Here is a 72,089-nt window from a genome sequence, read left to right as displayed (position 1 = left end):
TCTCTACCACAGAAAGTTGTTGAGGCCAATTCACTAAATATATTCAAAAAGGAGTTAGATGAGGTCCTTACTGCTAGGGGGATCAAGGGTATGGCGAGAAAGCAGGAATGGGGTACTGAAGTTGAATGTTCAGCCATGAACTCATTGAATGGCGGTGCAGGCTAGAAGGGCCGAATGGCCTACTCCTGCACCTATTTTCTATGTTTCTATGTTTCTATGAAAGTTGTTGATGCCAGTTCACTGAATATATTCAAGAGGGAGTTAGATATGGCCCTTACGGCTAAAGGGATCAAGCGGTATGTAGAGAAAGCAGGAAAGGGTACTGAGGTAAGGATCAGCCATGTTCTTATTGAATATTAGTGCAGGCTCGAAGGGCCGAATGGCCGAATGGCCTACTCCTGCATCTATTTTCTATTTTTCTATGTTTCACACAGTTTTGTTTATATTATTCATTCATGGGATGTGGGCGTCTCTGGCAAGGCCGACATTTATTGCCCATCCCTAATTGCCCTTGAGAAGGTGGTGGTGAGCCGCTTTCTTGAACCGCTGCAGTCCGTGTGGTGAAGGTGCTCCCACAGTGCTGTTAGGGAGGGAGTTCCAGGATTTTGACCCAGCGATGATGAAGGAACGGCGATATATTTCCAAGTCAGGATGGTGTGTAACTTGGAGGGGAACTTGGAGGTGATGGTGTTCCCATGCGCCTGCTGCCCTTGTCCTTCTAAGTGGTAGTCGCGGGTTTGGGAGGTGCTGCCGAAGAAACCTTGGCGAGTTGCTGCAGTGCATCTTGTAGATGGTACACACTGCAGCCACGGTGCGCCGGTGGTGGAGGGAGTGAATGTTGAAGGTGGTGGATGGGATGCCAACCAAGCGGACTGCTTTGTCATGGATGGTGTCGAGTTTGTTGAGTGTTGTTGGAGCTGCACTCATCCAGGCAAGTGGAGAGTATTCCATCACACTCCTGACTTGTGCCTTGTCAATGTTGGAAAGGCTTTGGGGAATCAGGAAGTGAGACACTTGCCGCAGAATACCCAGCCTTTGACCTGCTTTTGTTGCCACAGTATTTATGTGGCTGGTCCAGTTAAGTTTCTGGTCAATGGTGACGCCCAGGATGTTGATGGTGGGGGATTCGGCGATGGTAATGCCGTTGAATGTCAAGGGGCTGTGTTAGACTCTCGCTTGTTGGAGATAGTCATTGCCTGGTGTTGTGTATGCATGCCTGTTTACTGTGTGATGTCTGTAACACTGTTATGCCACACTGAATGTACCCTTGTACTGTACACACCTTATCTGTACACCAGAAGGTGCTGTTGCTGGAGACCTAAGGGTTACCTGTACACTGCAGGTAACCCAGTATAAAAAGGAACACACAGCTTGTTGTCCTCACTCAGGAGCTGCACATAAAGGACTACAGGTCTACACAGTTTAAGTATCATACCCTGCCTCATGGAGTCATTACTAAAGGTGCCTACATACACTACACCTGGCACTTGTGTGGCATAAATGTTACTTGCCACTTATCAGCCCAAGCCTAAATGTTGTCCAGGTCTTGCTGCATGTGGGCATGGACTGCTTCATTATCTGAGGAGTTGCGAATGGACCTGCACACTGCAATCATCAGCGAACATCCCCACTTCTGACCTTGTGATGGAGGGAAGGTCATTGATGAAGCAGCTGAGGATGGTTGGGCCTCAGACACTGTCCTGAGGAACTCCTGCAGCGATGACCTGGGGCTGAGATGACTGACCTCCAACAACCACAACCATCTTCCTAGGTGCTGGGTATGTCTCTAGCCAGTGGAGAGTTTTCCCCCTGATTCCCATTGATTTCAGTTTTACTGGGGCTCCTTGGTACCACACTCGATGTCAAGTATGAGAGTTGGAGGTGATGACAAGGTCTGCATGATTCCCTTAATTATTGGGGAGCTGATGAGAACCTACGTGTGGTCTCCCTGCGTGTTTGTTCACCGTGAAATTGCCAGCTAATAGAATCATAGACATTTACAGCACGGAATGTCATCAAGACCACCACTGAACAGATAAAAGCCACCACCTGGTCTGAAAAACTTGAAAGCCTTAATGATTAGGTTATTGACAAGCTGTTTAAAGTCATCCAGAACAGCAAATAACTTGAATTTAGCATTGAGTGCTGATGTTATCTGTTGTGCATCTATAAAACATGCACTCCCATGTTCCACCACCAGGGAGCGCATCCCCTGTAGTCCCAAGAGATCCCAGCGTCCCTTGCGAGCACTATATATAAGCCAGCCCCTAAGGCCTGTTACTCACTCTGGAATGTCTTAATAAAGACTGAGGTCACTGTTACTTTAACCTCCCTGTGTGCAGTCTCATCTGTGTTAGGAACACAACAACTGACGATGAGTACACAAACCCAACGCAAAGATGCAGCAAACTGTGGGCATCCTGGAGAAGTTCTCGGAGGGTGAGGACTGGGAAGCCTATGTCAAACTGCTAGGCCAGTACTTTGTAGCCAACGAGCTGGACGGAGAAGGAAGCGCTGCAAAAAGGAGAGTGGTCCTCCTCACAGTCTGTGGGGCACCGACCTACAGCCTCATAAAGAATCTTCTGGCTCCGGTGAAACTCACAGATAAGTCGTATGAGGAGCTGTGTACATTGGTTCGGGAGCATCTTAACCCGAGGGAGAGCGTGCTGATGGCAAGGTATCGGTTCTACACATGCCAACGATCTGAAGGTCAGGAAGTGGCGAGCTACGTCGCCGAGCTAAGGTGACTTGCAGGACAATGTGAGTTTGATGGCTACTTGGAGCAAATGCTCAGAGACTTTTTTGTACTGGGCATTGGCCACGAGACCATCCTATGAAAACTTTTGACTGTAGAGACACCGACCCTCAGTAAGGCCATTGTGATAGCCCGGACGTTTATATCCACCAGTGATAACACCAAACAAATCTCTCAGCACACAAGTGGTAGCAATGTTCATAAATTAACTGGAACTGTGTTTGTGAGCAGAAATGTACAAGGCAGAAACCACGAGTCTGCAACTGTCAGCAGGCCTCAGGTGACCCAGATGACTCAGAGGCCACAACAAAGGATGAATGCAAGGCAATCACACCTTGTTGGCGTTGTGGAGGCTTCCATTCAGCCTATTCATGCTGCACGTAGTGCAACAGCATAGAGTGGCATTTGTGAGTTTGGTAAGTGGGTGAGTTCGGGCAAGCGGGGGTGGTAGGTGCTGGTTTGTCTTGTTTTTCCTACCAGTGCTGACACTAGAGCAGCTGATAAGGAGTGCGAGAGTAGGAGACGGAGGCCCAGAGACCAGCCCAACCAGCTGCAGACAAAGATAGGGGGGTGCGAAATCGAGAGGTGACGTCACAGCCAAGCTGGTAAGTGGTTGGCTGTTCGACTGGTAAGTATAACTCTCTTTTAGACTGACTTTTAGATTGGTTTAATTGGCAGCGAACTACTAAGTAGCTGTTTGGTGTTTAAGTAAATTTTAGTAAGTAAATTAATTTAAGGGTTAAGTCATGGCAGGAGAGCTCGGACTCATGTCATGCTCCTCCTGTGCTATGTGGGAAGTCAGGGACGCTTCCAGTGTCCCTGACTACTATGTGTGCGGGAAGTGTGTCCAGCTGCAGCTCCTGACAGACCGTATGACGGCACTGGATCTGTGGATGGACTCACTCTGGAGCATGCGCGATGCTGAGAATGTTGTGGATAGCACATTTAGTGAGTTGGTCACACCGCAGTTAAGGGTTAGGACAGATAGTGAATGGGTGACCAAGAGACAAGCCAAGAGCAGGAAGGTAGTGCAGGAGTCCCCTGCGGTCATCTCCCTCCAAAACAGATATACCGTTTTGGATACTGTTGGGGGAGATGACTTACCAGGGGAAGGCACCAGCAGCCAGGTTCATGGCACCATGGGTGGCACTGCTGCACAGAAGGGTGGGAAAAAGAGTGGGAGAGCTATAGTGATAGGGGACTCTATTGTAAGGGGAATAGATAGCAGTTTCTGCGGCCGCAAACAAGACTCCAGGATGGTATGTTGCCTCCCTGGTGCAAGGGTCAAGGTTGTCTCGGAGAGGCTGCAGAACATTCTGGAGAGGGAGTTTGAACAGCCAGTTGTCGTGGTATATGTAGGTACCAAGAATATAGGTAAGAAGCGGGAAGAGGTCCTACAAGCTGAATTTAGGGAGCTAGGAGTTAAATTAAAAAGTAAGACCTCAAAGGTAGTAATCTCTGGATTGCTACCAGTGCCACGTGCTAATCAGAGTAGAGGGAGCAGGATAGTTAGAATAAATACGTGGCTTGAGCAGTGGTGCAAGAGGGAGGGATTCAAATTCCTGGGACATTGGAACCAGTTCTGGGGGAAGTGGGACCTGTACAAAAGGAACGGTCTGCACTTGGGCAGGACTGGAACTGATATCCTGGGGGTAACATTTGCTAATGCAGTTCTGGAGTGTTTAAACTAATATGGCAGGGGGATGGGAACCTATGCAGCGAGATAGGGCGAAGTAATATGGAGTCAGAAACAGATGGTAGAAAGGTAAAAAGCAATAATGGAAGGCCGAGTAAACAAAGGCAAGAAACAAAAAGGGCCACACTACATCATAATTCGAAAAGGACAAAGGGTGTTAAAAAAAACAAGCCTGAAGGCTTTGTGTCTTAATGCAAGGAGTATCCGTAATAAAGTGGATGAATTAACTGTGCAATAGATGTTAACAGATATGATGTGATTGAGATTACAGAGACGTGGCTCCAGGATGATCAGGGCTGGGAACTCAACATCCATGGGTATTCAACATTCAGGAAGGATTGAATAAAAAAAAAAGGAGGTGGGGTAGCATTGCTGGTTAAAGAGGAGATTAATGCAATAATTAGGAAGGACATTAGCTTGGATGATGTGGAATCTATATGGGTAGAGCTGCAGAACACCAAAGGGCAAAAATCGTTAGTGGAAGTTGTGTACAGACCTCCAAACAGTTATAGTGATGTTAGGGAGGGCATCAAACAGGAAATTAGGGGTGCATGCAATAAAGGTGCAGCAGTTATCATGGGTGACTTTAATATGCACATAGATTTGGCTAACCAAACTGGAAGCAATACGGTGGAGGAGGATTTCCTGGAGTGCATAAGGGATGGTTTTCTAGACCAATATGTCGAGGAACCAATTAGGGGGGAGGCCATCTTAGACTGGGTGTTGTGTAATGAGAGAGGATTAATTAGCAATCTCGTTGTGCGAGGCCCCTTGGGAAAGAGTGACCATAATATGGTGGAATTCTGCATTAGGATGGAGAATGAAACAGTTAATTCAGAGACCATGGTCCAGAACTTAAAAAAGGGTAACTTTGAAGGTATGAGGCGTGAATTGGCTAGGATAGATTGGCGAATGATACTTAAGGGGTTGACTGTGGATGGGCAATGGCAGACATTTAGAGACCGCATGGATGAACTACAACAATTGTACATCCCTGTCTGGCGTAAAAATAAAAAAGGGAAGGTGGCTCAACCGTGGCTATCAAGGGAAATCAGGGATAGTATTAAAGCCAAGGAAGTGGCATACAAATTGGCCAGAAATAGCAGTGAACCCGGGATTGGGAGACATTTAGAACTCAGCAGAGGAGGACAAAGGGTTTGATTAGGGCAGGGAAAATAGAGTACAAGAGAAAGCTTGCAGGGAACATTAAGACGGACTGCAAAAGCTTCTATAGATATAGATAAAGAGAAAAAAGTTAGTAAAGACAAACATAGGTCCTCTGCAGTCAGAATCAGGGGAAGTCATAACGGGGAACAAAGAAATGGCAGACCAATTGAACAAGTACTTTGGTTCGGTATTCACTAAGGAGGACACAAACAACCTTCCGGATATAAAAGGGGTCAGAGGGTCTAGTAAGAAGAAGGAACTGAGGGAAATCCTTATTAGTTGGGAAATTGTGTTGGGAAAATTGATGGGATTGAAGGCCGATAAATCCCCAGGGCCTGATGGTCTGCATCCCAGAGTACTTCAGGAGGTGGCCTTGGAAATAGTGGATGCATTGACAGTCATTTTCCAACATTCCATTGACTCTGGATCAGTTCCTATGGAGTGGAGGGTAGCCAATGTAACCCCACTTTTTAAAAAAGGAGGGAGAGAGAAAACAGGGAATTATAGACTGGTCAGCCAGACATCGGTAGTGGGTAAAATGATGGAATCAATTATTAAGGATGTCATAGCAGCGCATTTGGAAAGAAGTGACATGATAGGTCCAAGTCAGCATGGATTTGTGAAAGGGAAATCATGCTTGACAAATCTTCTGGAATTTTTTGAGGATGTTTCAAGTAGAGTGGACAAGGGAGAACCAGTTGATGTCGTGTATTTGGACTTTCAGAAGGCTTTCGACAAGGTCCCACACAAGAGATTAATGTGCAAAGTTAAAGCACATGGGATTGGGGGTAGTGTGCTGATGTGGATTGAGAACTGGTTGTCAGACAGGAAGCAAAGAGTAGGAGTAAATGGGTACTTTTCAGAATGGCAGGCAGTGCCTAGTGGGGTACCGCAGGGTTCTGTGCTGGGGCCCCAGCTGTTTACATTGTACATTAATGATTTAGACGAGGGGATTAAATGTAGTATCTCCAAATTTGCGGATGACACTAAGTTGGGTGGCAGTGTGAGCCGCGAGGAGGAAGCTATGAGGCTGCAGAGTGACTTGGATAGGTTAGGTGAGTGGGCAAATGCATGGCAGATGAAGTATAATGTGGATAAATGTGAGGTTATCCACTTTGGTGGTAAAAACAGAGAGACAGACTATTATCTGAATGGTGACAGATTAGGAAAAGGGGAGGTGCAAAGAGACCTGGGTGTCATGGTACATCAGTCATTGAAGGTTGGCATGCAGGTGCAGCAGGCGGTTAAGAAAGCAAATGGCATGTTGGCCTTCATAGCAAGGGATTTGAGTACAGGGGCAGGGAGGTGTTGCTACAGTTGTACAGGGCATTGGTGAGGCCACACCTGGAGTATTGTGTACAGTTTTGGTCTCCTAACCTGAGGAAGGACATTCTTGCTATTGAGGGAGTGCAGCGAAGGTTCACCAGACTGATTCCCGGGATGGCGGGACTGACCTATCAAGAAAGACTGGATCAACTGGGCTTGTATTCACTGGAGTTCAGAAGAATGAGAGGGGACCTCATAGAAACATATAAAATTCTGACGGGGTTAGACAGGTTAGATGCAGGAAGAATGTTCCCAATGTTGGGGAAGTCCAGAACCAGGGGTCACAGTCTAAGGATAAGGGGTAAGCCATTTAGGACCGAGATGCGGAGGAACTTCTTCACCCAGAGAGTGGTGAACCTGTGGAATTCTCTACCACAGAAAGTTGTTGAGGCCAATTCACTAAATATATTCAAAAAGGAGTTAGATGTAGTCCTTACTACTAGGGGGATCAAGAGGTATGGCGAGAAAGCAGGAATGGGGTACTGAAGTTGCATGTTCAGCCATGAACTCATTGAATGGTGGTGCAGGCTCGAAGGGCCGAATGGCCTACTCCTGCACCTATTTTCTATGTTTCTGTGTTTCTATGCTTCAAAGGGTATGTTTGCAAGAGCTGTGGAACAATGGGGCACCGCCAACGAGCTTGCAGCAAAACCTGCTAACCACCACGTGGCAGAGGAAGATTGGTCCATGGTGGATCAAAGTAATTTCGAGCCTCAGAGAGAGGAGGCAGATGCTGAAGTACACAGGATGCACACATTTTCGACGAAATGTCCACCTATAATGCTAAATATAAAAGTAAATGGCTTACCCGTAGCCATGGAACTGGACACTGGCACTAGTCAATCAATCATGAGTAAAAAGATGTTTGAGAGACTGTGGTGCAATAAGGCACTCAGACCAGCCCTGAGCCCCATCCACACGAAACTGAGAATGTACACCAAAGAGCTTATCACTGTCCTGGGCAGCGCCATGGTCAAGGTCACCTACGAGGGCACGGTGCATGAACTGCCATTCTAGATTGTCCCGGGCGATGGCCCCACACTGCTTGGAAGGAGCTGGCTGGGCAAAATCCGCTGGAACTGGAATGACATCTGAGCGCTATCACATGTCAATGAGGCCTCGTGTATCCAGGTTCTTAACAAATTTCCTTCCCTTTTTGAGCCAGGCATTGGAAACTTTTCTGGGGCAAAGGTGCGGATCCACTTGGTCCCAGAGGCACGACCCATTCACCACAAGGCGCGAGCGGCACCTCACATGATGAGGGAGAGAGTGAAAATCGAGCTGAACAGGCTACAACGCAAGGGCATCATCTCCCCAGTGGATAGTACGGTCAGGATTTGCGGCGATTTTCAAGTAAATATTAATCGTTTCTCGCTACAGGACCAATACCCGCTACCTAAGGCAGACGACCTATTTGTAACGCTGGCAAGAGCCAAAACATTCGCCAAGCTCGACCTGACTTTGGCCTACATGACGCAGGAGCTGGAGGAGTCTTCAAAGGGCCTCACCTGCATCAACACACACAAGGGACTGTTCATCTACAACAGATGCCCGTTTGGTATTCGGTCGGCTGCAGTGATCTTCCAGAGAAACATGGAGAGCCTACTCGTCAGTACTACGCGCGGTGGTTTTTCAGGACGACATATTGGTCACAGGTCGGGACACTGCCAAGCACCTACAAAACCTGGAGGAGGTCCTCCAGCGACTGGATCGCGTAGGGCTGCGGCTGAAGAGGTCGAAATGCGTCTTCATGGCAACAGAAGTGGAGTTTTTGGGGAGAAAGATTGCGGCGGACGACATTCGGCCCACAGACACCATGACAGAGGCTATCAGGAACGCGCCCAGGCCACAGAACGTCACGGAGCTGCGGTCGTTCCTCGGACTCCTCAACTATTTTGGTAACTTCCTACCGGGGTTAAACACCCTCTGAGAGCCCCTATATGTGTTATTGCGTAAAGGTGAGAACTGAGTATGTGGAAAGGACCAAGTAATTGCTTTTGAGAAAGCCAGAAACATTTTATGCTCCAACAACCTGCTTGTATTGTATAACCCGTGTAAAAGACTTGTGCTAGCATGTGATGTGTCGTTGTACGGAGTCGGCTGTGTATTACAACAACCTAACGTTGTGGGGAAGTTGCAACCTGTCGCCTATGCTTCCAGGAGCTTTTCTAAGGCCGAGAGGGCCTACAGCATGATTGAGAAAGAGGCATTAGTGTGTGTGTGTTCGGGGTAAAGAAAATGCATCAGTACCTGTTTGGCCTCAAATTTGAGCTGGAAACTGATCACAAGCCCCTCACATCCCTGTTCGCTGAAAAAAGGGGATAAATACTAATGCATACAAAGGTGGGCACTCACGCTATCAGTGTATAACTATACCATCCGCCACAGGCCAGGCACTGAGAACTGTGCGGATGCTCTCAGTCGGCTACCATTGCCCACCACGGGGGTGGAAATGGCGCAGCCTGCAAACTTGTTGATGGTGGCGCAGCCCGCAGATTTGTTGATGTAATGGAAGCGTTTGAAAATGATAAATCACCTGTCACGGCCCGCCAGATTAGGACTTGGACCAGCCAAGATCCTCTGCTGTCCCTAGTAAAAAACTGTGTACTGTATGGGAGCTGGGCCAGCATCCCCGTTGAAATGCAAGAGCCAATCAAGCCGTTCCAGCAGTGAAAGGACGAGCTGTCCATTCAGGCAGACTGCCTGTTGTGGGGTAACCACGTAGTGCTACCCAAAAGGGCAGGGAGACGTTCATCTCGGATCTCCACAGCACACACCCAGGTATAGTAATGATGAAAGCGATAGCCAGATCCCACGTGTGGTGGCCCGGTATCGACTCTGACTTAGAGTCCTGTGTACGGCAATGCAGCGTATGTGCTCAGTTGAGCAATGCGCCCAGAGAGTCACCACTAAGTTTGTGGTCCCGGCTCTCCAGACCATGGTCGAGGATCCATGTCGACTATGCGGGCCCGTTTCTCGGTAAAATGTTCCTGGTGGTGGTGGATGCTTTTTCAAAATGGATTGAATGTGAAATAATGTCGAGAAGCACCGCCACCACCACCATTGAAAGCCTGAGGGCCATGTTTGCCACCCACGGCCTGCCTGACATACTGGTCAGTGACAACGGGCCATGTTTCACCAGTGCCGAATTTAAAGAATTCATGACCCGCAATGGGATCAAACATGTCACCTCGGCCCCGTTTAAACCAGCCTCCAGTGGGCAGGCAGAGCGGGCAGTACAAACAATCAAACAGAGCCTTAAACAAGTCACAGAAGGCTCAATCCAAACCCGCCTGTCCCGAGTACTGCTCAGCTACCGCACGAGACCCCACTCGCTCACAGGGGTGCCCCCGACTGAGCTACTCATGAAAAGGACACTTAAAACCAGACTCTCGCTGGTTCACCCCAACCTGCATGATCAGGTAGAGAGCAGGCGGCAGCAACAAAATGTAAACGATGGTCGCGCCGCTGTGTCACAGGAAATTGATCTGAATTACCCTGTGTATGTGCTAAACTATGGACATGGTCCCAAGTGGATCGTGGGCATGGTGATAGCTAAAGAAGGGAGTAGGGTGTTTGTAGTCAAACTAGACAATGGACAAACTTGCAGAAAGCACCTGGACCGAATGAGGCTGCGGTTCACAGACTGCCCTGAACAAACCCACAGCAGACACCACCTTTTTTGAGCCCACAACACACACCCAAAGGATCAACGACACCACGCAGGACCAGGAAATCGAACCCATCACGCCCAACAGCCCAGCAAGGCCAGGCTCACCCAGCAGCCCTGCAGGGCCAACAACACGCCAGCCCAGTGAGGGCACAGCCAACACATCAGAACAGACATTTGTACCGAGGCAGTCCACCAGGGAAAGAAAGGCTCCCGACCGCCTCACCTTGTAAAGAGTTTTCACTTTGGCTTTGGAGGGGAGTGATGTTGTGTATCTGTAAATCATGCACTCCCATGTTCGCCACCAGGGAGTGCATCCCCTGTAGTTACAAGTGTTGTGGAAAAATATTTCCGAGACTGTATAATATATATAAAGAGAGGTTTATTAAATCGGAGACAAAGCTTTGGGAGAAGTGTTAAAGACCCCTGTCTTTGAACCATCTTCTCAAATTGGTATCTGCAGTGAAGTCCTTTTATCTTACAAATTACGTCACTTTACAACACATGCTTTAGCACTACAAAGCTTTGACTTATCGAAGGCTAAGCTTTTGATATATAACCCATCCTGCATTGTGACAGGGCAGTATAAACAAGTGCAGGCTTTTGACATCGGTATAAACAAACATACCTAGCACTTAACTCTCCAATGTTCATAATGCATCAGTATTGTCCCTTACAAAATTCATTTAAAGGGGAAAATAAAACAAATGTTTGGTCCCGTATACAATCAAATATATGTCCAAAAATCCACTCCAACAATATTCCCCCTTTTGGTCCTGGGGGATGTTTACGAAATCCAGATGACCACAATGATAGTAGCATATATTCGTCCTTTGGGGTATGTTACTTCCCTGATGTTCCATATGTCCACCTTGCCTGTAGCTCTAGGCTACCCTTCAAAGATAGTGATCGGTGTCATTGTCATCTGTTTCTTCATCCTTGGTGTCTTCAGGTATTTCCATCAGGTGTGCTTCTTCTTCGGCGATTACACTGGCTACTGGCATCAGTCGAGCCATCATAACTTTACAGCAGATATTAAAACACCCGATAATCAGACAGCAAGTAATTATTATTACAACCAGAATAATTACTCCATGCATAAGATAGGACCCCCAGGATTCTCCCTAACAGCCAGTCAAATCAGCCAGATCCTCCTGCTGTCATGGATAACTTCTTTACCTCCCTTCTTATGTGATCAGCGAGGTTGGTTATGTTTTCTGAATTATCGGGAATGTAAGTGCAACATTCAGCTTCAATTAAGGCACATTGTGCGTATGGCTACCATTTCAGCCGTTATGCCCTCCATTGCTTCAGCAGTGTCGTTAACTATCTGTTCCAGTACCCTCTCTAGGTTACGTAATTCATCCATGGTACATCCTATCCCGAATGGGAGCATCATGACCCCAAATAGCCTCTCTACCGGGGTAAGATCTCATCTTAGTCGACCTGGTGTCTGTACTTCTGCTAAAGTACGTACCCTTCTGACAAAAAGCGACCACACATCCCAAATAACAGGACCCCCTCCAGTTCTGAGGCAACCAGGGGTAGGCCTTATGCCCGCACACAAAATAAGTGCTATTGTATGCTGTTAGATTCGATCCCAATCTCTCTCTCAGCCCCCATCGCCACCTAATCTTAGGGTTCCAATCCTGGCTACTTGTCTGATTCTTCAAACCCTCTATTTCAAAGAACCCCTGGTTTGTTGTTTCGCTGGCTATTATGTTCCACCTGGTGAGGTTAAAGTATCCTGCTACAAAACCTGTTTCCTCACCAGTCAGGTTTCTAGTGAAACAAATGTCAGCGGTGGGCCTTCCAACTCCTGAGGTGTTGGTCAAAACCAGGAACGGGAGTCGGACCGACCTATTGTATTCCGGCTGGTACCATCCGTCAAATGCATCCAAAAAGTAACCCCCCGATCTCCACGTTTCTTTATCCCCACTCTGGTTCCAAGTATCATTTACTTCCCCTGTACCGTTTTGTCGCATTACCCACTCTGCTACTTCCGAGATGTTAAGGGAGATTGACCTCAAAGGGATGCCTCCTTTGCTATGTATGGGGTTGTGCGAACATACCCAGCAACTGGAAAAGTTCTCATTTTGCGCCTAAACATAAGACATGTACAAAAAGGTATTTACATGTAACTCTCGTTTCGATCTAGCTAGCAGGCCGGACCTAACACGAACTATGATAATCGCACCAATCACAATATATAGTTTCATCTTATTACTCTATAATTAACAAATAGTCAAAGGCAAAATGGCCGTATGGCTTGCTTGAAGAATCTCTCGCTGTCAATCTGTAAATAGACAAACAACAACAACTAATACGTGTGCTAAACGGCTGGTTCAAAAACCTTAAGCTGGGTCCAATGCTTCCATTCTCCGCTCCCTTTAACATCGATGCAGGCACAAGTGTCCCCGCTGATTATAACCTCATACGGTCCTTTTTGGGGCAAACCCCGGTTTTCCCGGGAGGACCCTTACCATAACGCGACTTCCCGCCAACGGGACTTCAGGGAGCTTTGTAAGCTCCGCTTCCGCGTCTCTTTCTTCCTGATTGTCCCTAACTAATTTACGCATCCCTTTTAATTTTGTCTTTTAATGGGCCTACATCGGCCCCCCCTGTTATGATGTTCTCTGGTAATTGCATTGCCCTTCCTGTCATTAGTTCATAAGGAGTTAATCCGGTTGTCCGGTTTGTCGTGGCTCTTAACTTCATCAATATAATGGGTAATACTTCTGTCCACGTTTTTCCTGACATTTGCATGGCCTTTGCCAGGGCGTTCTTAAGGGTACGGTCCATGCGCTCTACCATTCCAGAACTCTGCGGGTGGTAGGGGATGTGGAATTTTTGTTTTATGCCCATCAGCTGGCATATTGTTTTTACAATTTTTCCGGTGAAGTGGTCGGAATCTATTTGAAGAGGCACTCCCCATCGGGGAATCACCTGCTCGGTCAATATCCTTGCCACTGTTGAGGCACTCCCCATCGGGGAATCACCTGCTCGGTCAATATCCTTACCACTGTTGAGGCACTCCCCATCGGGGAATCACCTGCTCGGTCAATATCCTTGCCACTGTTGAGGCACTTCCCATCGGGGAATCACCTGCTCGGTCAATATCCTTGCCACTGTTGAGGCACTCCCCATCGGGGAATCACCTGCTCGGTCAATATCCTTGCCACTGTTGAGGCACTCCCCATCGGGGAATCACCTGCTCGGTCAATATCCTTGCTACTGTTGAGGCAGTGCAATCACGTGTGGGGAAAGCTTCCACCCACCGGGTAAATTGATCTATAATCACTAGGCAATATCTTTTTCCATGGGATGGGGGCAAAGGACCTGTGAAATCAATTTGTACGTGTTCCCATGGCCCCCGTGGATGGGGCTGGTGTCCCATTTTAATTTTAATGGGCCTGCCTGGATTATATCTCTCCCCATCCCTTTCCACCACCAATCTCTCCCAAGACTCCCGGTCATGTCCTCTCATCCTGAATGAGACAGGCCATGGTGCAACTCCAATAAGGTATTCTGTATGCATTCAGGCGCCATTACCCTGTCGTTTCGTCTCCAAACGTTATCCTTCCCTTGCGTGGCGCCCTGCTTTGTCCACATACCTATTTCTTCCTCAGAAGTGTCCTGGTGTAGTTTCTCAATACTTATCTGTTGGTCTCGGGCCCCAGCGGCACTGACTTAATTTTAATAATTTAAAATCATTATCAATGGAGAGTATTTTTTACCTCTTCAAATTATTTTTTTTCCAATTAAACCAATATCTTTTTCACAGCTGATATCAACTGGTATTTAGTAAGTTATGTCTTTATCCATCGCAAACACCCCTTCTCCCCCATGCTGTCATATAATCGTGTACTACCCCGAATGCATATCTACTGTCCGTATAGATATTAACAATCTTATTTTCCGATAATTCCAGTACCCGGGTGAGGGCTACCAGTTCTGCCACTTGAGCTGACGACCCCCCATTAATTCGCCCTGATTCGACTGTCTGTAGATCCTGGTTAACTACGGCCCATCCAGTACGAGGTAGTCCCTCTACGTATTTTCGCGAACCATCCACAAACAAGGTTTGTTCTGCGGTTTGAAGGGGGGCATCTTTTATTCTATCCTCTTCCATATCCTCACATACTTCTTCGCAAAAGTGGGGTTCCCCTTCACCCATCATACCTTCTGCGGGGTTGTTTCCTACATCCCTAATTATGGTTACCGCTTTGTTGGGTGGTAAGAGGGCTGCTTCCCACTTTGCCCGTCTCATATTAGATACGGTTCTCAGTTTTCCTGTGTTTAACATTTCTACCAATGTGTGTTTAGTGTGGAGAATGATGTTTCCAGTCATCATCACAGGCTCGCTTATTTTTACCGCCCAAGCTGCGCAATCTAGCGCGGCTATACATCTGGATAACCCAGTCACCACCGGGCTTTCGGTGGAGTAATAGGCTATAGGTCTCCTTTTATCCCCGTGATCTTGGGTGACCATGGCCATATAGAACCCACCTTCATTGTTACAGTGGATGTGGAAATCCTTACTCATGTCAGGCAGTCCCAATCCAGGTGTGGAAACTAGTTCTGACTTGAGTTTACTATACACCTGTTCTTGTTCAGGGCCCCACTCTATGAGGTCTAGGGCCGGTTTCCCCCCTTTCACTAATCTTTGTATAAAGTTCCGGCTGTAATTAAAGAGGCCCAGTACCTTCCTCACCCCCCTTACCGTTACTGGTCTAGGCATGTCCTTGACAGCCTTTTTCCTATCCGAGGGCATTTCTTTCAGCCCCTTGAGAGGCAGTACCCTAGGTACAGGACCTGGGATTTCCCTACCTGGGCCTTTTTGGGGAGTTAGTGGTGCTAACTGTTTCTTTTAAGATACCCTTTTCCACTAGCCCTTTTACTATTTCTACAACTGCTGTTCTAGCTTCAGGTCTTATAGGGTATTGTAGCAAGTCCCCCTTTTCTGCCCTCCTCCTGTTCCCGTGGCAGAGACCTTTTCCTGCTTTATCTTTTTCTTTTCTAAACTGCTAAAGCTTACTGTTTTAGCCTTTTTCAAAAGTCCCTTTTACACCTTCACAGATAGCTCACCACTCGCCCATGAGTTTGACCTAATCCCTGAAGGTATTTCTAAATTTTAAACTCTTTTTTTTTTTACTGAGCTAGAAGCTTTCGTGTCAAGATTTTACACAAAGGAAAATGGGAGCGTTTTAAAAGGCATTCTTTATCTCATTCCTGGACTAAATTTATGTCTTTCAACCCAATTGCATGTTTTCTTTCGACAAGTAAGTGAGCGTGTCAAATTCTTTTTTTTTAAACTACCTATCCTTTGTGCATTTCCTAGCTCCGTAACTTATATCTACACCTTCGTTTCTAACTTAAAATGTCATACCATAAGGTTCACAGTTTCTTAAACTTCCCACATACAGGACAACACTACGAAGGGTTAAAAAAAAAAACATTTCACTCTGTTTGGAAAGAGTGGGTGGAGCTAAAACAGGCAGGCAACTCCACACCTTCTTAAAACAGGCTTTCATTCATTCCACAGTCAAAATTACTCGAGTACTCTCTTCATTCAAAATAGACACTCACAAAAGTCTCTCTTCATTCAACAAAGCTTATGTCTGGATCCATATGTCACTTAAGATAGTCACTATCAGCTTTTTTATGGCATTACGTAATTACGCAAGTTACAATTAATGATAGGAATTAATTAATGACCCGGGCAGCCCGCGTTTTACATTCCCTTCCTTACCTTCCATGTTCGCCAGTCTCGGATGTTTCCCTTTGTTTCTATAATACTCATGGCCACGACTACTCTGTGGAGACCCTTTGTCTTCGCAACAAAGCTAGCGTATTTCCTTACCACTGGAGTTTCGGCTCGAGGTTGGATCGATCAGTTCCCTTCCGCACCGACCTTATTTACTAAAGGGACAACTCAAACTGGTTAGTCAGCCTCTTCCTGCTATCTCTTTACTCGTATCTTATACACTATCCCGTCGTGCCCATACACCTCCCTTTTCAGTCTCTAACACCAGATTCCAGATACTGTCTTAAGTGATCACGTCTGATCAGACAGTATCCTGTCGTGACGCCATTTTGTTGTGGAAAAATATTTCCGAGACTGTATAATATATAAAGAGAGGTTTATTAAATCGGAGACAAAGCTTTGGGTGAAGTGTTAAAGACCCCTGTCTTTGAACCATCTTCTCAAATTGGTATCTGCAGTGAAGTCCCATTATCTTATAAATTACGTCACTTTACAACACATGCTTTAGCACTACAAAGCTTTGATTTATCGAAGGCTAAGCTTTTGATATATAACCCATCCTGCATTGTGACAGGGCAGTATAAACAAGTGCAGGCTTTTGACACCGGTATAAACAAACATACCTAGCACTTAACTCTCCAGTGTTCATAATGCATCAGTATTGTCCCTTACAAAATTAATTTAAAGGGGAAAATAAAACAAATGTTTGGTCCCGTATACAATCAAATATATGTCCAAAAATCCGCTCCAACACAAGGGATCCCAGCATCCCTTGGGAGCACTGTATATAAGCCGGCTCCTACGTCCTGTGTGATATATTCACAGAACACAGCACTCACAGCTTCCTAACATGGCTGGCAGCTCTCTCGGAAATCTCCGAAAATCTGCCTAGTACTGTTTATTATTACCCTGCATTTGCAGTACACAATACGTCCACATCCACAGTGTGGAGCTACAAACATTACAAGCTTACAGACATTACACTTCTCCCTCCTTAATGAAGAAGCCATCATAACAAACATCATTAATAACACAGGATATAAACTTTTTTTTTCCCTATTTACAAGTTTAACTTTACCACTTGTTTTCTGTTTTGAAGAGGATACCTTTGCTCTCGAACAGAACCTTCCAAACATGGTGTCGATTTCACACTCATTCGAGGCTCATCCTGAGGAATGTTTTCCTCCACGAAATTTCCTTGGTTTTCATTTGAACTCGCTCTAACTTCAGGCTCTTTGTTTTCCTGACTCGGACTCAGACTTTCATTCAAAATGTTATTATGAATTTGCCTATTTGGTGCTGAAATTAGTATGTCATCCAAATAACATACTACCCCTTCAATACCTTTCAAAATCTGGTTCATCACCCCTTGGAATATGGCAGGGGCGGAAGACACTCCAAACGGTAGCCTATTAAATTGATATAGGCCTAGATGAGTATTTATAGTCAAACATGATTTGAACTCCTCATCTAGTTCAAGCTGTAAGTAGGCATTCGTAAGATCCAGTTTTGAGAAGATCTGACCACCTGTCAGTGTTGTGAACAAATCTTCTATATTCGGCAAGGGACATTACCCTCTAGAACCTAGTTTACGGTTACTTTATAATCACCACACAATCTTACTTTACCATCGGACTTAGGTGCAACAACAATGGGTGTAGCCCAATTACATCGATCTATCTTACAAATAATGTTCTCAGTCTCTTGTCTTTTGAGTTCTTGCTCAACTTTCTCCTTGAGTGCATATGGTACAGAACGTGGCTTGTAGTAAACCGATCTAACGTCCTTCTGTACCCTGACACTCGCCTTGAAGCCTTGGATCAGACTGCCCGTTTCACAGAACACCTTCGGATACTGCTTGATAACCTCATCCGTTGATGAAAATCTCGCTTCCACACAGAAAATCTTACTCCAATCCAACTTCAGTGAGCTTAACCAATTTCTTCCTAGTAAGGCAGACTTGTCTCCTTTCACTATTATTAGAGGCAAGTTCTGAAATTGATCTTTATATTTCATCGGTACAGTGATACGACCTACCACAGGAATTTTCTCTCCTGAGTAGCCTCGCAGGTCTATCTTGGATTTCTCCAGTTGGAAATCACGCAATTTGTCGAGGTACAGTGACTCCGGTACTACACTCATAGATTCACCCGTGTCAATTTCCATTGGTAGCTTGAACCCCGCAACATCTATGTGGATTTTGATGCTTTCCAAATCGCTACTGATCTCGTGCTCCTGATGACGTGTAACCCTAACATCTCCTCATCTTGTTGTTGTTCTTCCATGCGATGTGGTCTCTTGGGATTTCTACTCATAGCTTTGAACGCTGGACTCATAGCTTTGAAAACTGGTTTACCCTTCAGTCGGCATGCCTTCGCAAGACGCCCAGTATTTCTGCAGAAGAAACATTTTGCCTTCACGTATGGACAGCTTTAAGTAATGTGTTGTCCCAGGCACCTATAGCATGACTTCGACGCTCTGGTAGAATTTCCAGTTTCTGAGACTTTCGGCCATGCCCGTCTTTTACTTTGAACCTACAGGTGATTTACCTCGGTTGACTGATGACCATAATTATTATTTAATTCTCGGGAATATTGTTCGGCTATGCCCATCAACCTCAAGCAATCTCAAAAGTCAAGTCATCCGTCGTCAATAACTTCCTTCTGATTGCATCATTTTTCATCCCACAAACAAAACGATCCCGTAATGCTCGGTTTTGAAAGTTTTCAAAATTACAGTGCATCGATAGCTTTTTTTAATGCTATGATGTAATGACTGATACTTTCATCAGCCTTTTGATTCCGAATCCCAAAACGCTAGCTTTCAGCAATTTCTAACGGTTTGGGGTTATAGTGCTGCTCCAGCTTTGTTAAAATCTCTTTAAGCATTGTGTCCTTTGGCTCGTCAGGCACAAGCAGATTTACAAGAGTGTCATATAATGCCGGACCTGCCTCCGATAAGATCGCTTTCTTACATTTCAACACAGCCTGGTTCTAACTGCATTGTCTGGAACTTCGATTATGTTATTTGCAATGAAATACAATTCTAGCCAATCCACATACGCTTTAAAACGTTCCCGGTCGTGTCTATATTCACCCCAATGTCCCAATAAACCTGCCATTTTAACCTCTAGCTGTTCACGCCATTTGCTGTATTTTACCTCGGATTTTGTAGCTTTTTTCCAAAGACAGAAACTTCCAAAGTCTCTCTGTCGGTTGGCTGAATCCTTCACCAACAAAATTTAAGCTTTAAATCAACCGAAAAATCCAATCTCAATCGCCAAATGTGATATTCACAGAGCACAGCTTCCTAACATGGCAGTATCAGAAATCTGCCTAGTTCTGTTTATTAATAACCCTGCACTTGCAGTACACAATACGTTCACATCCACCGTGTGGAGCTACAAACATTACAAGCTTACAGACATTACAGCCTGTTACTCACTCTGGAGTGTCTTAATAAAGACTGAGGTCATTATTAATTTAACCTCCCTGTGTGCCGTCTCATCTGTTAGGAACACAACATTATCTATTGGGAGAGTGCCAATGAATAAAGGCTGTGCGCATACTACAAATGTGAATGCCTTGGAAGTTGCATTGCCTCTCTGAATGGTGTACAAAGCCGCCACAAAGAATTGTGTAGTCATAACTGAGTCGTGTTCGAACTCCCAACAGAGTTTAATAAGAGATGTGCAGTGAGTGTGCAGGGCGCCACTCTGACTCAGCTGTGTCCTTCTAACCTCAACACTGGCCAGAATACTGCCTGCGCTGCAAAGCTCACAAGACAATTCTGTCACAGCTTTGTGATGGGCGAAGAGTAGGATGATCTGCCAGTGCAGCTGAATGATGTGACACGAACAGAACCTGCATACGATGGGGATACACTTCAAGCATCCAATGATTTATAGGTTAATTTATCAGGGGGAATCAGATCAAATATTGGGCACAAGAGCTCCGACAGCACTTTGTAAACTTAGACGGCAGAATGGAGCTTGCTGGGCTGATCCCTGAAGTAGGGATAACACATCCCTCACTTGGTTCTGTGAAATAAAGTCTGTAGTGTCTAAATCTCGCTAATAAGCACGTGTGCAAATGCAAGTTCTGTGGACAGCACATGACCTCCTGCCGGCCTGAAGAAATTGCCCCCAGGCAGCTGGTGTGGGGAATGTCACGTTGATGCATTAGGGGAAACTCAAAGTTAGGGTTGATGGGACAGTGTAGAGGGAGCTTTACTCTGCATCTAACCCGTTCTGTACCTGTCCTGGGAGTGTTTGATGGGACAGTGTAGAGGGAGCTTTACTCTGTATCTAACCCGTGCTGTACCTGCCCTGGGAGTGTTTGATGGGACAGTGTAGAGGGAGCTTTACTCTGCATCTAACCCGTGCTGTACCTGCCCTGGGAGTGTTTGATGGGACAGTGTAGAGGGAGCTTTACTCTGTATCTAACCCATGCTGTAGCTGCCCTGGGAGCATTTGAAAAAAAATGCAAAATAAATTTGTTGGAATTCTGAAATAAAAACAGAACACTTTGGAAACACTCAGTGTCTGTGGAGAGGGGGAGCGAGGGTTAATACTCCAAGTTCTGTTTTTTTATTTCTGGGAGTGAGAGAGCTGGATACTCGGTGTACGCAGTGGAAGGTAGATTAGTCATCGCTAATAGTCCCTCGCCTAGATCAGTGCAAAATTCACCCAAAAAAGCACAGGGTTTTTTTTCCGTGTCCTTGGGAATTCTAAGAAAGAAACAAGATGTAGAAAAGAAATCCCCACTAAATGTGATGAAATTAGTTCAGCTCAGGCCCAAAGAAAACGACAGAATGACAAAATGGAAGGCTTTTATTCCAATATAAAAGTTTTTTTTAATTAAGTCCATGCTTACCACACACATACTATGATTGATTCAATAACTTTCCATTTACTTAAATAAACTCGAGAACAAAAAGATTCAGCTCACACCCTCCCTTCTCTCAGCCTCACGTTACACTGTGGCATTGGATGGAATACGATGGGTGTTAGTGCAAGGTGGCATCGGGTAGGTCTTGGGCTTCCCACCTAAATCCCTGACAAGTTAAGGATGTCCGCTTGCTGGTGAATATTGCAAACACTGGTTCGCAATCCAGGCTCAAACAGGTAACCACTCATCATATGTCAACCTAAATTGAGAGGCAGAGGTTAATTGACCCAAGAGATGATCATTCCTGCCCTCGCATCTCAGCAGGGGCTACTAGGCAGTGGTTAGCAGCAGGTAGCCTGGCTGATACCTTCCCCTCCTGTCACTAGCCCATGAGCCAAGACCAACTAGTGCTCTCCTACTGCCACCCAGGTCAAGATTAGCCAGCTCAGCAGAAACTCGGAATCAAACCCGGTGCCTTTGGGTCGATGTGACTTTGCTCTGCACTGGTTCACTAACTGAATAATTATCTACCCACGGTACCCCATTTAAAATTACAGTGCCCCTGCACGCGGCTCATCTTTCTCAACCTTCAACAATGCTTCCTTAAGATTAAGCTGGTTCATTGCATTAGTGTCGAACCTGATCTGTCTTGGCATTGTATCATTTGGTCAGAATGGCCAGTGTGTAATAACGAGGATTTGGCAGACAGGGTTTAATTACATTTCAGCAGTTAGTTGCAATAGCTTTTCCATCTGGGCCCGTTGCATGTGCAACAAGAACAAACTTCAGCCCTTGGCTGCTGAGCCATTCAGGAGTGAAAGCGGGAAGCACATTTTCAAAGGTACTGTAAATCTGGAACACGGTTGCTCAATAGGCTTGGATTCCAAATCAAAATGGAGATCGTTATATTTTTGTTGGGTAAGGGTAAGGGATATGGTGGAAAGAAAGTTGAAGTACAGATCAGCCATGATCTAATTGAATGGCTCAACAGGCTGGAGGGGCTGAATGGCCTCCTCCTGCTCTTATATTACCAGTGCCCAAAAGTGCTGTTGACTGGGATAGATCTGGGCATCATGTGCAGGCCCCTACCTTTCACTTGTGACCCTTGCCCGACTCACTGCTCCATGTACCTCAGAGTTTGCATTCATAGCCTGCCTGGACATGTAAACTGGACTGCAATTCAGTGCTGCTCTGTGGCAAGCAAATACAATTAGGAGCAAGGTTATCCCCGCATCCATGCAGTAAGTGAAAGAGCCCCTTTAAAACAGAATTATAGGCATTTTCCCTCTGAAAACCTGGCTTTCAAATGTCCACATTGGCACAGGCAGGAGGCAGACATCCCATCCATGCTGTGCTGCAGCCTCAGTGAGGGAGGGGGAGAGGAGGGGGCAGGGGTAAGGGGAGATTGGGCTAACTAAACTGCTAGCAAAACGGTGGAGGATTTCCTGGAGTGTATAAGGGATGGTTTTCTAGACCAATGTCGAGGAACCAACAAGGGAGCTGGCCATACTAGACTGGGTCTTGTGTAATGAGGGGGTTAATTAGCAATCTTGTGCGAGAGCCCTTGGGGAAGAGTGACCATAATATAGTAGAATTCTTCATTAAGATGGAGAATGACACAGTTAATTCAGAGACTAGGGTCCTGAACTTAAAGAAAGGTAACTTTGATGGCATGAGACGTGAACTGGGTAGGATAGGCTGGCGAGTGATAGGCAATGGCAGACATTTAAAAATCACATTTAAAGAAATTTAGAATTCAGCAGAGGAGGGCAAAGGGTTTAATTAGGAGGGGAAAATAGAGTATGAGTGTAGGATTGCAGGGAACATAAAAACTGACTGCAAAAGTTTCTATAGATATGTGAAGAGAAAAAGATTAGTGAAGACAAATGTAGTCAGAATCAGGCGAATTTATAATGGGGAACAAAGAAATGGCAAACCAATTGAACAAATGCTTTGGTTCTGGCTTCACGAAGGAAGACAAACCGAGGGTCTAGCAAGAAGGAGGAACTGAAGGAAACCCTTATTAGTCTGGAAATTGTGTTAGGGAAATTGATGTGATTGAAGGTTGATAAATCCCCAGGGCCTGATAGTCTGCATTCCAGAGTACTTAAGGAAGTGGCCCTAGAAATAATGGATGCATTGGTAGTCATTTTCCAACATTCAATAGACTCTGGATCAGTTCCTACGGATTTGAGGGTAGCTAATGTAACCCCACTTTTTTTTTTAAAAAAGGAGGGAGAGAAAACAGGAAATTATAGACCGGTTAGTCTGACATCGGTAGTGGGGAAAATGTTGGAATCAATTATTAAAGATGTAATAGCAGCGCATTTTGAAAGCAGTGTCAGGATCGGTCCAAGTCAGTATGGATTTATGAAAGGAAAAACCAGTGGATGTGATGTATTTGGACTTTCAAAAGGCTTTTGACAAGATCCCACACAAGAGATTAGTGTGCAAAAAAGCACAGGGTATTGGGGATAATGTATTGACATGGATAGAGAACTGGTTGGCAGACAGGAAGCAAAGAGTAGGAATAAACGGGTCCTTTTCAGAATGGCAGGCAGTGATTAGTGGGGTACGGCAAGGTTCAGTGCTGGGACCCCAGCTATTTACAATGTACATTAATGATTTGGACGAAGGAATTGAATGTAATATCTCCAAGTTTGCAGATGACTCTAAGCTGGGTGGCAGTGTGAGCTGTGAGGAGGATGCTAAGGGGCTACAGGGTGACTTGGACAGGTTAGGTGAGTAAGCAAATGCATGGCAGATGCAGTATGATATGGATAAATGTGAGGTTATCCACTTCGGTGGCAAAACAGGAAGGCAGATTATCTGAATGGTGCCAGATTAGGAAAAGGGGAGGTGCAACAAGACCTGGGTGTCATGGTACATCAGTCATTGAAAATTGGCATGCAGGAACAGCAAGCGGTGAAGATGGCAAATGGCATGCTGACCTTCATAGCGAGGGGATTTGAGTATAGGAGCAGGGAGGTCTTACTACAGTTGTACAAGGCCTTGGAGAGACCACACCTTGAATGTTGTGCACAGTTTTGGCCTCCTAATCTGAGGAAGGATGTTCTTGCTATTGAGGGAGTGCAGCGAAGGTTCACCAGACTGATTCCTGGGATGGCAGGACTGACATATGAAGAAAGATTGGATTGCCTCGGCTTATATTCACTGGAATTTAGAAGAATGAGAGGGGACTGCATAGAAACATATAAAATTCTGAGGGGATTGGACAGGTTAGATGCAGGAAGAATGTTCCCGATGTTGGAAAAGTCCAGAACCGGGGGTCACAGTCTAAGAATAAGGGGTAAGCCATTTAGGACCGAGATGAGGAGAAATGTCTTCACTCCGAGAATTGTGAACTTGTGGAATTCTCTACCACAGAAAGTTGTTGAGGCCAGTTCGTTAGATATATTCAAAAGGGAGTTAGATGTGGCCTTTACGGCTAAAGGGATCAAGGGGTATGGAAAGTAGAAACAGGGTACTGAAGTTGCATGATCATATTGAATGGTGATAAAGGCTCGAAGGGCCAAATGGTCTGCTCCTGCACCTATTTTTTATGTTTCTATGAGAGGGCAAGGGGGGGTGGGGGTGGGGGGCAGGGGGGAAGGGCGCGAGGGGGCGGGGGCCAGAGCGCACAAGGGGGGCCGGGGCAATATAGTCTAGGCGAGATATACCCAGAGGGAGTCTTGAGTCTTCTAGGTGTTCATTAACAGCTTAACATGCAAACGTCTCATTTAACTAAACGTTAAGATTTATAACTTTTCATTAAGAGAGAACAGTGCATTGTTGTAGGGGTTGAGCTGTAGAGTCCAGTCCTGGGATGCAGACATGAGATCTGCTCTCTCACTCACAGGAAGGACTCCAATACATTCATTTCCCATATCCCTGTAAGACTAGGGAGTAAATATTTGATATCACATCCAGACTCAAGCCTGTGATGTTCAGGAGTGCGTGATTAGACTCACATTGTTAGTGGCAGGAGCCAAGGAGCCGGTTGACTGGTGTGTTTCAGAGAGGCAGCATGCCTTGGAGAGCATCACATTGAATCTGAAGATAACCCTGCAAAGTTCACAGTAACATTGGGCTGCCAATACTGGAGGACAAAAGGTGCCAAATTTAAGCTGGGCCACTGGTATGCAAGTATCCCAAGTCAACATGTATTTGCGATACTCGTAGATGCTGCAGGTCAACAAATTCTCTGGGCAGGGAGAGTCACTGCTCTGCTCAGCGTATACTCTGCCTTCTGGTGGAATCCTCTGTCCTCTTCTCCCGCTGCCGCCCCCCTCCTCCTCCTCTCTTTCTCCCCCCCCACCCCCCCCGCAACCAGATTACAAGTCCACAGGAAACTCAGACAGGTCCTGACTCGCAAGTCAGAGTGAATCCATCAACGCTCAAGGGGATTTTTTTTTTTTTTACCCAAAGGGTTGTCTTCACTGGCAAGGACAGGGTTAGCTCTTGCACTGCAGACGCACCGAAATGCTCTCCAAGCCAGCAGTTTCTCAATACCTCAGCATCTTCACTATCGCTCGCCAAATGGAATGTAAGCAAAGCCAGCCCCAGGAAGAAAGGCCAGAAATCAGCAATCCAGAGCACCAGCCAGCCTGGCTCATCGTTGCAATTCTTCCACTCAGCTCCAGGTAAGCCTACAGACCAATGGGTCGGGTAGATAAAGTGACAGGTTACCAGTGACCTGTGCACATTTGCGGGGAGGAGGGGGGTGGTGGAGTTGGGTAAGTGGGAACCATACCAACGGGGGTGGGGTGCATTCACTCTGCCAGGAATCCAGAAACCCCACGTGGATTGCTGAGCGGTTGGACAAAGGGACACCTTTCTCACTGGCCGCTGATTCACCTTTAATTGGGGGCAAGCCTCGTGTAACTGGGTTAAATAGTGACATCGACACCTCCAGGCCAGGCCTCCTCCCATTCGCTCTTCCACCCCTGAAGCTGATTCTGAGCCGAGGTCTGGTCATGGGGATGATGCCTGCTCCCTGCTTTAAAGTGGCCATTCTTCCTGCGTGTGCAGTGTTGACTGTTCAATGAGCTGGGGCAGAAGTTAAGCTAATCTTGTCCTCGCCTGATGTCCAAATGTGCAATTCCAGTAAAGCAGGGGCTGGAAGGAAGGGGTGGGCGGGGAGTGATCAGGTGCAAAAACCCTGGTAAATATTCCTACCTCCCAAGTGCAAGGACGCAGGGAACATTTGCAGCTTTTCTCCAGCGGCCCTGGCTGAGCCCAGCTTGGAGCAGTGATTGAACCCGCCCGGCGACACCTTCCCCCGCTCACCACACCCCCAGTGACCGCACACCCAGACGCCCCCTCCCCCAGGCCGCCCCACCCCCAGGCGCCCTCTCCCCCGGGCCATCCCTTTCCCCACCCCCAGGCGCCCCCTCCCCCAGTGACCGCACCCCCAGGCCGACCCCCTTCCCCGGCCGCCCCACCCCCAGGCGCCCCCTCCCCCCGATCACCACACCCCCAGGCGCCCCCTCCCCCAGTGACCGCACCCCCAGATGCCCCCTCCCCCAGGCCGCCCCCCCCTTCCCCCCGGCCATCCCTTTCCCCACCCCCAGATGCCCCCTCCCCCCAGCCGACCCAGCCCCCCCTCCCCCCCAGCAACTGCTTTCAATCAGTTAGGAGGGCCCACATCCTTAGCAGGATTCTTTTCCTGTTATGATCCGCACTCGGTGCTCAATTTAATCCCAGCGTATTGCACAGGAGTGAACCAAGCTCACAAGCTGATCCTTGCTGTTGAAAGCCTTGGTGCCCATTCGATTTGCCAATGACTTGAGCCATGCAGGAGAAATGAGATTCTTCAGTAATCTAATTCTGCAAATACAAGTAGATAACAGTCTGTGATAAATCAAACGCACATTTGCATTGGTGATCATCTGGAAATTACATGTTAAACTAGGGATCGGTGATACCACCAACACCCACAAGTGCCACAGTAAAGTCACTACTGGATCCTACTGCTCAGTGCATCGCACATCTGCCCAAATCACCAGTTTAAACTCGATGCTTTGACTCTCAAGGGTTCAAGTCCAGTCCTGTTAGAAGCTGGCGAGCTGCAGTCAGGGCTGGGTGAGATGATGTCCGGCCCCAGTGCAGAACGTAGCAGAGTTTCATGCAGAATCGAGGATGAGAAGTGGGGCAAATGGAAGGGAGACACACGGTGGCGGGTGTGGAACTCGCTGTATAAATTGCCCTGAGCTTTTTTTTCCATTTAAAATCAAACATTTCAATTTGACGTGGGTCTGCTCACTCCAGGCAGCAGCCTCCCTCTGGTTATTTGGTACTTTTACATTGCTTTCACTTTGATCTGTTTCATCTTCATCTGACGCTTTTCCAATTTCTTCTGCTCCCGACGGAGTGCGGCCTCCTGCGAGGAAAAAGAGACAATTGAACCTTGCGAGACGTACAGAGGAAAAAGAAACACCTGCAGCAACTCATTGCTGCCTGGGATACCCACCACCGAGTGCTCCTGCTTTAGGCTAGGCTGACGAGGGGTGCTCATTGGGGTAACACGCTCGCCTCCGAGTCAGAAGGTTGTGGGTTCAAGTCCCACTCCAGAGACTTCAGCACATAAATCTCGGCTGATACTCTCAATGCAGTGCTGAGGGAGTGCCGCACTGTTGCGACGTTAAACCGAGGCCCCGTCTACCCTCTCAGATGGATGTAAAAGATCCCACGATACTTTTCAAAGAGCAGGGGAGTTTCTCCCCGGTCTCCTGGCCAATATTTATCCCTCAACCAACATCACAAATAGATTATCTGGTCATCGTCACATGGCTGTGTGTGGGAGCTTGCTGTGTGCACATTGGCTGCTGCATTTACCACATTACAACAGTGACTGCACTTTTGTTTTAAATATAAAAGTACTGCATTGGCTGTAAAGCGCATTGGTACGTCCCGAGGTTGTGAAAGGCGCTATATAAAAGCAAGTTCTTGCTTTTATTTCTTTAACTGCAGCAAAGGTGCATTCAGAGGAGGGAAGCATCCTTGGCTAACTAAGGAAGTAAAGGATGGTATCAAATTGAAAACAAATGCATACAAAGTGGCCAAGATTAGCAGGAGGTCAGAGGTTTTGGAAATTTTTTAAAATTCTAAAGAGGCAAAGTGTGTTAAAAAGATAAGCCTGAAGGCTCTGTGCCTCAATGCGAGGAGTATTCGGAATAAGATGGACAAATTAACTGCGCAGATAGCAGTTAACGGATATGATGTAATTGGCATCACGGAGATATGGCTCCAGGGTGACCAAGGCTGGGAACTCAACATCCAGGGGTGTTCAACAGTTAGGAAGGATAGACAGAGAGGAAATGGAGGCGGGGTGGCGTTGCTGGTTAAAGATGGAAATTAATGCAATAGTAAGGAGGGACATTAGCTTGGATGATGTGGAATCGGTATGGGTGGAGCTGCGGAATACCAAAGGGCAGAAAACACTAGTGGGAGTTGTGTACAGACCACCAAACAGTAGTAGTGAGGTTGGGGACAACATCAAACAAGAAATAAGGGATGTGTGCAATAAAGGTACAGCAGTTATCATGGGCGACTTTAATCTACATATTGATTGGGCTAACCAAACTGGTAGCAATGCAGTGGAGGAGGATTTCCTGGAGTGTATTAGGACCAATATGTCGAGGAACCAACTGGAGAGCTGGCCATTCTAGACTGGGTGATGTGTAATGAGAAGGGACTAATTAGCAATCTTGTTGTGCGAGGCCCCTTGGGGAAGAGTGACCATAATATGGTAGAATTCTTTATTAAGCTGGGGAGTGACACAGTTAATTCGGAAACTAGGGTCCTGAACTTAAGGAAAGGTAACTTCGACGGTATGAGGCGTGGATTGGCTAGAATAGACTGGCAAAGGATACTTAAAAAGTTGACGGTGGATAAGCAATGGCAAACATTTAAAGATCACATGGATGAACTTCAGCAATTGTACATCACTGTCTGGAGTAAAAATAAAACGGGGAAGGTGGCTCAACCGTGGCTAACAAGGAAAATTAAGGATAGTATTAGAACCAAGGAAGAGGCATATAAATTGGCTAGAAAAAGCAACAAACCTGAGGACTGGGAGAAATTTAGAATTCAACAAAGGAGGACTAAGGGTTTAATTAGGAGGGGGAAAATAGAGTACGAGAGGAAGCTTGCAGGGAACATAAAAACTGACTGCAAAAGCTTCTATAGATGTGTGAAGAGAAAAAGATTAGTGAAGACAAACAGAGGTCCCTTGCAGTCAGATTCAGGTGAATTTATAATGGAGAACAAAGAAATGGCAGACCAATTGAACAAATACTTCGGTTTTGTCTTCACGAAGGAAGACACAAATAACCTTCTGGATGTACTAGGGGACAGTGGGTCTAGTGAGAAGGAGGAACTGAAAGATATCCTTATTAGGCGGGAAATTGTGTTAGGGAAATTGATGGGATGGAAGGCCGATAAATCCCTGGGGCCTGATAGTCTGCATCCCAGAGTACTTAAGGAAGTGGCCCTAGAAATAGTGGATGCATTGGTGATCATTTTCCAACAGTCTATCGACTCTGAATCAGTTCCTATGGACTAGAGGGTAGCTAATGTAACACCACTTTTTAAAAAAGGAGGGAGAGAGAAAACGGATAATTATAGACCGGTTAACCTGACATCAGTAGTGGAGAAAATGTTGGAATCAATAATTAAGGATGAAATAGCAGCGCATTTGGAAAGCAGTGTCAGGATCGGTCCAAGTCAGCATGGATTTATGAAAGGGAAATCATGCTTGACAAATCTTTTGGAATCTTTTGAGGATGTAACTAGCAGAGTGGACAAGGGAGAACCAGTGAATGTGGTGTATTTGGATTTTCAAAAGGCTTTTGACAAGGTCCCGCACAAGAGATTGATGTGCAAAATCAAAGCACATGGTATTGGGGGTAATGTACTGATATAGGGAGAGAACTGGTTGGCAGACAGGAAGCAGAGAGTCGGAGAAACGGGTCCTTTTCAGAATGGCAGGCAGTGACTAGTGGAGTGCCGCAGGGCTCAGTGCTGGGACCCCAGCTCTTTACAATATACATTAATGATTTAGATGAAGGAATTAAGTGTAATATCTCCAAGCTGACACTAAACTGGATGGCGGTGTGAGCTGTGAGGAGGACGCTAAGAGGCTGCAGGGTGACTTGGACAGGTTAGGTGAGTGGGCAAATGCATGGCAGATGCAGTATAATGTGGATAAACGTGAGGTTATCCATTTTGGGGGCAAAAACACGAAGGCAGAATATTATCTGAATGGCAACAGATTAGGAAAAGGGGAGGTGCAACGAGACCTGGGTGTCATGGTTCATCAGTCATTGAAAGTTGGCATGCAGGTACAGCAGGCGGTGAAGAAAGTAAATGGTATGTTGGCCTTCAGAGCTAGGAGATTTGAGTATAGGAGCAGGGAGGTCTTACTGCAGTTGTACAGGGCCTTGGTGAGACCTCACCTGGAATATTGTGTTCAGTTTTGGTCTCCCAATCTGAGGAAGAACGTTCTTGCTATTGAGGGAGTGCAGCGAAGGTTCACCAGACTGAATCCAGGGATGGCAGGACTGACATCTGAGGAGAGACTGGATCAACTGGGCCTGTATTCACTGGAGTTTAGAAGGATGAGAGGGGATCTCATAGAAACGTATAAGATTCTGACGGGACTGGACAGGTTAGATGCGGGAAGAATGTTCCCGATGTTAGGGAAGTCCAGAACCAGGGAACATAGTCTTAGGATAAGGGGGAGGCCATTTAGGACTGAGATGAGGAGAAACTTCTTCACTCAGAGTTGTTAACCTGTGGAATTCCCTGCTGCAGAGTTGTTGATGCCAGTTCTTTGGATATATTCAAGAGGGAGTTAGATATGGCCCTTACGGCTAAAGGGATCAAGGGGTATGGAGAGAAAGCAGGAAAGGGGTACTGAGGGAATGATCAGCCATGATCTTATTGAATGGCGGTGCAGACTCGAAGAGCAGAATGGCCTACTCCTGCACCTATTTTCTATGTTTCTAAAACCAGCAAAGGACGACTAAAAAAAATAATAGAGGGAAGATAGAGTAAACTAGCAAGAAACATAACAGATAGAGTTTCTACAGGTATATAAAAAGGAAGAAAGCAGCTTAAGTAAACATTAGTCCCTTATAGGATGAGACTGGGGAATTAATAATGCGGAGCAGGAAAATGGCAGGGACGTTGAACAAATATTTTGTATCGGTCTTCACGGTAGAAGACACAAAACATCCCAATAGTGGATAATCAATGGGCTATATGGAGGGAGGAACTTAAATCACTAAAGAAAAGATACTCAGTAAAATAATGGGTCTAAAGGTGGACAAGTCCCCTGGACCTGATGGCTTGCATCCTCAGATCTTAAGAGAAGTGGCTGCAGAGATAGTGGATGCATCGGTTGCAATGTACCAAAATTCCCTGGATTCTGGGGAGGTCCCAGTGGATTGGAAAACTGCAAATGTAACGCCCCTATTTAAAAAAGAAGGCAGACAGAAAGCAAGAAACTATAGACCAGTTATCCTCACATGTCGTTGGGAAAATGCTGGAGTCCATTATTAAGGAAGCAGTCGCAGGACATTTGGAAAAGCATAATACAGTGAAGCAGAGTCAGCATGGTTTTATGAAAGGGAAATCATGTTTGACAAATTGCTGGAGTTCTTTGAGGATGTAATGGGCAAATTGGATAAGGGGGAACCAGTGGATGTGGTGTATTTGGATTTCCAGAAGGCATTCGACAAGATGCCACATAAAAGGTTACTACACAAGATAAAAGTTCACGGGGTTGGGGGTAATATATCAGGATGGATAGAGGATTGGCTAACTAACAGAAAACAGAGAGTCGGGATAAATGGGTCATTTTCTGGTGGCAAACGGTAACCATTGGGGCGCCGCAGGGATCGGTGCTGGGGCCTCAACTATTTACAATCTATGTTAATGACTTGGATAAAGGGACCGAGTGTGACGTAGCCAAGTTTGCTGATGATACAAAGATAGGTGCGAAAGCAAATTGAGGGGAGGACACAACAAATCTGCAAAGGGATATGGACAGGCTAAGTGAGTGGGCAAACATTTGGCAGATGGAGTACAATGTGGGAAAATGTGAGGTTATCCACTTTGGCAGTAAGAATAAAAAAGTTAATTATTATTTAAATGGAGAGAGATTAGAAAGTGCTGCAGTACAGAGGGATCTGGGGGTCCTTGTGCATGAAACACAAAAAGTTAGCATGCAGGTACAGCAAGTAATCAGGAAGGCAAATGGAATGTTGGCCTTTATCGCAAAGGGGAGAGAGTATAAAAGTAGAGAAGTCCTGCTACAACTGTACAGGGTAATGGTGAGGCCACACCAGTTTTGGTATACAGTTTTGGTCTCCTTATTTAAGGAGGGATATACTTGCATTGGAGGCTGTTCAGAGAAGGTTCACTGCGTTGATTCCCGAGTTGAAGGGGTTGACTTAAGAAAGGTTGAGCAGATTGGGCCTATACTCATTGGAGTTTAGAAGAACGAGAGGTGATCTTATTGAAATGTATAAGATTCTGAGGGGGCTTGACAAGGTAGATGCAGAGAGGATGTTTCCCTCATGGGGAAATCTAGAACTAGGGGGCATAGTTTCAGAATAAGCGGTCGCCCATTTAGAACGGAGATGAGGAGCAATTTCTTCAGAGGGTTGTAAATCTGTGGAATTTTCTGCCCCAGAGAGCTGTGGAGGCTGGGTTATTGAATATATTTAAGGTGGAGATAGACAGATTTTTGAGCGATAAAGGAGTGAAGGGTTATGGGGAGCGGGCAAGGAAATGGAGCTGAGTCCATGATCAGATCAGCCATGATCTTATTAAATGGTGGAGCAGGTTCGAGGGGCCGAATGGCCAACTCCTGCTCCTATTTCTATGAGGGGGGTTGTTACTATGGGGTACACTTGCTCACCTCAAGGGTTAACATCAGGATCACCTGCACATCCCAGAGGAAGATGTGAACACAAGGCTGGGGGTTTAGAGGAAGAAAAGGCAGCCTCTGGTGGCTCCTCTGCTTCCATGTCCCTCGGCACTGTGCACAGCCGGAGTGGTGCCCAAAGCCAGCAAGCTAGTGAGCAATGTGCTCACTTGTTCACATTCATTCCTACGTCTGCCTTGGCATTTAGCAGCTAAAAGTCAGTGTCAGCGTGGCTTGTGAGTGGGTAGCACTCTTGCCTCTGAGTCAGAAGGTTGTGGGTTCAAGCCACACTCCAAGACTTGAGCACACAATACAGGTTGATACTTCATTGAAGCGCCGAGGGGGGTGTTGCACTGTCGGAGGTGCTGTCCTTTGGATGAGGTATTAAACAAAGGTCCCATCTGCCTGCTTATGTGGATGTAATAAAAGATCCCATGGCACAATAGGAGGAGGGGAGGGACTTCTCCCAGTGACGTAGCCAACATTCTTCAACCAACAGCACCAAAAAGATCAGGTCAATCATTTGCTGTTTGTGGGATCTTGCTTTGCAGATTTATTGGCTGTGAGGCACTTGGGGGTGTCCGGAGACGAGGTGCTGTGTCAATGCAGATTCCGTCTTAAAATCCCGCATCAATTCGACAGAAGAGCAAAATAAAACACTATATACGCATCGTACAAATGGAACTCAAGACATCTGTTGTGCAGAGAGATCGCAATCCTCTTCGCTGCTGATATCACTCAGGTGAGGAAGTTGGTACAACAGGTGACCTGACCCTTTAGCTCTCGGATCTGGATACAAATTCAGGCCTGACTGCTGGGTTTAAATTTTGCTCTGTCTGCTGGCTGCAAGGATTCCACAATGAGTTTTGTATCGTCTCCATCCAGTTTCTAGTGCGTATGGATCAACAGCACTGGAAAAAGGTCACAATGCTGCAGTATGGGGAGATCGCTGGATGTCAGGGGATGTTTACTGTGCAACCAACTGGGCTATATTGGTTGTGGACTGGGAGTGCTTGACACCAACACTCACCTAAAAATAAACACGTGTCACACAGTTACTGTCAAGAGACTTGCTCCACACTTCAGTTGTACTTTTAGCAGACTTGCCTTAACCCCAACACACACAACTGAAGTGCCGGGCATCACAAGTGAATGCCAAATACACTGGCTCTTACATTGGGTCAGTTGGTAAAAGCAGTGCGTGACTGAGCCTTTCAGATCAGGAAGGCCTCAGGTCCAGCCCTACTCTGATCGTTGCTCTCAGCCAGGGGCACTACAATTAGACTCTGTGCTCCTTGACTAGGAAGTGAGGGAAAAAGACTTGCATTTCTATAGCGCCTTTCACAATCACCGGATGTCCCAAAGTGGTTTGCAGGCCAATGAAGTACTTTTTATTGGAGTGTAGTCACTTTTGTAATGTAGGAAACGCTGCAGCAAATTTGCGCACAGCAAGCTCCCACAAACAGCAATGTGATAATGACCAGATAATTTGTATTTGGTGATGCTGATTGAGGGATAAATACTGGCCAGGACACCGGAGATAACTCCACTGCTCTTCTTCAAAATAGTGGCCGTGGGATCTTTTACCTCCACTTAAGAGCAGACAAGGCCTCGGTTTAATGTCTCATCTGAAAGACAGCCCCTCTGACTGCACTGGGAGCGTCAGCCTAGATTTACGTGCTTAAGCCCCTGGAGTGGGACTCTGACCCAGAGGTGAAGGCGCTGCCCACTGAGGCACGGCTGACACAAAGCGAGAGGTTCACAAGGGACGAGGCCAAGGTCTTCACGTAGGGCTCTTGCAGCGGGCAGTTTCATTCCAGTGGCCTGGCCTGGATTGGAACACAGATCTCCGCAATGAAAGGCCAGTGCCCACACCGAGCGAGTGGCTGACAGAGCTGGGTCAGTCCCAGGGTTCTCTCGTACCTCAAGCCTGCGCTGCTTCTCCGGGTCCTCCTCATTCATGATCCTTTCCTTCTCCGCTCGCTTTTTCTCCTCCCTGCGTGTCTGGGCAGCTTCTTGACGCTGCGCGTGGGTCATCTTTAGAAAGTTCTCCTCCACACGAGCACGATTCTTGTCAGCTTTCATCTTACCCTGAGCGGGGACGGGATAAAAACAAAGTCAGTGCAGTTACTGGTATAGTCACTTGCATGGAGGAGCGAGGGAGAGAGAAGTGGAAGGGGGGCAGGGCAGGGAGGGGGGGGGGGGGTGTTGGAGTAGGGGGAAGAGGGGAGAGAAAAAAGAAGGGGATGTAAGGGAAGGGGAGTACCTCATGCCAGCTGAATACGCTAACACTGGCAGAGATACATAGACATCCTGCTGCCAGCCTTAGGACAGCAAGTGCAGGTAGATATTTGTCAAATTCGAGTCAATTAGAAATAACTGATTGAGGGGTTGAAGAGATATAGCAAAGTAATTGTATGTTGCAAACTTTGGGAATGGCCAGAAGGTCCTATACATCCTCATGTCCTTAAACTTGTGAGCAGTAGACATCGGTGGGGTGGGGGGGGTGGAAATAGAGTGGAGAGACGAGCAAGGAAAACTGGTAAATGGACCCCTCCAACCTAACAAAATGGAAGTTCATGTACTAGTCGATGGTTAAACCAATCAGCCGGGCAGTGAGACACCGCAGTGCGCACAGTGAACCAATCAGGGCGCAAAGTACGCGCGCAATGATCTCTCACCTCCCTGTTCAGACGGTATTTCTTCGCCTTGTCGATGCTGTAAATAACCATGTTCATTAACGGCAGCAAGGACTCCATGTCCTTTGGAGAAGTGTTGCCGATTCCAGGCACTGCACAGAATAAACACACACACAAGGCTTGATCTCGATCATGATCAATCAACTGCACGTTCAGAAATAACACAATGGATCAAATTCAGAAATCGGACAGATTTGATCTCAGGAGAGGGGCCGAGGGGAGCTTCCTGTACCCTTATGAAGCACTGGTTCATAATCGGCGAGTAATTGCACAGAGTCCAATGCTTTCTCACCATCAATGCAACTTCCTCCAACTACTTCCATTTTTACACCCCCTAAATTCGAAGTTTTAAATCTGCATTTTGTGTGCTCCCCCCACCCCCAACCACAAGGCCTCAGGCTCCCTCGCCTCCCTCCCCACCCCCCCGAATGAGCCCAGAGTCCGAGACTTACCATTAAATGTAAACAGTAGTGTCTTTTTAGTGTCAGGCAGCTTGAGGGGTTGACCCTCTCTGAACAAAAACAAAAGGGAAAGAAAAGAGACATTCAGCAAATTCAAGAGGCGCCGACTCCAGTAAAGCTGCCTCCTGATTGTACAGACAGGCGACAAATAAATACTGCAGAATATTTTAACTTCCAGACAATGAATAAATAAAGAGTCATTAAAAGTATTGCTTTTAATTTAGTGCACCAATAATGCATCTTCCCTTCGCTCTGCCAACACAAACTGTAAGGAACAATCTGGTTTAAGTGAGCCTGCCATTGAGTACATGGGCATTGTGCAGGTGATTTTTATTCTCCAACCATAGAAGTTAAGAGCGGTTGAGGAAGTTGAACTCCGGACCAGTGCTCCAAGGGGAGTGTTTGCTCCCTGAAGGTGCCGACTTTCTCTTTCACCAGGCAAACAGCATCCTCCAGCACATCAGCCAAGCAGCTTGAGCCCAAATACAGAGCAGCAGCAGGCTATGTGACTGTGAGGTTGCAACACAGCCAGGTCCAATCCTGTACTTTTCCGACATTCACACACACGGTCCTGGAATCACCGGGAGTCCTGAATCATTGCTTCAACCTTAGGCCAGGGATGCTGAAGGTACTGCTAATGCCACATTGCTGCCCCAGCATACAAGAGCTTACTCAGCATAGACCAGATATTGTATCAGGGACCACCTGCACATCTGTGTGGCTCAGAGTTACACCGGGCGGTGTATGTTCCGGTCTGTGTGGCTCAGAGTTACACCGGGCGGTGTATGTTCCGGTCTGTGTGGCTCAGAGTTACACCGGGCGGTGTATGTTCCGGTCTGTGTGGCTCAGAGTTACACCGGGCAGTGTGTTCCCAGTCTGTGTGGCTCAGAGTTACACCGGGCGGTGTATGTTCCGGTCTGTGTGGCTCAGGTTTACACCGGGCAGTGTGTTCCCAGTCTGTGTGGCTCAGAGTTACACCGGGCGGTGTATGTTCCGGTCTGTGTGGCTCAGAGTTACACCGGGCGGTGTGTTCCCGGTCTGTGTGGCTCAGTTACACCGGGCGGTGTATGTTCCGGTCTGTGTGGCTCAGAGTTACACCGGGCGGTGCGTTCCCAGTCTGTGTGGCTCAGGTTTACACCAGGCGGTGTATGTCCCGGTCTGTGTGGCTCAGAGTTATACCGGGTGGTCTATGTCCCTGGTCTGTGTGGCTCAGTCCCAGCAGCACAGCACATTGGTGTTCCAGCAACCATGACATGGTGGCGCCTATACCCATCATTAAATCCGAGAAGTTACTGATGTCACGAATACTGTGAGGGAGCAGCGATGCCCAAGTGCCAGGCATGGCTACACAGAGGCACAGAGACATCACAGAAGGCTGTTCACCAATGTGTGCCCTGGCAGCTAATCACTGCATATTGGCAGAGGCTCAGGAGCAACCCCCCCGGGCTGCGAACCCACAATCGATAAAAATCTGAAAAAGGTAAACATTAGTTGAATCAGGATTTCCCACACCATCGATATCTGAAACATTCACTGATCACAATACAATACAGTTCAGCAGGTGAAGCAGGGCTCCTCATGCACATATTATTGCTACCTACTCTTGCATAATTTTAGCCCCAGAGAACTGGTCCGAGAAATGAACAGACTCAATCTTGTCGGCGTGATTCGATAGGAAGTGCACCATCTGGGAACAGAAAGGGAAAACGAAACTCAACACTTCAAGTCAGTCCCTAGTAAACACCTGAACAGAGTACAAAGATAACACACACACACGTCACTGTAATGTGGATGGACCAGAAAAGGACTCGGGGGTGGTCATGGAGGGTATGAGCTGGACAGTGGGTTGGATACGGCCTTTTTACCATTGTAACCTGGGCACAAAATTCCAGCTGAGTATAATAAATACAGTGAGGTAAATCTTTATGCTGGATGTAATACTCGTATGAATCCAGCTCCCAATTGACAAGGACTCTCAAAATTGAGAGCCCATAGGACGATTGGTGTGGAAAATGGGCACGGGTTGAGTAGGTTAGGGCAGAGCCCCATTGATGGGACGGTGTAGAGGGAAGATTTACTCTGTATCTAACCCGTGCTGTCCCTGCCCTGGGAGTGTTTGAAACAAAAAGGTGCAGATGTTATATTTTCTGTTTTTATTTCAGAATTCTTGGAAACACTCAGGTCAGTCCGCATCTGTGGGGCGAGGAAGCGAGGGTTAACACTTCAAGATCCGTTTTTATTGCTAGATTTGTTTGATCTGGATACTCGGTGTACAAAGGAAAGTGTTTAATGTCATTAGTAATCAACCCAGACAGCCAGAGACACGTACATATACACGCACGTGCGCACACGTGAAAGCACGCACACTCTAGCCAACGACCCCTCGTGCTGAAACCAATTTTAGCCTCTATCACCCTCTGGCTGAGATTGGGTAACTCAGCGCAGGCCAGGGATGCCAAGTCAGTTAGCTGCTGCTTTTACAAAATGAGCCATCGGAGGACTCGAGGCCGAGGCTGTAACAGATAGTTCAGTGAGGAATTCTGTTAACTTTTACATACTCTACTTCCACAATTCAACACACTCACCCTGTTGTCCAGGATACCCTCTGTGACCTCGCCCATCTCCGACAGGATAGATAGCGAATCAGGAAGCCCAAACTTAATCCCTGACTTGGGCTTATCGCTGCAGAACTCACTCTAAAATGAAAAAGAGTGTGTCTGTGACCACGTGGTGCAGCAATCGCCGTTATCAAGATAAAGACTGCAGGACCAGCAGTTAGTTAGCAGCAAGCTATCGATCCACCAACACAATGGGAATTAAACAGACGTCAATCAGCGATGTGCTCACAGCAGCCTCCCTGCCATTGCTGAAGTGTTGGTGTTAAAATCAGCTTATTTCCAGCAGTGGTTACATAAGAACATAAGGCCCCTCGAGCCTGCTCCTCCATTTAATACGATCTTGGCTGATCCGATCATGGACTCAGGTCCACTTTCTCGCCCACTCCTTAATCCCTTATCGGTTAAGAAACTGTCTATCGCTGTCTTAAATTTATTCAATGTCCCAGCTTCCACAGCTCTCTGAGGCAACGAATTCCACAGATTTACAACCCTCTGAGAAAAGACATTTCTCATCTCAGTTTTAAATGGGCGGCCCCTTATTCTAAGATTATGCCCTCTAGTTCTAGTCTCCCCCAGTGGAAACATTCTCTCTGCATCCACCTGGTCAAGCCCCCTCATAATCTTATACGTTTCGATAAGATCACCTCTCAATCTTCTGAATTCCAATGAGTAGAGGCCCAACCTCCTCAACCTTTCCTCATAAGTCAAACCTCTCATCCCCGGAATCAACCTAGTGAACCTTCTCTGAACTGCCTCCAAAGCAAGTATATCCTTTCGTAAATCTGGAAATCAAAACTGCACGCAGTACTCCAGTATGACAGAAAGCTCTGGAATGTGTTCTAGCTGTTAAATGCAAGTGCCCTAGTATCTGCTTGCAGTCTGTGTTCAGCTGCAGTAAGAATTGAAGGGCCGTCACTACAATGATTTCCATCCTCGCCGACGCAGGAAAATATTTAGATACTCAGCAATCTGTAGCTCCTGCTACTTAAAGACTTACATTTATATAGTGTCTTTCACGACCACTGGACATCTCAAAGCGCTTTACAGCCAATGAAGTACTTTTAAAGTGTAGTCACTGTTGTAATGTGGGAAACATGGCAACCAATTTGTGCACAGCAAGCTCCCACAAACAGCAATGTGATAATGACCAGATAATCGTTTTTTGTTATGTTGATTGAGGGATAAATATTGGCCAAGACACCCGGGATATATCATTAAAACGCTAACTTATTAATGCCCCATTTACCAGTTACCATGATGCCTGCTTAACAAATCTCTAATATTATACATTATTAATTTAAAAAATGATTTCAGAGACATAAATCTTTGGAATATTAAGTGGCACAGCTCCACGATGTACACAGCCCAGCCACAGCAGTGTTAGGCCCATAGCGCATCACTCTGCAGGGAAATGAATTGAAATGTCGGCACTTAGTAACATTAGGAACAGGAGGCCATTCAGCCCCTTGGGCCTGTTCCGCCATTCAATTAGATCGTGGCTGATCTGCACCTCAACTCTATTTTTCTGCTTTTGCTCCATATCTCAAGAACCATACACAACAAAAATCTATTGATCTATGTCAGTCTTGAAAACTACCAATCAATTGTTGGTAATACTGTACCAGTTAAATTGGCAAAATCCAACGTGTGCAAACAGCACCAGGAAGTAATGCTTCACAGAAGGATAGACATCGAGAGCCTGATCCCATGGGCACGGACCAATGCCAGCCTTGCATACTGTACAAGATGCTCGCAAAGAGCAGCAGCCACGGTGACTGGCCACCATTACGTACCAAGTCCTGCATCTCCTTCTGCATCCGGACCATGGCCTTCCGTGACCCGATGGCAAATACATAGGTGTCCATGTCTTCCTCATTCATCGTCACTTTGATTTGCTGCAGAAGGAACCACAATAAGCTCTCATTTCCATTCCTTCCTCAAAAGGCAAACATGTGCGCAGTAAACCGAGGGGACGAGAGCACAGAAACCACGACAGAAAGCTGGTATGTGAGGCTGGAGAGTTATTGGTTATGTTTACCAATTGCACAGGAGCTCTCAGCCTGCAAGTAATGGCAGGTATTGTTAAATAAGGGTTAGACACCCTTAGAATGGATGAAGAATGTGGGCTAAACTACTTGCACCTTGAGTTTTATTGGAGGCGGTGATTGAAATCGGGAGACAAAAATGGGGGACGCACTTAATGGGATAATCAAAAAGCAAAATACTGCAGACGCTGGAAACCTAGGAAAGGCTGGAAATGCTGAGCTAGACAGGCAGCATGTGTCTGCTCATTTCACCAGTATTTTCTAAGAATTTCTTTTCCCAAGAAGCTACAACAGTAGATATCGTATCCTTGGGACTTTCAGGAAACTTCGAACTAGATTAGATTTGCTTGATTATAAATGGGCAACAATTCTGGGTCTTCCAATTCCATGGTAACAGCCAATAGTTTATGTAAGGATTTTTCTGGCTCAGTGTGGAGCCAGATAAATAAAACGGCTAAAAAAAAAAGCTAACAGATGGTCCCCATAAATAACTCCAGACTGGAAAGGGGTTTCGAGAAGGTACCGCAGGGGTCCCCTCGGGACCCCTGCCATTTTTAACATATTAATGTGGATCATAAGCAAAACCCCAAAGTCTGCAGATGACACTAATTATAAGGCTGGGCACTTACTGAACAACAGGCACACAGATCTGGTGGGATTTAGGAGATTGACTCGGTTCCACTGCAGACATATAACGCACTCACACTAAATCCTTCTGTGCACACGAACACAGACAGCAACCCGTTGATATTAAAACCTTCAACAGTTGAGCCAATGGGCTCACAGAGGGATTTAGTAAAACTGTATTAAGCATTTGTATAATGAAAAACTCTGGTTGGAACATATCTTATAGATACCCGGGCCAATATGGTGCAGATGCAGTTCAATATAGATAAGTAAAACATTATTGAGAGCAAGGAACCAGTCATTACTTTCAAAACCGCTTTCTAAACTCTTCTGACTTGCCGCATCTCTCCCCATCTCGAAAATCATCTTAAAAACCTCTCTCTGGCCACCTCCACTAATGTATCACTGCCTGCTCAGTGCTGCGTCAGCCCTACTGTGTGTTGCGTTGTTAAAGGCGGTATACAAGTGTAAAGTTTAGGTGACACCATGCTGGTAGAGGAAGGTCGCAGGGTTGCAGTGCATAAACCTAATCAGTTATCGACCTTGCTGCAAGAAAGGAGTCAACAAAGAACCTGGGTAATATTAGCAGAGTAACAGATTACAAATTAAACAAGGTTTACTTTGTTGCAGTACGTGTGCATTACTGGCCAATTACTGGAAGGATATTGCTGCTCCAGAGAAGGAAAAAAGACAAGCAATCATTTAAGGCCCGAGAATTTGGGATGAAATGACGATTTTGATCGACTGAGAACACGAATCTGATCTCACATTCTAGATTTTGATGGAGTTGCCTGGTTAGAGCTTTTCATTTTTTTTCTTTCAGGCTATTCACCAAGAGGGCTAGGGATACTCCCCAAACACTTTCAATGTGTGTTTTAGTGTGTGGGTGAGTATGTATGTTAATAGGTGAAAGCGCAGGGGCGGGGGGGAGGGAGGGATGGGAAGCAGGGGGGGGGGGGTGGATGGGAAGCGGGGGGGGGGGGGGTGGAGGGGAGCGGGGGAGGGGAGCGGGGGAGGGGAGCGGTGGAGGGCAGCGGGGGGGGGGGGGTGGAGGGCAGCGGGGGGGGGGGTGGAGGGCAGCGGGGGGAGGGGGGTGGAGGGCAGCAGGGGGGGGGGGTGGAGGGCAGCAGGGGGGGGGGGGTGGAGGGCAGCAGGGGGGGGGGTGGAGGGCAGCAGGGGGGGGGGGGTGGAGGGCAGCAGGGGGGGGGGTGGAGGGCAGCAGGGGGGGGGTGGAGGGCAGCAGGGGGGGGGGGTGGAGGGCAGCAGGGGGGGGGGTGGAGGGCAGCAGGGGGGGGGGTGGAGGGCAGCAGGGGGGGGGGTGGAGGGCAGCAGGGGGGGGGGGTGGAGGGCAGCAGGGGGGGGGGGTGGAGGGCAGCAGGGGGGGGGGGTGGAGGGCAGCAGGGGGGGGGGGTGGAGGGCAGCAGGGGGGGGGGGTGGAGGGCAGCAGGGGGGGGGGGTGGAGGGCAGCGGGGGGGGGGGTGGAGGGCAGCGGGGGGGGGGGTGGAGGGCAGCGGGGGGGGGGGTGGAGGGCAGCAGGGGAGGGGGGTGGAGGGCAGCGGGGGGGGGGGTGGAGGGCAGCAGGGGGGGGGGGGGTGGAGGGCAGCAGGGGGGGGGGGGTGGAGGGCAGCAGGGGGGGGGGTGGAGGGCAGCAGGGGGGGGGTGGAGGGCAGCAGGGGGGGGGGGGTGGAGGGCAGCAGGGGGGGGGGGTGGAGGGCAGCAGGGGGGGGGGTGGAGGGGAGCGGGGGGCGAGGGGAGGCGAGGGGAGGGGAGCGGGGGGGCGAGGGGAGGGAGCGGGGGGCGAGGGGGGGGAGCGGGGGGGCGAGGGGAGGGGAGCGGGGGGGCGAGGGGAGGGGAGCGGGGGGCGAGGGGAGGGGAGCGGGGGGGCGAGGGGAGGGGAGCGGGGGGGCGAGGGGAGGGGAGCGGGGGGGGCGAGGGGAGGGGAGCGGGGGGGGCGAGGGGAGGGGAGCGGGGGGGCGAGGGGAGGGGAGCGGGGGGGCGAGGGGAGGGGAGCGGGGGGGGCGAGGGGAGGGGAGCGGGGGGGCGAGGGGAGGGGAGCGGGGGGGCGAGGGGAGGGGAGCGGGGGGGGGCGAGGGGAGGGGAGCGGGGGGGGCGAGGGGAGGGGAGCGGGGGGAGGCGAGGGGAGGGGAGCGGGGGGGGCGAGGGGAGGTGAGCGGGGGGGGCGAGGGGAGGGGAGCGGGGGGGCGAGGGGAGGGGAGCGGGGGGGGGCGAGGGGAGGGGAGCGGGGGGGGCGAGGGGAGGGGAGCGGGGGGGCGAGGGGAGGGGAGCGGGGGGGGCGAGGGGAGGGGAGCGGGGGGGGCGAGGGGAGGGGAGCGGGGGGGGGCGAGGGGAGGGGAGCGGGGGGGCGAGGGGAGGGGAGCGGCGAGGGGAGGGGAGCGGGGGGGGCGAGGGGAGGGGAGCGGGGGGGGCGAGGGAGGGAGCGGGGGGGGCGAGGGGGAGGGGAGCGGGGGGGCGAGGGGAGGGGCGAGGGGAGGGGAGCCGGGGGGGCGAGGGGAGGTGAGCCGGGGGAGCGAGGGGAGGGAGCGGGGGGGGGCGAGGGGAGGGGAGCGGGGGGGGCGAGGGGAGGGGAGCGGGGGGGGCGAGGGGAGGGGGCGAGGGGAGGGGAGCGGGGGGGGGCGAGGGGAGGGGAGCGGGGGGGGGCGAGGGAGGGGAGCGGGGGGGGGCGAGGGGAGGGGAGCGGGGGGGGGCGAGGGGAGGGGGGGGCGAGGGGAGGGGAGCGGGGGGCGAGGGGAGCGGGGGGGATGGGGAGAAGGGGAGATATTTCTCCTTTGTGCCCACAGTCCAGTAAAAGCTCCACAGCTGAGATCATAGTGGGAATCACAGCTGGTCTGTGGGCCTGACAGCGACTCTGTCAACAGCTGTATCCACTGCGGCAGAAGGATCCTGCATTTATTGCCCATTTTACCAGGACTCTCGGACTGCATGTAATTAACAGCAATTACATTCAACCCCGACCAGAGAGACATCATCATTAACAGAGTTGATTAACAGAATACATACCACTTGGTCACTGGCGGGCCTCATCATCCTTGCAAGTACGTTCAACAGATCCTGCCGCTTCAAAAACTAAAACAAAAGAACCAAATAGCTCGTGGTTACAGCAGGATGCAGCAACTACAGCTTTTTAACTTCAAGAAAAAGACATTCCCCACCGTTACACGTTCAATGTTTTGTGCAATTTGGAACTTGGGTTCAGTGCTGCGTTTACAGTGAGGAGGAATCTATCTCCAAGGCAAACACCACAAATCTGGGACCCTTGGGTATTGGCCTGTGGAATCCATTTCCCAGCCCTGTGATTTATTAGGATCTTTGCATACCATTGCCTATTTATGTTGCACACCACTGGTTTTAGACATTCATATATGGAAATTGAGCACTGAAGAACCCAGGTTCAATGTTGAGCTGTTTTTTCTCATTTCAAATGCTGTCTTGACTATTTCCAGTGTCTTCAGTTCTTAATTTCACATTGGCAGCACTTGCAGTTAGTTTTTTCCCTTACAAACTCCTACTCTCCTAATTTAACCCTTTGCAGTTAAATGCCTTTTACCTTATGGACCATTTGGACTGATCAGGCCTTTTACATGTAAAGTATTCTAGTGGGACCTTACATTCAATTATCTGGCCGTTTTCGCAGACCATCTGTGCGACCATAGTCTGGTAGACCTGCTGGGCTGTGAGGCAGTGGACCGATTAGCACACTGCCCTTTCACCCAAGCAGAATCCAACCCAGACAGAGAGTAAAATGTTTGGCTGGCACTGAGCGAGTACTGCATTGGTGGAGCTGCCATCCCTTGGCTGAGATGTTAAACCAAGGATCAGTCTGTCTGTTTTGGTGGATGTTAAAAGCTCCCATGGTACTATTTGAAGAGCAAAAGAATTTCCTGATGCCTTGGAAAACATTCCCTTCTCAAACACCACCAAAACTGACCACTCATTTCACTGCTGCTTGTGGGAGCTGATACACAAAATGTATGCTGACGTAACAGTTACTGCACTTCAAAGCGAGTCATTGTCTAGGCAGCTCCTTGGGAAGTTACCAAGAGACCTAATAAAGCACTAGATAAATACAAGTCTTTGTTTCTCTAACTGTTGATCATCTCAATGGGACAGTGTTGGTGCAGACTAGCTACTGCAGTTACCGACAAACTAAGCCTTCACTTTAAATAATAATTCATAGTGAGATGCACTGAGGTGAAATAACACAGTATTTCTTTCTTTACCTAGAAGGTTGTCTATTCTAACTCCTACTTTAAGTATCAGAAGGCAGTGTCTCAATCTAGTTGAGTGGAAATCCACAGTCCAAAACTGTCCAGCAATCTCAAATCAGAAAGCCACAGCTTATCTGGGATACACTGGGACGGTGTTAGTAAAGACAAATACCCTGTATCTAACCCTGTGCTGTACCTGCCCTGGGAGTGTTTGATGGGACAGTGTAGCAGGAGCTTTACTCTGTATCTAACCCGTGCTGTACCTGCCCTGGGGGTGTTTGATGGTTCAGTGTAAATGGCCCATCTCTCTCCCCCAGCTATCCTCCATTCCTCACTCATGTCTCTGATGCACTTTTCGTATCCCATCAGGTTGGGTTTGCAGATTCAATATTTAATGAAAAAGCGGAGCAAAGCAACTTTTAATTAATGAATTGTAAAAATAAATATAAAAATTTAAAACCCAGAGCTTGATGTATTGACTTCGCTCAAACTGTTTAAAGCTCCGATCTCTGGGTCTCCGGGGTGGGATTAAGTAGGTTCCCGTACCTTTAGCTGAATTAGCATTCCCTCACAGCACACACGCCCCGAGCACCACAGGTTGTAGATATGCTCATTTTCTTGGTTCAGCTTTCCTGTGCTGGTCGGTTCTTTATTGATCCCATCATCCCCTGCAAACAAAGGAATCACATCAGCTGCGCCATCACCCGATACACAACAGAAGAAATAGGAGCAGGAGTGGGCCATTCGGCCCCTCGAGCCTGCTCCGCCATTCAATGGCTGATGTGATCTTGGCCTCAACTCCACTTCCCTGCCCACTCCCCATAACCCTTGAATCCTTTATCGCTCAAAAATCTATCTCCATCTTAAATATATTCAATGACCCAGCCTCCACAGCTCTCTGAGGCAGAGAATTCCAAATATTCACGACCAAGAGAAGAAATTCCTCATTTCCATTTTAAATGGGCAACTCCTTATTCTGAAACTATACCCCCTAGTTCTTGATTCTTCCACGAGGGGAACACCCTCTCTGCATCCAACCTTGTCGAGCCCCCTCAGAATCTTTCAATAAGATCACCTCATTCTTCTAAACTCCAAGGAGTATAGGCCCAACCTGCTCAACCTTAAGACAACCCTTTCATCTCAAGAATCAACCCCGTGAACTTTCTCTGAATTGCCTGCAATGCAAGTATATTCCTCCTTAAATACGGAGACCAAAACTGCACGCAGTACTCCAGGTGTGGCCTCACCAATACCCTGTACAGTTGTAGCAGGACTTCTCTGCTTTTATACTCTATCCCCCTTGCAATAAAGGCCAACATTCCATTTGCCTTCCTGATTACTTGCTGTACCTGCATGCTAACTTTTTGTATGTACAAGGACCCCCAGATCCCAGCATTTTGCTGAGGTACAGAGGGATCAAAATCCCATTACCAACCTGCTCCAGCAGAGGGAACAGTTAGTGCGAAACAACCAACACACCACCAGCCACTTACCACTCCAACTAAAGCAACTGCCCTATTCAAGTGTTTCCAGTGATGGGTTATTACACCCAGTGCAGTACTGAAGCACACTGATTAGAATGCCCCATGTGCAGGGCTAAGGTGGTGTCTGCTGAGACCACTAGGGGGCCACAACTGATGTTAGCATCCTGGGCTCGGAAGGGTAAGAAAAATAAGCCATGGTTGCTGTTCCTGCTCAACATCCAGAGCTTAGTCCAGTTGCTCTCCTGGAATGCTGTGCCACAGCGCTCCCGTCCCTGGAATACCATGTCCCAGTGGCCCCTCCTCCCCCTCGGGAATACCGTGCCCCAGTGCCAACCCCCCCTCCGGAATACCGTGACCCAGTGCCCGCGTCCCCCCCCCCCGAATACTGTGTCCCAGTGCCCCTCCCGCCCTCCAGAATACTGTGTCCAGAATATCGGGTCCCGCCCCGATCCCAGCTCCCCTTCTGGGTTGCTGTGTCCTATCAGGTAGCTTGGGTGCAGGTTGCTTTCCCTCACTCTCTCAGGCAGCAAATAACATGTGTGCCACAGAGACTCGGAGTACGGGGAAGAGGAGGAGGGAAAAAGAGATGAGAAAGTGTTTTTCGTATCTCCATCACTGTCACCTTGGAGTTGGAAGGTGGTGGGATTCCAGGACTTGAGCACATAATCTAGACTGACATTACTGAGGGAGTGCTCAGACGGATTAAATGACCCCATGGCACTAATCGAAGAGCAGAGGAGTTCTCCCCGGTGTCCTGGCCATACTTGTCCCTCAGTCAACATCACCAAAACAGATGATCTGGTCATTTCTCCCATTGCTGTTTGTGGGATCTTGCTGTGAGAGAATTGGCTGCCGTGCTTCTCTACATTACAACAGTGACCACCACGCTTCACAAGTACTTAATGCTTTGGGATGTCCTGAGGTTGTGAAAGGAGCTGTATAAATGAAATGTTCTCATTATGGGGAACATAACTTGGTTAATTATTGGGAAGGGAAGTGTGGGGTGTCATGGTCCATGAGGAAGAATTAATAGGGATTTTTATTTTCAGGAAGTAAAGAGACTGCAGCTAGAAATAAAACGCAGCGGAATTCTGAACTTAGAGAAACAGCAGGAGTGTGGCCTCCAGGTGCACATTACAACAGTGATTACACTCCAAAAAGTGCTTCACTGGCTGTAAAGCGCTTTGAGACGTCTGGTAGTCATGAAAGGCGCTATATAAATGTAAGTGTTCCTTTCTTTCACATTACACTGCTCCAACGAAGTGAGAACAGGGCTCCTGACACAGTGGTGGAGTCAGTCGCAGAGACCAGCAGAACCAGCAAAACCCACAGGCCACTGACTCAGAATGCCACTGCCTGAGCGACACCCAAAGCTGTGTTCAGGGACTCACCGACGAGGGAGAAGTTGGTCTCCAGCAGCTCCTTGTGCGAGTTGAACCACACAGACGCCAGCCTGTTGTTTTTATTTTTGCCGATGATGTAGTTCATGATGTAAGCCAGGAGACCCGTCACCATCAGGATCTCCATGTAGTAACTCTCCCAGCTGTTCTGCAGATGATGGGGGACCTAACCGGGGTGGGAGGTACAGCAGTTAGCAGTTTGACTAAGCAACGGTACAGGAGCAGCATTCAGCAGGGTCCCCGTTAGGGTCACGTCACACCCCAACTAATCCCACTCACTCGACTCGAGTGCTCCTTTGTACATTGCACTTGTCCCTCCTAAACTGCTCCATACACAAGCCTGTGTTCAAACAACAGGCCCTCACAGTTTCATACTCTAGTCATTCTTTCCCAGGATCTTCCATCCCGCCCCAGTCACATCCCCTCCCTTCTATAACTTAAGCTTGGTACCAACACATTGCTACCTTTTGATTAACTTAGTCTCTTTTAAATTCTGTTCCCCCCCTCTCCCCTGGGCCCCTGCCCCGTGTGTACTGGCCTATGAACAAAAAATCTCTTACTCAAATTTACAGCGCAGAAGTAGGTCATTCAGCCCATCATGTTCACGCCAGCCGAAAAAGAGCTATCCAGCCCAATTCCACTTTCCAGCTCTTGGTCTGTAGCCCTGTAGGTTAAGGCACTTCAAATGCATCTCCAAATACTTTTTAAATGTGATGAGGGTTTCTGCCTCTACCACCATTTCAGGCAGTGAGTTCCAGACCCCCATCACCCCATGGGTGAAAAATGTTCTCAACTCCCCTCTAATCCTTCTACTAATTACTTTAAATCTATGCCCCCTGATTATTGACCTCTGCTAAGGGAAATAGGCCCTTCCTATCCACTCTATCTAGCCCTTTTGTAATTTTATACACATCAATTAAGTCTCCCCTCAGCCTCCTCTGTTCCAAAGAACACAGACCCAGCATCTCCAATCTTTCCTCATGGCTTACTGTAAAACAAATGTTGCAGGCGATTTGATACTTGTGCCTGATTCTGTCCTCGTGCATGTTCTATCCAGGATCTCTAAAACATACTTTGCAAGCGGGAGGTCGGTGGAAGAATCCTGGCTGATTTTGTCCCTCCCTGGGCCAACTGTACCATCACAACTGCAGCCCCAGCCGAGACCAGCTAACAACACAGATTGAAAGACTTCATTGGACTGCAATTTCCCCGACTGAGCCACCCAGGGGCCACACTGAATTTTACATGTGGGAGAAATGCCGATAAAATGTGGTGCAATTGCTGTTGGTGCTTACATTAACTATTTTAATTGGATCTTTGCTTCTGCTGGAAGGTCTGTCTGCCTCCTCGTAACCTTCAAATTCTTCATCATCGAACGGCTCTCCTTCTGCATCTCCTTCCTGTCGAGTAAAGAAAACACAGGTGCACGTGTAAAGAGTGAAGCCTATGACACCAAGTGTAACAAGTACAGTGGAACTGATTTAAAGTGACATCCTATTGCCCTCAATTTAAAGACTCATCTTGCGATCTAGTCCCACCGTGGCTCAGTGGGCAGCACTCTCGCCTCGGTGTCAGAAGGTTGCGTGTTCCAAGTCCCATTCCAGAGACTTGAGCACAAAATCCAGGCACTGTTGGAGGGGCTGTCATTCTGAAGAGTAAGAAAGACTTTAATTTATATAGCGCCTTTCACGAGCACCAGACTTAAAGCGCTTAAAAGATGAAGTACTTTTGGAATGTAGTCACTGTTGTAATGTGTAGGGCAGCCAACTTACGCACAGCAAACTCCCACAAATGCAATGTGATAATGACCAGATAATCTGTTTTTGTTATGTTGATTGAGGGATAAATATTGGCCAGGACACCAGAGATAACTCCCATACTCTTCTTGGAAATGGGATCTTTTACATCCACCTGAGATGGGGCCTTGGTTTAATATTTCATCTGAAAGACGGCACCTCCAACTGTGTGGCGCTCCCTCAGCACTTCACTGGAGTGTCAGCCAAGATTTATGTGCTCAAGTTCCTGCAGTGGGACTTGAACCCAGAACTTTCAGACTCAGAAGCGAGTGTGCTACCCTCTGAGCCACAGCTGACATTAAACAGAGGCCCCGTCTGCCAAGACAGCGCGTCAGCAGTCTATTCAACTTTCTTCCTCTTGAGGGGGTGGATGGTGATGGAGATTGAAGGAAGTGGTACCATGGCCAAGCCCAATCCACTCCTCACCTGACAACCACACACAACGGGGTTACTGGATAGTCATGTGGAATGGGAATCTTGCCGATGCTTTCCCTTTCGCAGAGCAGGTAAGCAGAGGCCAACCAATGAGATCAGCAACGGCCATTGATTGATCCTGGTCTGGTCCAGATTCACACAATGCGGAGTCACTAGGTTCCACGTGAAGAGAAATGGTTCTGTTCGTGTGCAGACTGCCCGCTATCTGCTGACAGTGAAACCCTTTTCTCAGTGTTAAAATCAAGGCACGGGGTGGATACAAAGTCATCTGGAACTCTTTCCTTCCCCTCCTCCCTTTCTCTCTTATCCACCCTTTATCTTTCCGCACTCCCCCCCAGTCGGTGGCGGCGGCGCCGCCCCCCTCCTCCTCCTCCTCCCCCTCCCCCCCTCCCCATCCCCTCCTCCTCCCCCTCCCCTCCTCCTCCCCCTCCCCCTCCCCCACCCCCTCCTCCTCCCCCTCCCCCACCTCCTCCCCATCCCCCTCCTCCCTCCTTCCTCCTTCCTCCCTCCCCTCCCCCCCTCCCCCTCCCCCTCCCCCTTATTGACCAAAATAGAAAATCAGAACATAAAGCAATTACTGAAACATGGCTACAACCAGGTCTGGTATTTAAATATCCCAGAGAGATAGGTATGGAGGAATGGGAGGAAGGGAATTGTATTAATTAGAGACAATATCATAGCACTACAGCATTAGGATTTAAATAGAAACGTGGTCCACTCAGAATCCCTTTTGTATTGAGGTGAGGAACAGCAAGGGATTGGTCACATTACTGGGACAGTGCTATAGACCGAAGTTAGGATTTTCTTTAAACTAGAAGCCGAGATGCTCACGATGTTCAAGATTACAAAGGATTTCGATGGGGCTAATATTGACAGATTGTTCTCACTCGTCCGCAAGTTGGTAGCAAGAGGGTATCAGGTTAAGATAATCAGAATTAAAGGGAGGGTTAGCAGAAATTTCTTTGTGCAGATTGGTGAAAATGCAGAATTATCTTTCACAAGCCATTGTTGAAAGAGTTTGTAAACTTTTAAAAGGGAATGAGATGGCCGCTTGAAAAAGAGGGTGTAGAGAGAGGGGAGAGAGGGATTAGGCCGTGGCTGATGTGGAGGCAAACACTGGGGCTGACTTGGTGGGTGGAAAGGTGAGTTTTTGTTATGGAGCTTTCTATGGTACTGCCCAGCAAAATCACAGTGGGCAAGGGGTTTGGAGCAAACAGAAGGAGTCTCCGCTCGACCTTTCTGTACACGAGTCTGTGATACGGGCGTCAGTGAGCAGCGCCGTGGTACCACACCTGGGAGGACAGACGCACCAACATTAGCGTCCTCGATCAGGCCAACATCCCCAGCATCGAAGCACTGACCACACTCGACCAGCTCTGCTGGGCGGGCCACATTGTTCGCATGCCCAACATGAGACTCCCAAAGCAAGCGCTCTACTCAGAACTCCTACACGGCAAGCGAGCCCCAGGTGGGCAGAGGAAACGTTTCAAGGACACCCTCAAAACCTCCTTAATAAAATGCAACATCCCCACCGACACCTGGGAGTCCCTGGCCAGAGACCGCATAAGTGGAGGAGGTGCATCCGGGAAGGTGATGAGCACCTCCAGTCTCTCCGCCAAGAGCATGCAGAAATCAAGCGCAGGCAGCGGAAAGAGCGTGCGGCAAACCAGTCCCACCCACCTTTCCTTTAACCAATATCTGTCCCACCTGTGACAGGGACTGTAATTCCTGTATTGGACTGTTCAGTCACCTAAGGACTCATTTTTAGAGTGGAAGCAAGTCTTTGAGGGGCTGCCTATGATGATGACGATGGCGGTGCCACACTTACTCCTGCTCCATCTGGGTCCTCAAAATCCTCCTGGTTTTCATCCTGGTCCTCCACCTCCACAGTGGCCTCTTCCTCGTCGTCCTGCACGGTGGTGACTTTCTGCGGGGCCTCCTGGGGGACGTCTTCGTTCGCGTCTTCAAACTCCGCAAAGTCGTTGTCGTCGTACTCGGCGATGTCGTCAGTATCGTCAAAGTCATCGAACTTGCCGACAGCGAGCCCGCAACCCAGCAGGAGGGGAAGCAGGAGGTAGAACCGCATGATGCTTCAGTCTGAAAGAAAAAAAAGGTTCAGAACCTAAGGAAAAAGTGCATGAAATATACAAGTAGATCAGGAGCCTGCACGGGAACTTCTGTCTGATCCATTTAACCTTTGGTTAGGAACATAGGAAGGGGAAGCCATTCAGCCCCTCGAGCCTGTTCCACCATTCAATTAGATAATAACATTGAAGCACTGACTACACTTGATCAGCTCCGCTGGGCAGGCCACATAGTCCGCATGCCAGACACGAGACTCCCAAAGCAAGCGGTCTACTGTGAACTCGCCAACGGCAAACAAGCCAAAGGTGGGCAGAGGAAACGTTACAAGGAAAAGCCTCCCTGATAAAGTGCGACATCCCCACTGACACCTGGTCATCGACCGCCCTAAGTGGAGAAAGTGCATCCAGGAGGACGCTGAGCTCCTTGAGTATCGTCACCGAGAACATTCAGAAATCAAGTGCAGACAGTGGTAGGAGCGTGTGGCAAACCAGGCTAGCCGCTCACCCTTCCCTTCAATCACTGTCTGTCCCACCTGTGACAGAGACTGTGGTTCTCATATTGGATTGTATAGCCACCAAAGAACTCATGCTAAGAGTGGAAGCAAGTCTTCCTCAATTTCGAGGGACTGCCTATGATGAACCGATCTGTATCTTAACTCCATTTACCCGCCTTGGTTCCTTAACACTTAATACGCTTACCCAACACAAATTTATCAATCCCAGTTTTGAAATTTTCAGCTGCCCCCAGGCTCAACAGCTTTTTGGGGGAGAGAATTCCAGATTTCCATTATCCTGTGTGTGAAGAAGTGCTTCCTGAACGGCCTGGCTCTCATTTTAAGGTTATGCTCCTTTCTCTTGGACTCCGCCCACCAGAGGAAATAGTCTCTCTCGATCTGCCCGATCAAACCCTTTAATCATTTTAAACACCTCAATTAGATCACCCCTCAATCTTGTATATTCAAAGGAATACGAGCCTAGTCTATGCAACCAGCCCTCATAATTTAACCCTTTTAGCCCTGGTATCATTCTGGTGAATCTGCACTGCTCCCCTCCAAGGGCAATATACCCTTCCTGAGGGGCAGGACCCAGGACTGAACACAGTGCTCCAGCTGGAGTCTAACCAGAGCTTTATATAACTGTGTACTCCAGCCTAGTTAGTGTCAATGCCCTCAACAGGGTCAGCAGTTGAGTTACTGCAACTAACTTTTGATGCTCTTGGGTTGGGAAAAGAGTTAGCCAGGGTTGCACTCCGGCTGATCACCACCCAGTGACTGCTGCTGGAAAGGAGGTGCCAGGTGAGGAAAGGATTGGGCTCTGTGGTGATGCCCCCATAGTCAAATAGCCTAGGCTCACATGAAGGCAGCCGCATGGACAAAATACTAGGGGGCTGGCAGCACTTGTGGAACTGTTCCACAGGCGATGGTTTCACAAGAGGACAATGGTGGGGGGGGGGGGGGGGCGGGAGGAGAAACAGGAAATCAGAAACACACAATACAACTGCTCATTTGAGCTGGGAGATGGCTTTGCTCAGGTCCCCCGATGCATAAAATTGAAAATCCTGCTCTTTAAATTCTTCCAGTCTCACCCCCTGCCCCATCTGCGCAGCCTCACCTCCAGCCTCCAGATTGTGACCTTGCGCACAACCCTTCCCTCCCTCGGTGACTACACCTTTAGCCAGTTCAGCCCCACCTTGCAGAAACACAGCCCCACAATCTGCTGCTGCAGGCAAGGCACTCACTTCAGGCAAAGGTCGCAAGGCTGCACAGGAGGCAGGTTCATAGAGGACAGGCAACCAAATACATCACAAAACTCACACCAGGAAATAAATGAAAGCAAAGCACTCGCACAAATGAAAAATTAACCAAATAATTAAAAACATATCTCACTGAAAGTTCCCAACTTCAGTAGTAAAGGTAGCTTCAAAAACATTGAAGTTAAGGATTAGCAATGCATTCATCGTTGCTGGGTCAAAATCCTAGCACTCCCTCCTGAATAGCACTGTGGGAGCACTTTCACCACACGGACTGCAGCGGCTCAAAAGGCAGCTCACCTTCTCAAGGGCAATTAGGGACGGGCAACAAATGCTGGACTTGCCAGCGACACCCACATCCCATAGATTCTCAGCGGCGTGATCCCAGGGATGAGGAACCTCACTAGTGTGGAGAGAAGCGGGATTGTTCTGTGTAGTGGAGAGAAGGTTCTGGGGAAATTTAATGGAGGTGTTCAATATTATGAAAGCTTTTGATAGAGTAAATAAGGAGAAACTATTTCCAGTGGCAGGGGTGTCGGTAACCAGAGGACACGGATTTAAGATCATTGCAAAAGAACCAGAGGGGAAAGGAGGATAAATTGTTTTCTGCAGCAAGTTATGATCTGGAAGCAGATTCAATAATAATTTTTTTTAAAAGCGGAATTGGATATATAATTTGAAAAGAAAAAACTTGTAGGGCTGAGGAAAGAGAGGGGGAGTGGGGCTAATTAAATAGCTCCTTTAAAGAGCTATCACAGGCCCAATGGGCTGAACGGCCACTGTCTGTGCTGTGTGATTCTATGAACATGCTAAATGGGCAAGAAAAATCAAGGAAAACCTGTGGGTCACAATGTTTAACTTACGACTCGTGATAACTTGTGAGTTTGGGTTAACGCCACAAGTGGAATATAAATTAACATCTCGCATGCCTTTGTAAATGTACAGTGTGTACCACATGCTCAAAAACCACCGGTGAAAAGGCTGAGGCAGTGGGTTACACAGTGGTTTGAGGGGCAGTATGGGATTCGCTTCATACTCCAAGGAAATTCCACAACAATCACTGCGTTTAGCATCAACAACTCACTGATTAAACATGAAACAGGCTGGCAAGGCACGAGCATCAGGTCAATGAGGACATCTCAGCTTTGCTCGTCAATTCAGCCACGTTCCCTCGTCCCCGCCGGTCTTTGGTTGTTCCCCAACCCATAGCGAGAGATTAAACTGGAGGCCAGTCCATCACACCTCAGCCTCGCTCCAGGTTTACTGCTCTGCCTGTCCCGTTTGATCAGGAGACACTGACAGCTGCTTGCTGAATATGATGCAATGAGACACAGCAGAACACAGAGGGATCCTGAGTCAGCACCAAGACCGGCACCTCACAGCAGGGCTCTGCCCCCAGCACAAACAAGCTGGAGGCATTTTCAAAGGAATCACTTCCCCACACTTAGCCTATTATTTCAGCTCTATCCGTTGTCGGACAGAGCAAACAGTTGAATGTTCTGGATATAACAAATGGTACGTTTAACTGCTGGTGTCGTCACCACTGTTCCAGTAAATCACAAGTGACAACAATCTAAAAATGGCAGCACTCAAAGGCACAGCTCAATAACTCGAGCCCGTGTACAGCCAAACCTAGCTCACGTCTCACACTTTGAGCTGCATAACACGAGGGTGAAGCACTGTTAGTTACTGGGGGTGGGCACGTTCAGATAAATCTGGCTACATTGTTGAAAGAGTGCCACATAAGCACTTTTAAAAGGCACAGGCTAAAATTGGATCCTGCCCACGGTATATATCAATGCACTAAAATAAACTGAGCAACACACGGAACTGCCGGGTCAGCTGGCTGTGGCCGAGTGTAGAAACAAAAACTTTACACTACACGAGTGCAGAAGACCCAGTCGGTATTGGACAGAGCTTTGCTCCGATAGCTCAAACTGGAGATCTCTAATATTGCCCTGGCTAGCCTCCAGAGTTCCATCCGATACAAGAACGTAAGAAATAGGAGCAGGAGTCGGCCATTCGGCCCCTCGAGCCTGCTCCGCCATTCAATGAGATCATGGCTGATCTTCAAACTCAACCCCACTTTCCCATTCGATCCCCATATCCCTTAATCTATCGATCTTGAATATACTCAACACCTCAGCAACCACAGGTCCCTGGGATAGAGAATTTCAAAGATTCACAACCCTTTGAGTGAAGAAATTTCTCCTCATCTCAGTCCTAAATGGCTGACCTCTTATCCTGAGACTGACACCTAATTCTAGACTCTCCAGCCAGGGGAAAGAGTCACTCAGCATTTACCCTGACAAGTCCTGTAAGAATTTTATATGTTTCAATGAGATCACCTCTAAACTCCAGAGAATATAGGTCCATTCTACTCAATCTCTCCTTCTCATCCAAGGAATCAATCTATTGAATCTTTGTTTCACCCCCTTCTAAAGGCAAGTATATCCTTCCTTAGATAAGGAGACCAAATCTGTACACAGTACTCCAGGTGTGGTCTCACCAAAGCTCTATATAATTGCAGAAAACTTCCTTACTTGTACACTCCAGCCCTTTTGCAATAAAGGCCAACATACCATTTGCCTTCCTAATTGCTTGCTGGTGATCTTTGTGATTTGTACACAAGGACACCTAAATCTCTCTGAAACATAGAAAATAGATGCAGGAGTAGGCCATTCAGCCCTTCGAGCCTACACCACTATTCAATAAGATCATGACTGATCATTCACCTCAGTACCCCTTTCCTGCTTTCTCTCCATGCCCCTTGATCTCTTTTCTAGTCTTCCTACCAAAGTGGATAATTTCACATTTCCTCATTATATTCCATCTGCCATTTTCTTGCCTATTCACTTAACCTGGTTGCATCCCTTTAGAGTCTGTGTCCTCCTCACAGCTTACTTTCCCACCTAGCTTTGTATTGTCAACAAACTTGGATACATTACACTCAGTCCTCTCATTTAAATCATTGATATAGATTGTGAATAGCTGAGGCCCAAACACTGACCCTTGCGGTACCCGAAAGTGACTCGTTTATTCCTTTTCTGTTCGTTAAGCAATGCTCAAACTATGCCAATATATTACCCCATATCCCATGATCACTAATCTTGTGTAACATGTGTGTGGCATCTTTTCGAATGCCTTTTGAAAATCCAAATATACTACATTCACTGGCTCCCCTTTATCTACCTTGCTAGTTACATCCTCAAAAAATAGATTTGTTAAACACGATTTTCCTTTCATAAAACCGTGTTGACTGTGTCAAATAATATTACGATTTTTTAAGTGCCCTCTTACCACATCCTTAATAACAGATTGTAGCATTTTTCCTACTACTGATGTCAGTCCAAGTGGCCTAGAATTCAATTTTCTCAATTCAGTTTTCTCTCTCCCTCCTTTTTTGAATAGCGGGGTCACGATATAAACTATTGCTTATCCAGAACACGGTGACACCTGTGCTCGTCAACCTCGAGTGACTTCATAACATCAATGCATTAAATTCAAGATCCTGCCCATCCATGGAGCTCTCCCCTTTCAAACCCCCATCCACCTCCGCACCATCGACATTCACGGACAGACCCCCCCCCCCCCCTCCCTCCACCGCACCATCGACATTCCTGGACAGAACCCCCCCCCCCCCACCCCCGACATTCCCGGACAAAACCATCCCCCCCGACATTCCCGGACAGAACCCACGCCCCATTCAAACATTCCCAGACATAATCTCACCCCCCCCACCCCACCATACATTCCCGGACAGAACCACCCCCGCACCATCGACATCCCCGGACAGAACCAGCCCCCAGCACCCCCCCGACATTCCCGGACAGAACCCCCCACCACAACATCGACATTCCTGGACAGAACCCCCTCCCCCCCGACATTCCCGACAGAACCACCCCCCCGCACCATCGACATCCCCGGACAGAACCAACCATCCCCCCCACCCTGCAACATCGACATTCCCAGACAGAAACCCCCCCACCTCCCTTCCTCGCCCATATTATGACAGCAATCAGGCAATGCAACAGAATTGTTCATCCCTCAGCCTTGCTTGGTGGCGAGGACGTTAATGGGGATTCCCACCAGCTTGCAGAAAACAGCGTGTAATAACTGGCTTTAATTTGCATGTGTACCATAGCCAAAGAATGCACAACAATGTTTCATATTAGTCACATTATGGTATTATCTAATCTCTGCTTCCTGATTTACCTTATCTTCCATTTTACTTTCTTCCAGCTTTGGTGCTGCCCCGCCCTGTGGGCCCTGACCCCTCACCTTGGTGCTGCCCCGAGTGTGGGACTTGACCCCTCACCTTGGTGCTGCCCTGAGTGTGGGACTTGACCCCTCACCTTGGTGCTGCCCCGAATGTGGGATTTGACCCCTCACCTTGGTGCTGCCCCGAGTGTGGGACTTGACCCCTCACCTTGGTGCTGTCCCGAGTGTGGGACTTGACCCCTCACCTTGGTGCTGTCCCGAGTGTGGGACTTGACCCCTCACCTTGGTGCTGCCCAGAGTGTGGGACTTGACCCCTCACCTTGGTGCTGCCCCGAGTGTGGGACTTGACCCCTCACCTTGGTGCTGCCCCGAGTGTGGGACTTGACCCCTCACCTTGTTGCTGCCCCGAGTGTGGGACTTAACCCCTCACCTTGGTGCTGCCCCGAGTGTGGGACTTGACCCCTCACCTTGGTGCTGCCCCGAGTGTGGGACTTGACCCCTCACCTTGGTGCTGCCCCGAGTGTGGGACTTGACCCCTCACCTTGGTGCTGCCCTGAGTGTGGGACTTGACCCCTCACCTTGGTGCTGCCCAGAGTGTGGGACTTGACCCCTCACCTTGGTGCTGCCCCGAGTGTGGGACTTGACCCCTCACCTTGGTGCTGCCCCGAGTGTGGGACTTGACCCTTCACCTCGGTGCTGCCGCCCCGCACAGTCGGCCCTGACGCCTCACCTTGGTTCTTCCATTGTTTAAAAAGAAACAAATACACAGGCCTTTCTTTTTTTAAGGCATGTGCTTACACAAAAGGCTAATTAAATGGTTTTGTTTCCTACCTAAACAGGTATGTAGGTTACCTAGATTTAGATGACTATACTGCCTCTGGAGGCAGTGCTGCACTACAAATCAGCTACAAGACATGCAAACGTCAGAGTGGAGTGATTCTCAATGTTAATAGCTGGGCGGGCACCAATGCCCCTCCTCCCTCTCCGCTGCCAGCTCAAATATACGTTGACTTGGTTGCGAAAGAGGCGCATGTCAAGAGGATACCATGTGTTGCCGAGACATCGCATTATCGACAGCACCGTGACCTTAATCTGCCCTTAATCTGCTGGAGCAGGTTGTATTAATCCGGAGGGCACCAAGCAAAAGCCAGGTGGGCCATTTAATAGCATCCACCATGAGACCTTAGCAACTGGCCAATTGTTCACTAACTGCCTGGGATTCTAGTTCCTCATCCCTGTCCAAAATCAGGAACTCAATGTGGATGAGCTCTAGATTCGGAGACATGTGCAACACATAAAGCTCTCGGGTTCAAGAGAGAGAATAAATTACCAGCCCATGCAGTAAGTGCTGTATTTCAGGAGCTTCCCACCACTGATGATGCAGCTCCTCGCCCGAATGCAACGCTTCCTGTCCTAATATTCAGCTATCAAAGGAGCCATCAAAACTGTACATATATGTAAAGAAAGTTTTTGCATGGATGAGATAGCCAAATTGGATTATTTTGACTTTCATCAAAATACGTGCAATAAAATGGATTGAATTAGAATCGTAGAATGATACAGGACAGGAGGCCATTCGGCCCATTGTTCCTGTGCCGGCACTTTGAAAGAGCGGTCCAATTAGTCCCACTCGCCTGCTCTCTCCCCACAGCCCTGAAAATGATCCCTCTTCAAGTATTTATCGAATTACATTTTGGGTGTTACTATTGAATCTGCTTTCACCACCCTTTCAGGCAGCGTGTTCCCGATCGCAGCAACTCACTGGCAAAAGGTGACTTTATTTTACGCAATCATCTTAAATAGGTGTCCTCTGGTTACTGACCCGCCTACCAGTGGAAACAGCTTCTCCTTGTTTACTCTAACAAAATCCTTTATGTTGAACACCTCTATTAAATCTCCCCTTAACCGCCTAACAAATTTAACCCTTAAATTCACATCAAAGGATCATCCCAAGGGAGGTGAACCCAACATGGAACATAATGCCCTGCATTTTAACTACCAACACCCTCCCCTCCACCCGAGGTCATCACAAACCCATCTCTCTTCCCCGCTACTCCAGTTCTATAGTTGGCCTCGCCGAGATTGCAGAAAGGGGTTTCTTCACATCAATTAACAAATGATGGAACAAAGTCATGACGTTGCTTCAATGAGGCACTGTGACTGTGATGTACGTGGGATGGAAGCACTTGTTCCACAGACGGTGCGCTGACACATCGACTGTTGCTGGAAAATGCGTAACCCAAGTGTGGAATAAGCCATGTTGACCCATCCACCTCCACAGAGGTGTGTGGGGGGCCTGACCCATCCACCTCCATGGCACGAACCTGGTATTGCAGTACTTCCAGGAACGGTGCAGTGGCTCTCGGCCTTTTGGCTAAGAGCATTGGCGCAGAGTGATCCTTGATGTGTGCAAGGTGACCTCTGGCGTTTGTGATTTGACAAAGAATTGGAAAGATTGGCAACGAAAAATAAAAAAAAAAGCCATGTCCTTTCTTCACCGCAGTGCATGGGAGCACCAAAGCACCACCTCACCCCAACAAACATCTGCACTGTGAACACTTCAATACAGTACCACAATCTGTGGCAGAAATTGTGTGCACATGTTCCTGATTGAGTATGTGCAAAGCAAATGTACTGCTAGTGATCATAATTCAGTTAGATTTAGTGTAGTTATGGAAAAGGACAAAGATAGACAGGAATAAAAGTTCTCAATTGAGAAAAAGCCAACTTTGCTAAGCTGAGAGCTAATTTAGCCACAGTGGACTGGAAACATCTACTTGAAGGTAAATCAGTGTCAGAGCAGTGGGAGGCATTCAAGGAGGAGAAAGTGAGAGTTCAGAGCAAGTATGTTCCCTTAAAGAAAAAGAGTGGGACTAACAAATCTAGAGCCCCCTGGATGTCAAGGGACATACAGGGTAGGATAAAGAAAAAAGGGAGGCTTATGACAGATGCTGAGGGCTAAATACTGAAGAAACGCTAGAGTATAGACAGTGCAGGGGTGAAATTAAAAAGAAAATTAGGAAAGCATGAAAAAATGTTGGCAAGAAAAATCAAGGAAAACCCAAAAATGTTTTATAAATGCATTAAGAGCAAGAGGATAACTAGAGAAAGAGTAGGGCCTATTAGAGACCATAAAAGTAATCTCTGTGTGGAGGCGGAAGACGTGGGTATGGTTCTTAATGAATACTTTGCACCTGTTTTCACAAGAGAGGGGCGATGCAGACATTGCAATCAGGGAGGAGGAGGAGTATAAAATATTAGATGAAATAAACATAGTGAGGGGGGAAGTATTAAGGGGTTTTCCAGCTTTGAAAGTGGATAAATCCCCAGACCCGGATGACATGTATCCCAGGCTGTTAAGAGCACAAGATAAAAGTTCACGGGGTTGGGGGCAATATATTAGCATGGATAGAAGATTGACTAACTAACAGAAAACAGAGAGTCGGGATGAATGACAACCCGAGAATGAACCAATCAGTAACTAGTGGAGTGCTGAAGGGATCAGTGCTGGGACCCCAACTATTTACAATCTATATTAACGACTTGGAAGAAGGGACTGAGTGTAACGTAGCCAAGTTTGCTGATGATACAAAGATGGGAGGAAAAGCAATGTGTGAGGACACAAAAAATTTGCAAGAGGAGATAGACAGGCCAAGTGAGTGGACAAAAATGACAGATGGAGCATAATGTTGGAAAGTATGAGGTCATGCACTTTGGCAGAAAAAATCAAAGAGCAAGTTATTATTTAAATGGAGAAAGATGGCAAAGTGCTGCAGTACAGCAGGACCTGGGGTACTTGTGCATGAAACACAAAAGGATAGTATGCAGGTACAGCAAGTGATCAGGAAGGCCAATGGAATTTTGGCCTTTATTGCAAAGGGGATGGAGTATAAAAGCAGGGAAGTCCTGCTACAGCTATACAGGGTATTAGTGAGGCCACACCTGGAATACTGTGTGCAGTTTTGGTTTCCATATTTACGAAAGGTTATACTTGCTTTGGAGGCAGTTCAGAGAAGGTTCACTCGGTTGATTCCGGAGGTGAGGGGGGTTGACTTATGAGAAAAGGTCGAGTAGGTTGGGCCTCTACTCAGTGGAATTCAGAAGAATGAGAGGTGATCTTATCGAAATGTATAAGATTATGAGGGGGCTTGACAAGGTGGATGCAGAGAGGATGTTTCCACTGATGGGGGAGACTAGAACGAGAGGGCATGATCTTAGAACAAGGGGCCGCCCATTTAAAAGAGATGGAGAAATTTCTTAGCTAAGGGTTGTAAATCTGTGGAATTCGCTGTCTCAGAGAGCTGTGGAAGCTGGGACATTGAATAAATTTAAGACAGAAATAGACAGTTTCTTAAACGATAAGGGGATAAGGGTTTATGGGAGCAGGCGGGGAAGTGGAGCTGAGTCCATGATCAGATCAGCCATGATCTTATTAAATGGCAGAGCAGGCTCAAGGGGCTTATTGTTCTTATGTTAAGAGAAGCAAAAGAGGAAATAGCAGAGGCTCTGACCATTTTCTAATCATCTCTGGCTATAGGTGTGGTGCAGGAGGACTGCTAACATTGTACTGTTGTTTAAAATTCTGACGGGGTTAGACAGGTTAGATGCAGGAAGAATGTTCCCAATGTTGGTGAAGTCCAGAACCAGGGGACACAGTCTAAGGATAAGGGGGGAGCCATTTAGGACCGAGATGAGGAGGAATTTCTTCACCCAGAGAGTGGTGAACCTGTGGAATTCTCTACCACAGAAAGTTGTTGAGGCCAATTCACTAAATATATTCAAAAAGGAGTTAGATGAAGTCCTTACTACTAGGGGAATCAAGGGGTATGGTGAGAAAGCAGGAATGGGGTACTGAAGTTGCATGTTCAGCCATGAACTCATTGAATGGCGGTGCAGGCTAGAAGGGCCGAATGGTCTACTCCTGCACCTAGTTTCTAAAAAGGTAGAAAGGGATAGATCAAGTAATTACAGGACAGTCAGCCTAACCTCGGTGGTGGGAAAAGTATTGGAAAAAATTCTGAGTGACAAGATAAATCTTAATTTAGAAAGACACAGATTAATCAAGGACAGTCAGCATGGATTTGTTAACAGAAGGTTGTGTCTGACTTGATTGGATTTTTTGAGGAGGTAACCAGGAGGGTCAATGAGGGTAGTGCATTTGATGTAGTGTATATGAATTTTAGCAAGGCTTTTGATAAGGTCCCACATGGCAGACTGATCACGAAAGTAAAAGCCCATGGGATCCAAGGCAAAGTGTCAAATTGGATCCAAAATTGGCTCAGAGGCAGGAAGCAAAGGGTAATGGTCGATGGTGTTTTTGTGACTGGAAGGCTGTTTCCAGTGGGTTCCGCAGAGCTCAGTGCTGGGTCCCTTGCTTTTGTGGCATATAATCAATGATTTTGACTTGAATGTAGGGGTTATGATTAAGAAGCTTGCAGATGATACCAAAATCGGCCATGTGATTGATAATGAAGAAGAAAGCTGAAAACTGCAGAAAGATATCAAGATTTTGACAAAACAGTGGCAAATGGAATTCAATCCTGAGAAGTGTGAGGTAATGCATTTGAGGGCTAACAAGGCAAGGGAATAGACATTAAATGGTGAGACACTGAAGTGTAGGAGGAACAAATGGACCTTGGAGTGCATGTTCACAGATCTCTGAAGGTAGTAGGCCAGTTAGATAAGGTGGTTAAGAAGGCATACAGAATGCTTTTATTGGCCGAGGCACAGAATACAAGAGCAGGGAGGCTATGCTTGAACTGTATAAAACACTAGTTAGGCCACAGCTAGAGTACTGCGTGCAGTTCCGGTCACCACATTACATGAAAGATGTGATTGCTCCAGAGTGGATTAGATTCACGAGGATGTTGCCTGGACTGGAGAATTTTAGATATGAGGAAAAATTGGATAGGCTGGGTTTGGAACAGAGGAGGCTGAAGGGAGACATTATTGAGGTGTATAAAATCATGAGGGGCCTAGATAGTGTGGATCTATTTCACAGAGGGGTCAAGAACCAGGGGGCATAGATTTATAGTAATTAGTAGGATGTTTAGAGGGGATTTGAGGGGAACTTTCTTCACCCAGAAGGTGTTGGGGGTCTGGAATTCACTGCCTGAAAGGGTAGAGGCAGAAACCCTCACCAGATTAAAAAAGTACTTGGATGTGCACTTGAAGTGCCGTAACCTGCAGGGCTATGGACCTTTAGTGCTGTAAAGTGGGATTAGGCTGGATAGCTCTTTGTTGGCCGGCGTGGACACGATGGACTAAAATGGCCTCCTTCTGTGCTGTAAATTTCTGTGGTTCTATGATATCAGAAAATCAGTCACCATGAGCTCTGCCACTATTGACTTAGCGATGAAAGTAAAACCAATTATCTAATAGCAGGCAAGAGAGTGGGATGTTAAAGGGGATGTGGAATGGGATTAGACTGGGGGTGATATTGAAGTGTACATGGAGTGGGATTAGACTGGGGGTGAAAGTAATGGGTACAGAGAGTGGAGTCAGACTGGGTGTGATAGTAATGGGTACAGGAAGTGGGGGCAGACTGGGTGTGATAGTAATGGGTACAGGGAGTGGGGGCAGACTGGGTGATTTTCAATGCAACACTGAGGCTTCAGAATTACCTTTATATTGAGAGAAAACTGGGACACAATAAAGGACAGCCCAAATACTAACTGATGAGAAAGGGATTCGCTACCTTAACTTCAGAGGTGGATCACTTACTACCAATTCAAATATCTAATTTCCAAATACAAGAGTGGAGGTGTTAACACTGTTCGGGACTGCGGACTGCAGGGTCTTATCCAAGCTAGGCTCAATATCCTAGGTTGCCCTTTTGAGAAGAACGTGCTTCCTATCACATCCATCCTTGTAGCTAATCTGAGACTACTGGGTTAGAAAGACAGACAGACCTGCATTTATACAGCGACTTTCACAACCTCAAGGTGTACCAAAGCACTTTACAGCCAATATAATCACCGTATAGTCACCGTTGTAATGCAGGAAATGCAGCAGCCAATTTGCACACAGCAAGATCCCACAAACAGCAATGAAATAACAATCAGATAATCTGCTTTACTGATGTTGATTGAGGGATAAGTATTGGCCAGGACACCGGGGACAACTTATTTGCTCTTCAAAATAGTGCCATGGTATCTTTCACATCCACCTGAGGGGGCAGACGGGGCCTCGGTTTAACGTCTCATCCCAAAGACAGCACCTCCGACGGTGCAGTACTGCACTGGAGTGTCAGTCTGGATTTTTCTCCTCAACTCTCTAGAGTGAGACCCAACCTTCTGACTCCGACCAGAGTGCTAACCACTGAACGACAGCTGACACTGTGGGTTGGTGTGTGCTGGACCAAATGATTACTTGTAACACATAAAGGACATACAGTCCCTCAATTGTGTAAACTGTTTCAGAATGAAACAGGCGGCATTGTACTGTTGGAGAGGAAAGGCACCACTTGTCACAATGTCCCATCAAAGCAGCTCAGCATACATTGACCAATATTAGGAAAGCACTTCCCAGTTTCACAAGGGTGAAGCCACTCTGGTAATAGAGGTCACTAATAGGTTCTATATTCTGCCTGGAAAACACAAGAGAACAGCCCAGTACTTGAAGACTAATGAAACGTTAGCTGTGAAAAACATGATGTTGTGTCCCCAGCAGGTTGTCTCCTGTTTGCAGGTTTGAGTGGCTCCATGTGCAAGGCAGAGAATGTCTGGAACTGAGGCTCGCCCACCCGGGGCCGACAGGAGTGTGTCCTGGGCCTGTTGGTGGGCTGAGGATCCAGTAACACAGGATGGGGAACGGCAGCATTTTCTCTGGAGTCAGCAAACATGGAATCAAAAGGAGGAACAAGTGAGCGCTTACACCTTGCACAATAACCCGGCAGTGAATGAAGGCAAGGGTGGATTGGTGAGTCTTTACAGAGTCGGTGCTCCCCGCCCAGGCTCAGGGGAACTCTGGGCCCGGGGCCCGGGACTCGGGGAGGGAGGGGAGCCGGGGCCAGGTGGGAGCCGCGGGCAGTGAGGCCGGGCCGGGCCGGGAGCTGAGCCGAGGGGGGCCGGAGTGAACCGGAGCACCGGGGTTAGGGTTGAGTTGGGGCCAGGCCGAGCACTAGCCCGCCCACACACACACCGCGCGCCGCCGCTTACCTGACACCCGGCTCCGGCTCTGCCTCCGCCTCCGGAACTGACATCTTGCAGTACGTCACTGCCGCTCAGGCAGCCAAAAGCATGAAGCCCCCACAATGCTCAGCGCAACAGGTTAGGGGCGGGGTCAGAATCATCGTCAGTCCCCGCCCATCCTGCAGTGCTGAGGGAGCGCCGCGCTGTCGGAGGGGCAGTACTGAGGGAGCGCCGCGCTGTCGGAGGGGCAGTGCTGAGGTAGCGCCGCGCTGTCGGAGAGGCAGTACTGAGGGAGCGCTGCACTGTCGGAGGGGCAGTATTGAGGGAGCTCCGCGCTGTCGGAGAGGCAGTACTGAGGGAGCGCCGCGCTGTCGGAGGGGCAGTGCTGAGGGAGCGCCGCGCTGTCGGAGAGGCAGTACTGAGGGAGCGCCGCGCTGTCGGAGAGGCAGTACTGAGGGAGCGCTGCACTGTCGGAGGGGCAGTCTTTCGGATGAAACATTAAACCGAGACTCGGTCTACCCTCTCAGGTGGCTGTAAAAGATCAAATTGTACTATTTCGAAGAAGAGCAGAGGAGGTCTCCCCATTGTTCTGTCCAATATTTATCCCTTAATTAACAATCATCTGCAAATTGTGAAATTGTGCCTAATACATCCACATCCAAGTCATTAATATATATTAAGAAAAGCCGTGGTCCCAGTACCGACCCCTGGGGAACACCACTGTATACCTTCCTCCAGTCCGAAAAACAACCGTTCACCACTACTCTCTGTTTCCTGTCACTGAGCCAATTCCGTATCCATGCTGTCACTGTCCCTTTTATTCCATGGGCTTCCACTTTGCTGCAAGCCTATTATGTGGCACTTTATCAAACGCCTTTTGGAAATCCATGTACAACACATCAACTGCATTGCTCTCATCAACCCTCTCTGTTACCTCATCAAAAAACTCAATCAAGTTGGTTAAACACGATTTGCCTTTAACAAATCCGTGCTAGTTTTCCTTAATTAATCTACACTTGTCCAAGTAACTTAATGTTGTCCCTGATTATCGTTTCTTAAAGCTTCCCCACTATTGAGGTTAAACTGACTGGCCTGTAGTTGCTGGGTTTATCCTTGCACCCTTTTTTGTACATTTGCAATTCTCCAGTCCTCCGACACCACCCCCTTATCTATGGAGGATTGGAAGATTATGGCCAGTACCTCCGCGATTTCCAGTTTAACTTCCCTCAGCATCCTATGACGTATCCCATCCGGTCCTGGGGACTTTTCTACTTTAAGTACAGCCAGCCTTTCTATTATACTGGGGCACTGGCACCAGTACTGGGATAGGAGGGAGCTGTTCTGTCGGGACAGACTTCATTTGAACCAGGTTGGCACCAGTGTCCTGGCGAATCAACTAACTTCGGCTGTAGATAGGGCTTTAAACTAAATAGTTGGGTGGGGGGGGAGGGATCCGGTGAGTGGAAATTAAAAAAGTCAAAGAGAAAGGAGAAGGCAAAAGTGCAGGGTAGCAATAGGGGTAATGATAACCAGAGTGTGAAAAGCAGGGACAGAACGTATACACAAGTCAAAATTAAAAGCTCTATATCTGAACGCACAAAGCATTCGTAACAAGACAGATGAGTTGACGGCACAAATAGAAATAAATGGGTATAATCTTCCGGAAAATACTAGGGGACCGAGGGTCGAGTGAGAAGGAGGAACTGAAGGATATCCTTATTAGGCGGGAAATTGTGTTAGGGAAATTGATGGGATTGAAGGCCGATAAATCCCCAGGGCCTGATAGTCTGCATCCCAGAGTACTTAAGGAAGTGGCCCTAGAAATAGTGGATGCATTGGTGATCATTTTTCAACAGTCTATCGACTCTGGATCAGTCCCTATGGACTGGAGGGTAGCGAATGTAACACCACTTTTTAAAAAAAAGAGGGAGAGAGAAAAGAGGTAATTATACACCGGTTAGCCTGACATCAGTAGCAGGGAAAATGTTGGAATCAATTATTAAAGATGTAATAGCAGCGCATTTGGAAAGCAGTGACAGGATCGGTCTAAATCAGCGTGGATTTATGAAAGGGAAATCATGCTTGACAAATCTTCTGGAATTTTTTGAGCATGTAACTAGTAGAGTGGACAAGGGAGAACCAGTGGATGTGGTGTATTTGGACTTTCAAAAGGCTTTTGACAAGGTCCCACATAAGAGATTGGTGTGCAAAATCAAAGCACATGGTATTGGGGGTAATGTACTGACGTGGATAGAGAACTGGTTGACAGACAGGAAGCAGAGAGTCGGGATAAATGGGTCCTTTTCAGAATGGCAGGCAGTGACTAGTGGGGTGCCACAGGGCTCAGTGCTGGGACCCCAGCTATTTACAATATACATCAATGATTTAGATGAAGGAATTGAGTGTAATATCTCCAAGTTTGCAGATGACACTAACCTGGATGGCGGTGAGAGCTGTGAGGAGGACGCTAAGAGGCTGCAGAGTGATTTGGACAGCTTAGGTGAGTGGGCAAATGCATGGCAGATGCAGTATAATGTAGATAAATGTGAGGTTATCCACTTTGGGGGCAAAAACACGAAGGCAGAATATTATCTGAATGGCGGCAGTTTAGGAAAAGGGGAGGTGCAACGAGACCTGGGTGTCATGGTACATCAGTTTTTGAAAGTTGGCATGCAGGTACAGCAGGCGGTGAAGAAGGCAAATGGTATGTTGGCCTTCATAGCTAGGGGATTTGAGTATAGGAGCAAGGAGGTCTTAATGCAGTTGTACAGGGCCTTGGTGAGGCCTCACCTGGAATACTGTGTTCAGTTTTGGTCTCCTAATCTGAGGAAGGTCATTCTTGCTATTGAGGGAGTGCAGCGAAGGTTCACCAGACTGATTCCCGGGATGGCTGGACTGACATATGAAGAGAGACTGGATCGACTGGGCCTGTATTCACTGGAGTTTAGAAGGATGAGAGGGGATCTCATTGAAACATATAAAATTCTGACGGGACTGGACAGGTTAGATGCAGGAAGAATGTTCCCAATGTTGGGGAAGTCCAGAACCAGGGGACACAGTCTAAGGATAAGGGGTAAGCCATTTAGGACTGAGATAAGGAGAAACTTCTTCACTCAGAAGTCACTGGTGGGCGTGGTCTACCGGTCCCCTAACAGTAGCCACACTGTAGGACAGAATATAAATCAAGAAATAATGGAGGCTTGAAAGAAAGGTATGGCAATAATCATGGGCAATTTTAATCTGCATATTGATTGGACAAATCAAATTGGCAATGGTAACCTTGAGGAAGAGTTCATAGAGTGTATGCAGGATGGTTTCTTAGAACAATACGTTGTGGAACCAATCAGGGAGCAGACTATTTTAGATCTGGTAATGTGTAACAAGTCTGGATTAATTAATGATCTTGCAGTGAAGGGTCCTCTTGGGAAGAGTGATAATAATATGGTAGAATTTCATATTCAATTTGAGGGTGAGAAAGCTAGGTGTCAGACTAGTGTCCTGAATTTAAATAAAGGTAATTACAAAGATATGAAGGCAGGGTTGCTCAAAGCGGACTGGGAAAATATATTAAAGGATAAGACGGTAGAAACGCAGTGGCAAACATTTAAGGAGATATTTCACAACTCTCAGCAAAGATATATTCCAGTGAGAAATAAAGATGCTAAGAGAAGGATGAACCATCCCTGGCTAACTAAGGAAGTGAAGGCTGGTATCAAATTGAAAACGTAGGCATACAATGTTGGGAAGGACAGTGGAAGGTCAGAGGATTGGGAAATTTTTAGAAACCAGCATGACCCGCAATGGCATCAAGCATGTCAGGTCTGCGCCGTTTAAGCCCGTATCCAATGGTCAAGTGGAACAGTCCAAACCATCAAGCAGAAACGGTGATGGACAGTTTCCTGCGGACCTGGTTATCTCGGATTTTGCTCAGCTACCGCTCGCGACCCCACTCGATTACCGGGGTTCCCCTGCAAAATTGCTGATGGAGAGAGCTCTCAAAACCAGGCTCTCCTTAGTCCATCCGGATCTCAATGATCACGTAGAAACCCGGCGTCACCGGCATAACGTGTTCTACGATCACGCGGCTGTATCACGTGACATTGAGGTTAATGACCCTGTGTTTGTTCTTAATTACGGTCATGGTCCCAAATGGGTTGCTGGCACTGTGTTAGCCAAGGAGGGGAATTGAGTGTTTGTTGTCAAACTTTTGAATGGACAAACGTGCAGAAAGCACTTGGATCAGACCAAACTGCGATTCACTGACAACCAAGAACAATTTGAAGAGAACATTGCCATCAATGATCCACCAACACACACCCAACCAGCAATCGACCTCGCGGTCAACCACGAGGATGAACCCACCATGCCCGACAGTCCGATCAGACCAGCTACACCGCAGTGCAGCAATGATCCGACCGACTGACCCATGCCAGGACTTCAACTCAAGTGATCAACCCGGGAACGTAGAGCCCTGGATTGCCTCAACTTGTAAATAACTTGTATCTAAGACTTTGGGGGTGGGGGGAATGATGTTATGTATGTAAATATTACAATATGTAAGACTTGTCACCAGGGGGCGCACCTGTGGGAGACCTTAGGGTCACGTGCACACCCTGGGCAAGCAGGTATAAAAGGCAGTATACCATGTTGCTTCCTCACTCTGGAGTTACATTAAAGAGACCAAGGTCACAACAGTTTGAGCTTGCAGTATACAGTCTTGTGGGATTATTCTGAACATAACAATTTAAATGGGGAGCGATTACAAAATGCTGTAGTACAGAGGGATCTGGGGGTTGTTGTACATGAGACGCAAAAAGTTAGTATGCAGGTACAGCAAGTAATCAGGAAGGCAAATGGAATGCCGGCCTTTATTGCAAAGGTGATGGAGTCTAAAAGCAGGAAAGTC

General features: G+C 47.8%; 1 protein-coding gene across 1 annotated transcript; it reads right to left on the bottom strand.

The window, feature by feature from the left end:
- Positions 1–27,076: 27,076 nt before the first annotated feature.
- ccdc47 (coiled-coil domain containing 47) lies at positions 27,077–67,298 on the bottom strand. The gene is made up of 13 exons (XM_070864771.1): positions 67,211–67,298; positions 52,825–53,093; positions 50,061–50,165; positions 48,757–48,931; positions 46,428–46,549; positions 44,674–44,739; positions 40,777–40,878; positions 38,951–39,061; positions 37,967–38,052; positions 36,357–36,415; positions 35,887–35,996; positions 35,129–35,296; positions 27,077–27,652 (listed from the first exon to the last, which is right to left on the bottom strand). Exons 2-13 carry the CDS (start codon positions 53,080–53,082, stop codon positions 27,572–27,574), a joined length of 1,443 nt encoding a protein of 480 aa, XP_070720872.1. The 5' UTR covers positions 53,083–53,093; positions 67,211–67,298; the 3' UTR covers positions 27,077–27,571.
- Positions 67,299–72,089: the final 4,791 nt, after the last annotated feature.

The sequence above is a fragment of the Pristiophorus japonicus genome, chromosome 21, assembly GCF_044704955.1.
Source record: "Pristiophorus japonicus isolate sPriJap1 chromosome 21, sPriJap1.hap1, whole genome shotgun sequence".
NCBI classification, from domain to species: Eukaryota; Metazoa; Chordata; class Chondrichthyes; family Pristiophoridae; genus Pristiophorus; species Pristiophorus japonicus.
Note: the sequence above shows the minus strand (reverse complement) of the source record. Positions and strands in the feature narration are given on the sequence as shown.

What these genes read in the sequence shown, in the direction of transcription:
- ccdc47 (XM_070864771.1), bottom strand. Translation starts at nt 53,082, where the DNA reads ATGCGGTTCTACCTCCTGCTTCCCCTCCTGCTGGGTTGCGGGCTCGCT. An exon ending in GGGGCTAAAATTATGCAAGA is followed by an intron (nt 36,416 to 37,966) that starts GTAGGTAGCAAT and finishes GTTTTTGTTCAG; the next exon opens with AGAGGGTCAACCCCTCAAGC. An exon ending in AATACCGTCTGAACAGGGAG is followed by an intron (nt 35,297 to 35,886) that starts GTGAGAGATCAT and finishes GTCCCCGCTCAG; the next exon opens with GGTAAGATGAAAGCTGACAA.